Source organism: Dama dama, chromosome 13, assembly GCF_033118175.1.
Source record: "Dama dama isolate Ldn47 chromosome 13, ASM3311817v1, whole genome shotgun sequence".
In the NCBI taxonomy this organism is placed as follows: Eukaryota; Metazoa; Chordata; class Mammalia; order Artiodactyla; family Cervidae; genus Dama; species Dama dama.
The window spans coordinates 33,955,132-34,027,220 of NC_083693.1; the positions used below are offsets into that span (position 1 = coordinate 33,955,132).

General features: G+C 44.7%; 1 protein-coding gene across 1 annotated transcript; it reads left to right on the forward strand.

Annotated features, from left to right (window-relative positions):
• Positions 1 to 10,171: 10,171 nt before the first annotated feature.
• Positions 10,172 to 47,179, forward strand: MINAR1 (membrane integral NOTCH2 associated receptor 1). Its single transcript, XM_061159620.1, has 4 exons — positions 10,172 to 10,239; positions 33,353 to 35,712; positions 37,661 to 37,915; positions 42,948 to 47,179. Exons 2-4 carry the CDS (start codon positions 33,412 to 33,414, stop codon positions 43,143 to 43,145), a joined length of 2,754 nt encoding a protein of 917 aa, XP_061015603.1. The 5' UTR covers positions 10,172 to 10,239; positions 33,353 to 33,411; the 3' UTR covers positions 43,146 to 47,179.
• The last annotated feature ends 24,910 nt before the right edge of the window (positions 47,180 to 72,089 follow it).

Consider the following 72,089-nt stretch of genomic DNA (forward strand, 5'->3'; position numbering starts at 1 on the left):
AGAAGAACTAAAGAGCCTCTTAATGAAAGTGAAAGAAGAGAGTGAAAAAGTTGGCTTAAAGCTCAACATTCAGAAAACAAAGATCATGGCATCCAGTCCCATCACTTCATGGCAAATAGATGTGGAAACAACGGAAACAGTGAGAGACTTTATTTTTTGGGCTCCAAAATCACTGCAGATGGTGATTGCAGCCATGAAATTAAAAGACGTTTACTCTTTGGAAAGAAAGTTATGACCAACCTAGACAGCATATTAAAAAGTAGAGATATTACTTTGTCAACAAAGGTCTGTCTAATCAAAGCTATGGTTTTTCAGGAGTCATGTATGGATGTGAGAGTTGGACTATAAGGAAAGCTGAGCACTGAAGAATTGATGCTTTTGAACTGCTGTGTTTGAGAACACTCTTGAGAGTCCCTTGGACTTCAAGGAGACCAAACCAGTCCATCCTAAACGAGATCAGTCCTGGGTGTTCTTTGGAAGGACTGATGTTGAAGCTGAAACTCCAATACTTTGGCCACCTCATGTGAAGAGCTGACTCATTTGAAAAGACCTTGATGCTTGGAAAGATTGAGGCAGGAGGAGAAGGGGAAGACAGAGGATGAGATGGTTGGATGGCATCACTGACTCAATGGACATGAATTTGAGCAAGCTCTGGGAGTTGGTGATGGACAGGGAGGCCTGGCGTGCCGCAGTTCATGGGGTTGCAAAGAGTCAGACACGACCGAGAACTAAACTGAACTCAACTGAAATCTGCACAATGGAAATGTGCAGATTTATGCAACCATAAAATAGAATAAGATGACTATATGCAAATCAACATGTATCTCAAAATAAAAAGTTTACTTTTAAGAAAGAAGGCAGGTTTATAGATGGTGATTAGACTGATTCCCCCAAATACCTTTTTGATGATGAAAAAAATTAATGTATAAAGTAACATGTATAGAAAGAATATTCAGTTCAGTTCAGTTACTCGGTCGTGTCTGACTCTTTGCAACCCCATGGGCTGCAGCATGCCAGGCTTCCCTGTCCATCATCAACTCCTGGAGCTTGCTCAAATTCATTTCCATCGAGTTGGTGGTGCCATCTATGCCTTCATTTTTTCCCAGCATCAGGGTCTTTTCCAATGAGTCAGTTCTTTGCATCAGGTGGCCAAAGTATTGGAGTTTCAGCTTCAGCATCAGTCCTTCCAGTGAATATTCAGGACTGATTTCCTTTAGGATTGGCTGGTCCAAGGGACTCTCAAGAGTGTTCTCAAACACAGCAGTTCAAAAGCATCAATTCTTCGGTGTTCAGCTTTATTTATAGTCCAACTCTTACATCCATACATGACTATTGGAAAAACCATAGCTTTGACTAGACAGACCTTTGTTGGCAAAGTAATATCTCTACTTTTTAATATGCTGTCTAAGTTGGTCATAGTTTTTCTTCCAAGGAGCAAGCGTCTTTTAATTTCATGGCCTCAGTCACCATCTGCAGTGATTTTGGAGCCCAAGAAAATAGTCGGTCACTGTTTCCATTGTTTCCCATCTATTTGCCATGAAGTCATGGGACTAGTTGCCATAATTTTCATTTTTTGAATGTTGAGCTTTGAGCCAGCATTTTCACTCTCCTCTTTCACTTTCATCAAGAGACTCTTCAGTTCCTCTTCACTTTCTGCTATAAGGGTGGTGTCATCTGCATATCTAAGGTTATTGATTGATATTTCTCCCAGCAATCTTGATTCCAGCTTGTGCTTCATCCAGCCCGGCATTTTGTATGATGTACTCTGCATATAAGTTAAACAAGCAAGGCAACAATATACAGCCTTGACAAACTCCTTTCCCGATTTGGAACCAGTCTGTTGTTCCATGTCCAGTCCTAACTGTTGCTTCTTGACCTGCATACAGATTTCTCAGGAGGCAGGTAAGGTGGTCTGGTATTCCCATCTATTGAAGAATTTTCCAGTTTGTTGTGATCTATATAGTCAAAGGCTTTGGCATAGTCAATAAAGCAGAAGGAGATGTTTTTCTGGAACTCTCTTGCTTTTTCTATGATTCAATGGATGTTGGCAATTTGATTTCTGGTTCCTCTGCCTTTCCTAAAAGTAGCTTGAACATCTGGAAGTTCACAGTTCACGTACTGTTGAAGCCTGGCTTGGAGAATTTTGAGCACTACTTTGCTACCATGTGAGATGAGTGCAATTGTGCGGTAATTTGAACATTCTTTGGCATTGCCCTTCCTTGGGATTAAAATGAAAACTGACCTTTTCCAGTCCTGTGACCACTGCTGAGCTTTCCAAATTTGCTGGCATATTGAGTGCAGCACTTTTTTTTTTTTATTATTATTATTATTTTTTTTTCCAGTGGGTTTTGTCATACATTGATATGAATCAGCCATGGATTTACATGTATTCCCAATCCCGATCCCCCCTCCCACCTCCCTCTCCACCCAATTCCTCTGGGTCTTCCCAGTGCACCAGGCCGGAGCACTTGTCTCGTGCATCCGACCTGGGCTGGTGATCTGTTTCACCATAGATAGTATACATGCTGTTCTTTTGAAATATCCCACCCTCACATTCTCCCACAAAGTTCAAAAGTCTGTTCTGTATTTCTGTGTCTCTTTTTCTGTTCTGCATATAGGGTTATCGTTATCACCTTTCTAAATTCCATATACATGTGTCAGTATGCTGTAATGTTCTTTATCTTTCTGGCTTACTTCACTCTGTATAAGGGGCTCCAGCTTCATCCATCTCATTAGGACTGGTTCAAATGAATTCTTTTTAATGGCTGAGTAATATTCCATGGTGTATATGTACCACAGCTTCCTTATCCATTCATCTGCTGATGGGCATCTAGGTTGCTTCCATGTCCTGGCTATTATAAACAGTGCAAGTGCAGCACTTTCATAGCACCATCTTTTAGGATTTAAAATAGCTCAACTGGAATTCCATCACCATAGATACTGATATAGACTGATCCCCCAAATATCTTGTTGATGTTGAAAAGAATTAATGTATAAAGTAACATTATAGGATGTTACTATTGTGTAAAGAAACAAAAGAGGGCACTACTTGTATTTTCATAGTCTATCTTTGAAGGGACAAGTAAGAAACTAATGAGACAGCTATCTCCAGACAGAGTAACCAGTTGGTATACTGTATATTTTGAATACTGCATAATTTTTCCTTGTTGTGTGTATTACTTATTTCAAACAATAATTAAGCAATTTATTTACCAATAAACAAAGTACCACTCCCATGACTGCTTGATGGCCTTGACACCTTGGTGTTCCCATGCCATTATGCACTCACTGATCACTCTGAGCTATAAGGACTTCTTGGCATCTGCCTCTTCCAGTGGATAGTGAGACTTCTGAGGGCCAGATGTCACTTGTGTGTGTTCAGTTACTCAGTAGTGTCTGACTCTTTGTGACCATATGGACTATAGCCCTCCACGTTCCTCTTCCATGGGATTCTCCAGGCAAGAATACTGGAGTGGGTTGCCATTTCCTCCTCCAGGAGGTCTTCCTGACCCAGGGATTGAACCTCATCTCCTTCATCTCTTGCATTGGCAGGCAGATTCTTTACCTGCTGGTCCATTAGGGAAGCCCATATATTACTCATCTCAGTATAAATAATCAAAACATAGGTTCTAGAGTCAGACTGCCTGGGCTCACATTCCTGGTCCAACTCTATGACCTTAGGGAAGGAACTGAACCTCTATGTGCCTCAATTTTCCATCTTTAAAATGCAAATAATAATATTAGCCATCTTATAGGATTCTGGTAAGGATTATGTAAGGTAAGTCTCAAAACTGATCCTTGGCATGTAACAAGTTCCAACTGACTGACAGGTCTTGGTGACATCTCTGCATTCAGGTACCACTAACAGAGGGCCTGGCACATTGTAGCAATCAGCATTTTCAAGTAATAAATAGATGCATACCCACTCGCCACCCTACCATGACCCAGTGCTAACAAAGCTGTCTTTCTTTTTGCTTAGCTGGTAGATAATTCTGGATGATTCGAGTTGTCCAGCAATCTGACATCCCTGACATGATAAAGGAGATGGTTATTTCAGTAGAACTTGGATGCATGCCCATTTGTGCCAACCCTAAAAATATTTTTGTTTATCTCAGGGATCCAGATAACTCCAGGAAAATAATGGAATCTCAGAATGAGGCTTAGTTACCAGACTTTCAGTTAGAGAGGCCAGGCTTTATCTGCTCACAAAATAGCATCTGAAACGCCAGCAACCCAAGTCTAGCATAAATGGATTTTTCTTAAGTACTCTTCTCCATCGAGTTTCCCTTCATTGAACTCCTCTTTGTCAGGAAATATTATTTGGGTTCGCTGAATTGAAATCCAATTTCTTTTTGAAGTTCAGTCTAGTGGAGAAAATGTTAGATCAGCATTAGAGAATTCCTCCTCTCCAGATGACCTTGGTGAAGTCACTTCATTCATTCATAGTGCTGTGGCTTTGTTCTCCTGTCTGTTGAGTCATGATAAGACAATAAACATATAAACCAAACCCATTCTCCCTGATATCATGAGAATATTGTGAGGTTAGCGTCAAGCTCGGGCTGGGAGCTGCCTGGGTAAAACACGGTGGAAATACAGAGCTGATTCTACAAACAGGCTGAGCACCTACTGTGTGCCTGTCCTTAGGCTTGGATCTGGGGGTTTAAAAATGAAGGAGATTCATGTTAAATAAGTTTTTCAAGAACACGTAAATCATTTGACAAATATTTACTGCACCCCAAACTATGTTTCAGACTTCTCAGGGGGCTCAGTGGTAAAGAGCCTGCCTGGCAATGCAGGAGACTCAGGAGACATGGGTTTGATCCCTGGATCAGGATGATCCCCTGGAAAAGGAAATGGCAACCCATGCCAGTATTCTTGTCTTAAAAATCCCAAGGACAGAGGAGCCTGGCAGGCTACAGTCCATGGGGTCCCAAAGAGTCGGACACGACTGAGTAACTAAGCAACAATGACAACAAAACTATATTTCAGGCACTGTTTTAGTGCTTGGGATACATCACTGATCAGAATCCACAAAAATGCATGCTTCTGCTTTCCAATACACTTGGATGCTGTTGAATACTTGGGTGCTGTTGAAATAGAAAAAAGGCCTAGTTCTTTCTCTCTGGGAGGATTCATGTTTCAATTCTCATCTTCTAACTTAAGCAATAACATCTATGAATTGTCTGAACTTTATTGTGTAATTGCGATCTCAGAAAGGAGTCATGCTTTTCCTGTAACAATACATGTGGCTATTATGTATCTTGCTCCTGCAAATCAATAGGCAATTAGGAGGCCCTGTGTCCCCTAGACCACCATGCCCAAAAGTTATTGATTTTCCTACTCATCTTTGTACCAGGGTACCTTGTCTTCCCCCCTCCCATATCACAAACGAACTGGAAAAAAAAAATGGACAAAGCTCCTTTTCCCTTCCCACCACCTTCCTCCCTTGGTCCTGGAAGCCTCACTAATCAGGAGGTTGACACTAGTAGCTAGGATGGTGCTCAGGGACTCCCCTCAATGCACCCCAGCATCTTTGCAAGCATCTCATGGACCAGCTGAGGAAACCAAGACTCAGAGATTGCAAGTGCCTTTGTGTTAAAACTATACCATTGGCTCTTTTGTGTATCCAGCTTCAAGACTCATCTCATCCATCTTGGGGCTTGCACATCTATAATCACAAGAATCAACTCCTTATAATAAATCTCATTATGGTTCAGTGGTAAAGAATCCACCTGCCAATGCAGGAGACTCAGGAGATGCAGGTTCAATCCCTGCGTCAAGAAGATCCCCTGGAGAATCCCACAACAGTATTCTTGCCTGGAAAATTCCATGGATAGAGGAGCCTGGTGGGTGACAGTCCATGGGGTCACAAAGAGTCAGACACGACTGAGCACACACCATGACCAATACTATAAGTATACATCCTATTGGTCTATTTCTCTAGAGAACACTGACTAATTTCCAACCAGGCTTGGAAAATGCCCTGAGGGAAATCGGGGGTGGGGTGAAATTGGAGTCAGTCAGGGGCCCTGCTATTCCCAGTACTGGACTCAGGCCATTGCACCCTAGATGTCACAACCCCAAGGGGTGGCACAATTTAAAGACTGTCACCAGCTTCTTTTCACCATTGCTGGCTTCAGTTTCATAGCTTCGGGCTAGAGTGTTGGGCTGGTCAAGCTTTGGCCCTATCTGCAGAGGGTCCGCAAGGAGAGAGGGTATTGAAGTTTCACGAAGTATCAATTTCCTTCAAGATAGGAAGAGAATTCAGGATCTGGGCAGGCAAGAAAATAAACAAATGTCCTTTGTGCCTGGCGGGCTTCCTTGGTGGCTCAGACAGTGGGGAAGAGCCCCTCGAGGAGGAAATGGTAACCCACTCTAGTATTCTTGCCTGGCGATTCCCATGGACAGAGGAGCGTGGTAGGCTACAGTCCATGGGGTCACAAAGAGTCAGGCATTACTGAAGGAATAATACACATACTTTGTGCCTGGCAAACACCCCACTGCAACAGCTTCTGCTTGGAAAAGGCCAAGTGCAAAGCTGAAGAGTGGAACTCAAGGGTCCATATCTGATTGGGGTGTGTCCAGCCAAGGGCCCAGCCTTCAGAAGATGACCTTGGTGCTGATAGACTCACCTTAGTCTAAACAGGCCCCTGGTCTGCAGTATATTTGAGCAGCAACCCACTGTGAGGATCCGGGGAGAATTCATAAGACCTCAGTCCCTGTTTGAGATGTGTTTCTGATTCACATCTCCCTCCAGGCCTCATTTCATGACTGACAAGCTGCTGACCCCAGTCTCTACCCATGTAACTCACAGGAAAGGAATTGGGGTTGGGAGTTGCTCTGTACCCCACTCCCACCTCCAATTTGTATTATAAACCTATGAATGTATCTGAAACCCCTGCCACTGCTGGAAGTCCCCTGGGAACAGATATTGTCAGAGAAAAACAAAAAATATTAACGTATATATGTGAAATCTAGAAAAATGGCACAGATGAACCTATTTTCAGGGCAGAAATTGAGACACAGTCTATGGCCATACTTGAACACTCTAGATCTCATCTGATCTCGAATGCTAAGCAGGGTTGGGCCTAGTTAGTACTTGGATGAGAGAAAGAGAGACACAGATGCAGAGAACAAATGTATGGATACTAAGGTGAGGAAGAAGGGGAGTGGGATGTATTGGGAGATTGGGATTGATATACATATGCTGTTGATTCTGTGTATAATGATGAGAACCTGTGTATAACTAGTGAGAACCTGCTGTACGGCACAGGGAACTCTACTTAGTGCTCTGTGGTGACCTGCATGGGAAGAAAGTCCAACAAAGAGGGGATCCATGTATACATACGGCTGATTCACTTTACTGGACAGCGGAAACTAACACAACATTGTAAAGAAACTATGCAAGTGAAAGCGTTAGTTGCTCAGTCACATCTGACTCTTTGTGACCTCGTGGACTGTAGAAGGTAAGAATACCAGGTAAGAATTCTTACCAGGTAAGAATACCAGACTGGGTGGCCATTTCCTCCTCCAGGGGATCTTGCCCACCCAGGAACTGAACCTGTGTCTCCTGTATTGGCAGGCTGATTCTAAAGAATTCTAATTCTAAAGAAACAGAAGCCCACTCCAGTACTTTGCCTAGGAAATCTCATGGACAGAGAAATCCCAGCAGGCTACAGTCCATGGGGTGACAGCAGTCGGATCCAACTTAGCAACTAAATCATATATATACACAAAAACGTTGTGTTAGTTTCTGCTGTACAACGCAGTGAATCAGCCATATGTATACATAGATCCCCTCGTTTTTGGACTTTCTTCCCATTAAGGTCACCACAGAGAGTTTCCTGTGCTATACAGTAGATTCTCATTAGTTACCTATCTATATGTATATATCTTTGCTTAAGTCTCAAATAATTATCCTTTGAACTCCAGGGGCACTGAGGATTCTGGCAGGCTCAGGGTCACTTAAGCTATCACTGAACTTCTTAGTCGACACCCTTTACACTAAGGAACAAGTGGATGATAAAACTCGGGCAGGGAGGAGCTCTGAGAACACCAAGCAGTCAACAGTTACCACCCCGATCAGGCATTATTTAAAGAACCATTTATTAGCAGGTTCACTTTTAGAGCGCTGTCACCAACTGCATCCAGGCAGCGCGTGAAGGGAGGCTGAGTCGGCTCCTCGTTGCCCCCGGGGCCGGCGCTCAGACCACAGGTAGCTGACGCCTGAGGTGGTACCCTGGCTGCGCTCCGGGAAAAGCCGCCCGCCAAATGCTGCCCTAGGAGGGGGCTCTGTCCCTACCGAGGCGCGCTCCGCAGCAGTTCTGTTCCGCGACTCGGTAGGGGGCTTGGCTTTCCTTCTGCAATGGGATCCGTTGATTCTGAAACTACACTACACTCTCTCGGCGCTTTTCTGGCCGAGCGGACCGAAAGTGTGTTCGTGGGCGCTTCCCCACCGCAGGGACAGGATCTGTAGAGATGGTGGCACCAGAGCCAGCTGCAGCGTTTCAGCCCCACAGCAGCGCGCGGGGGGAACTCGCGACAGGCCTCCAGTTCTGAAGGCTGTATCCAGTTTGACTTTTGGGAACCCACCCTGGCTAGTTTTACTGGTGTGTGTGTGTGTGTGTGTGTGTGTGTGTGTGTGTGTGTGTGTGTGTGTGTGTGTGTGTGTGTGTGTGTGTGTGTGTGTGTAAGGGGTGGTCACGTGATCGCCAGTCGCGCCAATCTGGGTACCAATTAAGCCCAGACCAGCCAAGAGGGAAAAGCAATGAGCCAAGTGACCACTCTGCCCTGGTCTTGCAAAGGATTGCGGAACCGGAGGCCGGGGAAGGGCGAGCCGAGTGCACTCGGGGAAGAGGCGCGGCGAGGACGCCGTTCGCCGCCCCGGCTCGGCCGCTGGGGGCCGCAGTCACCTTCAGCGTAGAGGAGCGGGGAGACGCGAATTCCGGCGGTGGCTCCGGCCGCCGGGCTCCCTCCAGCGCGCAGCCTCCGCTCGCTCTCCCCTAGAGCTGCAGCCGCGACCCGGGACCGAGCGGACGTCGCCTTCTCCGAGCTCTCCCGGGGCCCCCATCCTGCCCTCCCGGGTCACAGCTTCCAGCCAGGCAGCCCCTCGGCGCGTCCGCCGCGCCCCTCCCGGGCCCGCCCCCTCCGTCCCCCGGGTGCGCGCAGTCGCCGCCAGTGCGCCCTGCCTGCCAGCGCGCCCCGGGCGGGCGACGATGGAGAAGCCGAGCTCTGCTCCTTGCCGCCTGGGGCTTCCCGGCCCGCGCAGCTCACCGCCCGCCAGCCTGTGACGCGGCGCCGCCGGCCGAGACACAAAGACCTCGGCTGGGGCCGCCCGGGGGCCGAGGCCGCGTCCCGGAGCCGCAGACAGCCCGAGCGCCATGAGAGCCGGTGCCTGCCGCCGGCTGCCCGGGAGGAGCCCGAGCGGCCGCCTCCCCCGCGGTGCGCCGGCTCCGGCTGCAGCCCGGTGGGCGCAGCGCAGGTGAGGGCATAGCCCGACCCGGGGCGCCGAGGCCACGGCCGCCCCAGCCCCCGGGGTGCCGCCGCGAGTGCGGACCCCGAGGTGCCCCAGAGGAGGCGGGGTCCGGCGGGGTCCGGCGGGTTCCGGAGCCTTCCCCAGGCGCGGCGATTGAGATCGGGCGGACCACGGCGGGAAAGAAGTGGGAGCCCTGCAGGGCCGCGTGGGCCCGGCGCCGGGGGAGCCTCGGAGGTAACTTCGGAGAGCCAGGGACGGGCGGGGGGCGGGAGCGCACGCGTGCTCGTGTGTGCCGGTGCGAGGTGTGTGCGCCGTGTGCTCGCGGCTCGGCGCACACGCGCGCGGGATGTGAAGTCCCGGGCCGCGGGCTCCCCTCCGCGCCTCCACTCGGCTGCCTGCGGGGTGCCGCGCTGGGGGCTGTGATGGGAAAGGTGTGTGTGTGGTGTTGGGCTTGACCAGACCTGGTGGAGAGATCAGGGATTCAGGAAGAGTCGAGGCGAGAGGACCATGCGGTTTGGGGCAAGTTTTCACGGCTGAAAATTTCCTTGTAGAATCCGGCATCTTGAGGGTTAAACAGGCCAGCACTAATATACAAAAAGCCCGACCACGCATCAGAGGCGCCAGGTACCCACCAGAGCCGGACCGACCAGTGCATCCAATTCTTAAATTGAGATTTCCAGTCACGTCGACGTGGGATGGGATCGTTGGTTTTCCCGAGGAGATAAGATTGTTCAACTTCACCTGCCAGACGACACAGAAGCCAGGTCTGGCGGGCGGGGAGCGCGCGCTCACACGCGGCCGCCGCCGTCTAACTCGTACGCCTGCAGCATTCCTTGCCTGTTGGTCCTCTGAACGCGAGCGTTCCTCCGGGCTGACACATCCAGCCAGAGTGATCGTTAGTCCACTCTCCCGAGGGTGTCGGGAGCTCCCTGTTTTTGAGCTGCTTCACTCTAACAGTGCCCACTCCAGCATCGTTGTGCTGGAAGACTGTAGCAGTCTTCGACTGTTGTGTGCACGCTGGGGAAGATGGTTGGTTTAGGCGCGCTTTTCAGGGGGAATTAAGGATCCTGTGGGGGAAGACCTGAGCTGGGGGATCAAGAGTCTCTGCGATAAACAATAAAGATTTATCTCAGAGGCTTCCAACCCATTTCTCTTGAGGAAGGGGTGGTTTCCAGAGAGAGAGAGAGCAGAGTCCATCCTTCTGCCCTCATGGCTGTGATGGGGGAGCTTTGCTGCCCGGCTGGCTGAGGTCTTATGCATGGCATCAAGAGTTGCCAGTTGTTTGAGAGCAGCTTATGGAGCCAGGTTATGCACTCCTTTCTCCACCAAACAAGCTGTCACCACCGCCTCGCCCAGATGGAGATGTTTGGTTAATGACCCTTCTTTCCCAGTCCTGTGACCACCAGCATCCCTAGCCGGGATGCTCTGCAGGTAGAAGCTGGCGGACTGCTGTGACCACAGTATGTCTGTAGGAGTGCCACCCTCACAGCAGTATTTTGAGGAGAGTTGAAATAAGAGAAGGACGTTAAAGAGAGTGGGATGCCTGATGCTCTGATGCTGTAGGGAGAGTTGGACACCCCCCTTTTAGGGGTTTCAGAGGAAGGAGGTGCAGGAGAGAGAAGGAGGGACCTTGCAGAATGAACACATTGAGAGATTTTCTTACCTGGAAGGAAAACCTTGGCTGTCTGGTAAAAAGAGTCTGATTTTTACTGTACTTGTCTGAGAGGCTTGTATAAATCTGACACTATGTGCAAAGAAATTGCCAGGCAAATAATAGATCAAACAGTTTATTTGCATTTCTGATGAGTTTGGTGAGGAAGTGTTGTATAGCACTTAATACTTGGAAGACAGACAGAGGTTTCTTTGTCAGTGATGTGTTCTTTTTGAATTTTACAAATATAATATTCTACACCACCTCCCACCCACCATGCCAGCCAATGCTAGAGGCAAAATTGACGTGGTTTTCCAGCTTCCAAAAGCCTTTGCAGCTTATTAACTCTCTGATACTCCCTCTGGAACATTCAGTCGCTCCTGGGAGGTTAAGATGTCTGTCCTGTCTCTGTCCACTGCACATAGAACTGGTCTCAGGCCAGCGGTTCTCACTCAGGAGCCCCCAAATAAGTCCTTTCTTAGATCCTGAAAAATGTGAAGCAGAAAGCAGTATTGCAGCTATGGCTTGGCGCCTGCTGAGCTGGGACTTGATGACCAGGAGAAGAAAGGGGAAGGCCCTTCTGTCTGCTTCTGCCAAGTGGTGATGTGTGTTCTCAAAGTAGCTGGGAAAGATTCCAGGTTCCCCTGTGGCTGTGCCGCTAAAGCCCACTGATTATCTTTCCCCACTGACATGTGGAACTTACCTGCAGACTTGGTATAAATTGAAAAATAAGGGTATGAGGGGTGAGTATGGAGTTTAGAAACAGGCAGAGGCAGTTGGCAGGCAGCCTCTGGCGTGCATCTAACTCATGATATGACCTCAGTAAGTTACTTAAGTTTTCTGTGTGTTTATATAAAATGAGAGCATCAGACTGGACCATTAATTTTTCTTTTGGACTGTGCTGGGTCTTCACTGCTGCGCAGGCTTTCTTTAGTTGTGGTGAGAAAGGGCTACTCTTCGGTGCAGTACACGGGCTTCTCATTGCAGTGGCTTCTCTTATTGTGGAGCAAGGGCTCTTGGGCGAGTGGGCTTCAATATTTGCTGCACATGATCTCAGTAGTTGCAGCTCCTGGGCTCTAGAGCACAGGCTCAGTAGTTGTGACGCATGGCCTTAGTTGCTTTGCAGCATATGGGATCTTCCCAGACCAGGGATCAAACTCTCTTCTCCTGCATTGGCAGGCAGATTCTTTACCACTGAGCCACCAGGGAAGCCCCAGAAGGCAGTTTCTTAACCACTAGACCACCAGTGGTTAATGGTCCCATAGACCATTAGTTTTTCCCCCCTCTTCTCTCTAAGAGTAGAACTCTTTAAGTTGAATCTTATATGAAAGTTAAGTACATGAAACAGATTAGAGATGAGGGAGTGACAAGGCAGCCTGTTCACTTCCCAAGCTAATTTCTAAAGCACTCTCTTGGAACCCCTAGCGGCTCCGAGAACACTGTTTGAGAACCCCTAGAAGGCTTCTTTCTAGAATGTGCATATCCCCTCTCTGAGTGTCGGAAATGAAATATTGTGGTTCCCTGTTGTTGTTGTTGTTCAGTCACTCAGTCATGTCCAACTCTTTGCGACCCTATGAACTGCAGCATGCCAGGTTTCCTTGTCCTTCACCATCGGAGTTTGCTCAAGATCATGTCCACTGAGTCAGTGATGCTATATGACCATCTCATCCTCTGTTGCCCCCTTCTCCTTTTGTTTTCAATCTTTGCCAGCATCAGGGTCTTTTCCAGTGAGTTGGCTCTTCACATCAGGTGACCAAATATTGGAGCTTCAGCTTTACCATCAGTCCTTTCAATGAATATTCAAGGTTGATTTCCTTTAGGATTGACTGGTTTGATTTCCTTGCTGTTCAAGGGACCCTCAAGAGTCTTATACAGCACCCCTATTTGAAAGCATCAATTCTTTGGTGCTCAGCCTTCTTTATGTCCAACTCTCACATCTGTACATGACTACTGGAAAACTGTATCTTTGACCCTACAGACCTCTGTCAGTAAAGTGATGTCTTTGCTTTTTAATGTGCTCTCTAGGTTTGTCATAGTTTTCCTTCCAAGGAGCAAGCATCTTTTAATTTCACAGCTGCAGTCACTGTCCACAGTGATTTTGGAGACCAAGAAAATAAAATCTCACTGTTTCCACTTTTTCCCCATCTATTTGCCATGTAGTGATGGGACTGGATGCCATTTTAGTTTTTTCAATATTGAATTTTAAGCTAGATTTTTCACTTTCCTCTTTTACCCTCATCTAGAGGTCCCATCACTTCATGGGAAGTAGATGGGGAGACAGTGGAAACAGTGTCAGACTTTATTTTGGGGGACTCCAAAATCACTGCAGATGGTGATTGCAGCCATGAAATTAAAAGACGCTTACTCCTTGGAAGGAAAGTTATGACCAACCTAGATAGCATATTAAAAAGCAGAGACATTACTTTACCAACAAAGGTCCGTCTAGTCAAGGTATGGTCTTTCCAGTGGTCATGTATGGATGTGAGAGTTGGACTGTGAGGAAAGCAGAGTGCCGAAAAATGGATGCTTTGGAACTGTGGTGTTGGAGAAGACTCTTGAGAGTTCCTTGGACTGCAAGGAGATCCAACCAGTCCATCCTAAAGGAGATAAGTCCTGGGTGTTCATTGGAAGAACTGATGCTGAAGCTGAAACTCCAATACTTTGGCCACCTCATGCAAAGAGTTGACTCATTGGAAAAGACCCTGATGCTGGGAGGGATTGGTGGCAGGAGGAGAAGGGGACGACAGAGGATGAGATGGCTGGATGGCATCACCAACTCAATGGACATGAGTTTGAGTAAACTCCAGGAGTTGGTGATGGACAGGGAGGCCTGGCATGCTGCAGTTCATGGGGTCGCAAAGAGTTGGACACAACTGAGCGACTGAACTGAACTGAAGAGGCTCTTTAGTTGCCCTTTGCTTTTTGCCATGAGAGTGGTATCATCTCCATAACTGAGGTTCATATTTCTCCCATCAATCTTGATTCCAGCTTGTAACTCATCCAGCCTAGTATTTCATATGAGGCAGTTGCATAGAAGTTAAGTAAGCAGGGAGATAATATACATCCTTGATGTACTCCTTTCCCAATTTGGAACCAGTCCGTTGTTCCATGACCAGTTCTACCTATTGCTTCTTGACCTGCATACAGGTTTCTCAGGAAGTAGGTAAGGTGGTATGGTGTTTCCGTCTTTTTGAGAATTTTCCATAGTTTGTTGTGATCCACACAGTCAAAGGCTTTCTTGTAGTCAATGAAGCAGAAGTAGATGTTTTTTTGGAATTCCCTTGCTTTGTCCATGATCCTGTGAATGTTGGCCATTTGATCTCTGGTTTCTCGCCTTTTCTAAGCCCAGCTTGTGGCCTCCTAATTCCATGTCATTGACACATCACCCACCTTTCCTGATCCTGGTAGCTGATCCTCCTTGATGTCTAGTTAACCCCCTACAATGTGGACTCCTGAAAGACCATGTCCTCTTCAGCCTGAAAGCTCCTGAAATCTAGAACAGTACCTGGCAGGGAATTAGGTACTCAGTAAATGCTTACTAAATGGATGAGACCACAAGGAGTAAAGTTATTTTGACTCAACAGGAACTAATGGATGGAACCACTACAGTATAAATTGTAGGACAGGGACTTTGGTTTATTTATTGTTGTTGTTTAATCACTAAATCCTGTCCAACTCTTTTGTGACTCCATGGTTTGTAGCCCACCAGACTCTCTGTCCATGGGATTTCCCAGCCAAGAGTACTAGAGTGGATTGTCATTTCCTTCTCCAGGGAAATGTTGTTGTATATTAGTGCCTAGAATTGGCCTGGCACAGGCACATTTTAAGAAAAACCTTTAAATTAGTTAAAGTTGGGGACTGATTGCTCCAAGAGGTCATCAGCACCATGTGTGTGATGGTTATTCTGCTAATAAAGATTCTCACTCTCTCTCCTTCTGGAAACATGGTGGATTGCAGTTCCCTGAAATTATTATTTATTTTACTTTTTAAATTAAATTTTTATTGGGATGTAGTTGCTTTACAATGTCATATTAGTTTCTGCTGTACAGTGAAATGAGTCAGCTATACCTACACATATATACAAGGAAGTCCCTTTTGGACTTCCTTCCCATTCAGGTTCCGTGCGTGTGTGTGCTCAGTCGTGTCTGACTCTTTGCGACCCCATGGACTGTAGCCTGCTAGACTCCTCTGTCCATGGAATTCTCCAGGCAAGAATATTGGAGTGGGTTGCCATTTTCTCCTCCCCTGTCACCTGAAATTAGATGTGGTCTTGTGCCTTGTTTGGCTGGGAGCTTTTAGAGTTTTGGCAGGTGCCTTACTTTTTGTTCTTCCTTTTCTTCTGCTCCAGTGACAAAGCTCCATGGGAGTTCCCTGGAAGTCCAGCAGTTAGGACTTGGAGTTCTCACTGCTGTGGCCCTAGATTCTACCCCTAGTGAAGGAACTAGGATCCTGCAAACATCCTGGGGCCTGCCCCTCGGCCTGCATTCTAGGCTGAAGGTGGCGAGGAGCAGAACCCCTGGCTGACTCATGTTGGTCACATCCATGGATAAGAGATAAACCATTGGGGTTTTAAGCTCTTGGAATCCAGGGACAGTCTTGCTACAGCATAACCTAGTCTGTCCTGATGGATGCAGCACGTAAAAGAGCTTAAGACAACACTGGTGTGTGATCAGAGCACATTGGGATCTAGTGTTATCCTCAAAGGCCAGAGGTTGCTGAGACAGAGCTTCATGGACATTTGAACCTTGGTGTAGTTCCCACACTGAGGTGTGTAGCTGTCATTTTTGCTAGTTGGAGTGTTCCTTTGCTGATATACCCAGGCCAGTCTTTTAGAGAAGGACCCATGGTTAACCAAGTCTCCGCAGGTGACTCAGTGGAGAAGAACCCACCTGCCAACGCAGGAGACCTGAGTTCGATCCCTGGGTCAGGAAGATCCCCTGCAGGAGGAAATGGAAACCCACTCCAGTATTCTGGCATGCTCAGTCCATGGGGTCCCAAAGAGCTGGACACAACTGAGCACACATGCAAAAGCATGATAACCGGAGGCCTAATGCATAAGACACAAACTGCTGGCTTAATCGTTTAGTGCGAATAAAGTGAATCTGATAAATGTGCTCACTGATCAGGGAGAAATGCCCATTAGAAGCCAGATAATAAGAAGCTATTTTGTGAGCTTGGAGTGAAATGTAGGGGAGTTAGTGGAATGGCTAGTGTCCTATGGCTGGGACACGCAGGGATCCTCCCAGACAAGGGATCGAAACTGTGTCTCCTGCATTGGCAGGCAGATTCTTCACCACTGAGCCACCAAGGAAGCCCTGATGTTTCCTTCTTTATCCAAGTTTGAAAACCACTTGCTGAATGCACTCCATACACAGAAACACACAGACCCCCCCACCCCCACCATTTAATACCGTCCTTAGCATGTGACTTGTCCAGGACGAATACTGTGATTTTTCTGGGGCTCTGTTGCCCATGTTCTCAGCAGTGGGAACTTTCCTGGCAGCCTTTTTGACTGGCTTGGCCTGTGAGAACAGAGCAGTACGGAAGCTCCCAGCCTGCAGCCCTCAGCCTCCCCTCTGCCATGCATGTCTTCCTTGGTGTTCCTCTGTCTGCTGTGATCTTTCTTCCTGCCTCTCCCCTCGGGTCCTGGAGAGCAGTTCTGACTCCCAGAGCCTGATGTGCTGTGATGACCACGCTGTGGCCTCTGCAATATCACTGGGATTTTGAGAAAGAAAAATTTTAAGCAGGATGCTAAACATGCCTGTTTTATGGTTACTTAAGGAGACTTCAAGTAAACAGCTGAGAAAACAAACCAAAAGTCAGTAGGGATTCATGGGAATGTGAAGGGCTTCGGACCCTCCTGGAAGCCTGGAGGGTTGACAGCAGCCGTGAGAGACCAGCTGAGACTCAGCAATGCGGCCTGTTCCTGGTGCTGCGGTTGAAGAGAATGCAGAGTCGTTTATCATTGTGGGTGCAGGATGGAGAGCAGGTATTGAGTGGGTGGGAGTGAATGGGGAGGGTAGTGAGTGGGTGGGTAGTGAGTGGGCAGGAGTGCATGGGGGTGGGTCGTGAGTGGGGATGGACAGTGAGCGCCCTGGGTGGTGGGCTTCGGGCTCTCTCCCGCTCTGTCTGACAGCCGTGGGCGCACTCCCTGCGCTGTGCTGTAACAGACCAGTGCTAGTCTGCGCTTCCCTCTGATCCCTGAGCCCAGAAGGAGCGGGACAGTATCTTGTTCCCGTCTTGGCCATGGCCGGCAAGGAGCTGGCACGGAGCTGGGCAGTGCAGTAGCGCTGTCGTGTGAAGCAGGAACTGGATGTCACTTCGGATGATTCAGAAGGCTCTCTGCGGGGCCGGGAAAGCCTGGCTCCGGAGCTGCTGCGTGATGGAAAAGTGGAATGATTCAGTGTCCCATCACCTCTGTGTGAGTCAACACTACTGTGTGGCCACCGGAAAGAGGCTCAGCTTAAGGACGGCATGGGGAAGGAAGAGGGGACTTCTGCTGTTTTCTGTACTTCAGTGTAAGGAGGCTTAGCTGGAGGAGCTCGTGAGCAGATTGAAGATTATTAAAAGTATCAGGGTCATCACTGCTAGGATACATCTAGTCCAGCATTCCCAAGCCACTGTCAGGGCCTCAAGGGTACCAGAGCCTGTTGGGTATCTTTATACAAGTAGATTTCAGGTTTTGCCCCACTCTGCCCAGTCAGAATGTCTGGGCTTGAGGCCTGGGCCCCAGTTTATTCTCCACATTTACAAGTGCTGTTTGGAGTTGCTAGAGGAAGGGGAAGATCCGAGTCAGAGACCACGTTCCCATCCACAGGAAGAATTCCAGGAGTCGCAGCCAGGTCCCGGATGGCTGAAGGACCTGAGCTGGACCAGTTGTTTGTTTCAGGTGCCCAGGCAGGCATGGGTTGGGGTTGCTGTAAGCTTGAAAAATGCGGGGGAGGGACTTGACAATGTGGCCTTCCACATATCCAGGATTTTAGGATAAATTCCAGGATTACGGTACAAGGGAGTCCTTATCAACATCACCAGTTATCTTTATCCTCAGCTGCCAGTCAACAGTGGGTTCTAGCTGATAGGCTGGGCACACCAGATCTTGTTTTATCAACTAGAGCAAAGCATTTGTCTTCTGAGAAGGACTGCAAACCTTCCAGCTGTGCCTACTCTAAATATGCAAAAGTAAAGAGGACAGACCATCCTTCTCTCTGCATGTGCACTGGGGGTCAGGGGTTCGGACCCTCTGGTAAAGAGGTTAGCCCTCACCCCAACCCCTGGATGGCCATGTCCTAATACCCAGGAACCTGTGAATATGTGACCTGTCCTTTGCAGATGTGATTAAGTTCAGATCTTGAGATGGGGAGATTATGCTGGATGATCGAGGGGTTCAGAGCAAACACAAGAGCTTACAGATGGGGAAGAGGATTCAGAAGAGTTAGTGAAGGAGGCATGGCCACTGGAGTAGAGCTCAAAATGATGTAATTGCTGGCTTTGAAGATGGACGCAGGGGCCATGAGTCAGGGACTGTGGGCAGCTTCCCGGAGCTGAAAAATGCAAGGAAATAGATTGTCCCCTAGAGGAGCCTCTGGAAGGAATTCAGCCCTTGCTAATACCTGGATTAAAAAGTCCATTTGGACTTCTGACCTCCGGAACTCTAAGACTGTAAATGTGTGGTTTTAAGCCATTATATTTATGGTATTTGTTATAGCAGCGATAAGAAGATCCCATATACGGGACTTCCCAGGTGGTGCTAGTGGTAAAGAACCTGCCTGCCATTGCAGGAGATGTAAAAGACATGGGTTTGATCCCTGGGTTGGGAGATCCACTGGAGAAGACAATGGCCCCCAATTCTGTCTTCTTCCCTGGAGAATCCCATGGGCAGAGGAACCTGCTGGGCTGGTCCGTGGGGTCTCCAAGAGTCAGACATGACTGAAGCGATTCAGCACGTAGCACAGCAGTAAGACACTCTTAGTAACACAGCACAGCCTCTGAGACGGTGAGTATTTGCCACCTGAGTGTCAAGAGGCAACAGAATTTTGCAGACCCAGAGGCATAACTTTGACTTCTTCTGGTGGCAGTGGACTTTCTGGGCAATCTGATCAGGTCTACACCTTGGTCAGTGTTTCTTGAATCCTAAAACTCTTCCCTCTCGGGACTTCCCTGGTGGTCCAGTGGCTAAGACTCTGTGCTCCCAAAGCAAGAGGCCCGGGTTCAAGCAAGAGGCCCGGGTTCAATCCCTGGTCAGGGACCTAGATCCCGTGTGTTCCGACTAAGACCTGGTACAGCCAAATAAACAAATAAATATTAAAAAAAACAAAAAACAAAAAAAACCTCTATCCTCTCTGAAACAAATCCATGAAGCCCAAAGTTTCCTCTTAGACTGCAGTTTTGGAAACACAGTGATAAAATTTCAACATTGTCCCCACAGTGCGTATAGTTCTTGAGACCACATAGCCATACCCAGTTATGAGGTGACCAATGCAGGATCTAGAATATGCATTTACATTTATCACTGAAATGAAAACAGTTAAATTAAAACAAAGCAGAAAAATGACATACCATTTCCCCCACTAAATGTCATATATAGGAAAATACATGCAAAGAGGTTTGGAGAAAGTTTCCTAAATGAGAAATGAACCAGAGAGTTGTTTGTTTGTTTGTTTTTAATTTTTGGCTATACTGGGTCTTCATTGCTGTGCTCTGGCTTTCTCTAATTGCATCAAGTAGGGGTTACTCTCTAGTTGTGGTGTTTGGGCTTCTCATTGTGGTGGCTTACGGGCTTTAGAGCATGAGGGCTTTAGTAGTTGTGCATGCCTTTAGTCACCCTGAGGCATGTGGAATCTTCCCAAACCAGGGATTGAACCCATGTCCCCTGCATTGGCAGGCAAATTCTTCACCACTGGACCACAGGGAAGCCCAAACTAGAGGGTTCTTATCCTGTTTCCTGTTAGGAAACATTTTGACTTCCCCTCAGTGGTATTTATCCGTCCCTCTCCATCCCAATAGTCATCATCTGGTCCAGGGCCTCATCTCTTCCTAGGAAGTTAAAGGTTAGGAGGGAGGCTGACACAGGGATGATTTTAGGTGGAGAGAGGAGAAGTTGAGGTAATCATTATTATTTCACTCTAAAATGGAATGTGAGAGGTGTCTGCACTATTTTGGGAGAACATTTTGATAAAGATCACAGTCACCTTAGAGATAAATATTGTATCGTTGACAGTAAAGTAGTAAATAGTGTTTATTTGCACATCATAATGTATAAAATGCCTTCCTGGCCAACCAAACACACCAGTCATGCTTCAACCTCAGGACCTTTGCACTTGCTCTTTGCTCTGCCCAGGACGCTTAACTTCCTCTTCATGAAAGGCATCTAGGCATGTGGTTGGCTCTGTTACCTATTTGGGAACTCCATTTAGGTGTAATCTTTCCCCTGAGGACTTCTCTGAACATCTTTTTAACAATTGCAGTCCCTACCCCTGGTCCCCTACTTTCTAACCCTCCTCTATTTTTCTCCATAGCATTTTCCACCATCTAATATACTATTCATTTTATTTGCCCATTTTGCTTATTATCTGTCTCCTCACTAGCATATAAGCTCATGAGGGTAGTTTTTTTTCTTTGTAATCTGCTTGAATAGCCTGCTATATTTCCAGTAGTTATAGAAAGAAAACCATGCCTGACACATGCCATTTACAAGATTTTTGAATGAAATCATGAATGTCTCCTTTGACCGTGTTAGAAATCCCAGGAAGAGGAATTGATATCTTCTTTTTCTAGGTGAGAACACCAAAGATCGGAGGTAATAATTTACTTCCCCAGGTTCCCCTTGCTGGGATTTCCTGCAAATCCTTGTTTCATTATTTTTTTATTAGAAAATCACATATTCCAAGCATTTAAGTAATACAGACCTAAAACAAAGGGAAGGAAAAAGCACCAAGGGATAATTTTTAATAACACTTTAGTACATAAGGTGTGCATATAGACAATTTTATATCATATTATGGTATGCCATTTACTGGCACACTTTTTAGCTTAAAAATATATCATTAAAAATTAAACGTATCAATACATTTATTTCTTCAGCATGGCTTATAGTGGCTGCATGATATTTCATCATGTTGAAGCACTACAGTTTTATATAACCAATCGTTAGCTACAAAGGTTATTGCTGATATTTCTCTTATTATAAGCAACATTAAAGAGAATGTATTTGTAGCACTTTCTTTTTTACATATATTTGACTGTTGCCTTGAGATAAGTACTTAGAAGTGTGGATTTGTTTTATTTAAAGGATAAGCGTGTTTCAGGTTTTATGCAGATTACTTCCTGTAATGATCACACACATTTCCTATCTCTCTTTCTCTTTCATAATGCCTAGGAGTGCTCACTTTTCCACATTCTCCCCAACAGTGGTATGAGTCTTCTTAACCCAGGCAAAACAAAACAAAACAAAACAAAAAACCCATAGTGTTTTGGTGCTTCTCCACCTTAGAAAGAAAATATCATTTTAATTTTCTTTACATGTATACATCCTAAGACAGTCAAACCGATTGTGGTTTTAGTTTGCTTTCTTTGATTATCACGAAGGTGAAAGTCTCTTGGTGTGTCCAGCTCTTTGTGACCCTGTAGACTATACAGTCCGTGGAATTCTCTAGGCCAGAATACTGGAATGGGTAGCCTTTCCCTTCTCCAGGGGATCTTCCCAACTCAGGGATCGAACCCAGGTCTCCCACATTGCAGGAGGATTCTTTATCAGCTGAGCCACAAAGAATTTGTTTATTATAATTCTTTATATATTTATATAAAATATAAATTATATTTGATTTATATTTACATAAGTTACATATAAAAATTACATAATAAATTATATAATTGTTTCTTATAATGTTGCCCATTTTTTCCTTTACCTTCCTTTCTTTGAATATTTTCTATGGGACTGATCATTCTTTCTTACTGATATTTAGAGTTTCTATGAGATGCAAAAAATTTCTGCACTCTATTTTTTTTTCAATTTCTGTGATGTTTATTGACATGGTAAGTCATTTTCATTTATCCACGTTGATCAATCTTTTTCATCATGGTTTCAACTTTTGGAATGTTGTATGGAAATATCTTTTCACAACCTCACCTGTGTCCTGACTCAGATTTTCTTCTTTTCATTTAATCTGTTATTTATTTTTGTATATGGCAAGGAATGAGTGCTAACTTAATTTTTTACAGCTGGTTAACCAATGTTTCTAATAATACTTAACTATTGACACATTTTGAGCATTCTTTGGGATTGCCTTTCTTTGGGATTGGAGTGAAAACTGACCTTTTCCAGTCCTGTGGCCACTGCTGAGTTTTCCAAATTTGCTGACATATTGAGTGCAGCACTTTCACAGCATCATCTTTCAGGATGTGAAATAGCTCAACTGGAATTCCATCACCTCCGCTAGCTTTGTTTGTAGTGATGCTTTCTAAGGCCTCCTTGACTTCACATTCCAGGATGTCTGGCTCTAGGTGAGTGATCACACCATCGTGATTATCTGGATCGTGAAGATCTTTTTTGTACAGTTCTTCTGTGTATTCTTGCCACCTCTTCTTAATATCTTCTGCTTCTGTTAGAAGATATGCTCAAAGAATGCTCAAACTACCGCACAATTGCACTCATCTCACACGCTAGTAAAGTAATGCTCAAAATTCTCCAAGCCAGGCTTCAGTGATACATGAACTGTGAACTTCCAGATGTTCAAGCTGGTTTTAGGAAAGGCAGAGGAACCAGAGATTAAATTGCCAACATCTGCTGTATCATCGAAAAAGCAACAGAGTTCCAGAAAAACATCTATTTCTGCTTTATTGACTATGCCAAAGCTTTTGACTGTGTGGATCACAATAAACTGTGGAAAATTCTGAAAGAGATGGGCATACCAGACCACCTGACCTGCCTCTCGAGAAGCCTATATGCAGGTCAGGAAGCAACAGTTAGAACTGGACATAGAACAACAGACTGGTTCCAAATAGGAAAAGGAGTACGTCAAGTCTGTATATTGTCACCTTGCTTATTTAACTTATATGCAGAGTACATCATGAGAAATGCTGCCTGGAAGAAGCACAAGCTGGAATCAAGATTGCCAGGAGAAATATCAATAACCTCAGATATGCAGATGACACCACCCTTATGGCAGGGAGTGAAGAGGAACTAAAAAGCCTCTTGATGAACGTGAAAGAGGAGAGTGAAAAAGTCAGCTTAAAGCTCAACATTCAGAAAACTAAGATCATGGCATCTGGTCCTATCACTTCATGGGAAATAGATGGGGAAACAGTGGAAATAGTGTCAGACTTTATTTTTGGGGGCTCCAAAATCACTGCAGATGGTGTTTGCAGCCGTGAAATTAAAAGACGCTTACTCCTTGGAAGGAAAGTTATGACTAACCTAGATAGCATATTAAAAAGCAGAGATGTTACTTTACCAACACAGGTCTGTCTAGTCAAGGCTATGGTTTTTCCAGAGATCATGTATGGATGTGAGAGTTGGACTGTGAAGAAAGCTGAGCACCGAAAAATTGATGCTTTTGAACTGTGGTGTTGGAGAAGACTCTTGAGAGTCCCTTGGACTGCAAGGAGATCCAACCAGTCCATCCTAAAGGAGATAAGTCCTGGGTGTTCATTGGAAGGACTGATGCTGAAGCTGAAGCTCCAGTACTTTGGCCACCCCATGGGAAGAGTTGACTCATTAGAAAAGACCCTGATGCTGGGAGGGATTGGAGGAAGGAGGAGAAGGGGACAACAGAAGATGAGATGGTTGGATGGCATCACTGACTCGATGGACATGAGTTTGAGTAAACTCCGGGAGTTGGTGATGGACAGGGAGGCCTGGCATGGTGCAGTTCATGGGGTCACAAAGAGTCGGACACGACTGAATGACTGAACTGGACTGAACTGAACTGATTGACACATTTTACTGAATAAACCATTATTTTCTCATTGACTTGAAATGCCACCTTCATCATGGAATGAATCCTTAGCTACATTTGTGTTTGCCTCTTCTCGGGAAGATCCCCTGGAGAAGGAAATAGCAACCCACTCCAGTACTCTTGCCTGTAGAATCCCATGGACCGAGGAGCCTGGTGGGCTACAGTCCATGGGGTTGCAAAGAGTCAGACATGGCTGAGTGACTTCCCTTTCTTTCTTTCTTTCTTTCTTGTCTTTTTATCTTGCTCCATTGATTTATCTGTCAAATTATGGTTATAGGAGCTTTATTAGAAACTTTAGAATTTGTCTATCCAAATAGACCCAGAATTCTTAATTAATTAAAATAAAGCAAGTAACTATTTAGTGTTCCTTCTAAGACACAGACTTCTCACTGTAAAAATGCAAAAACAGCAAAACATAGTAACAAAAACTGGTTAATTAGTGGTTACCTTTTACAGCCTTATTTATGAAATTTTCTGCTCCATTTTGACAGGAGGTCTAAGTGAGAACTTATTTTTCTAGTTTTGAAAATTGACTTTCTTATTAAATTAGTACCTGTTTTTAAAAATGCAGAAACATCGCTTCTTGGCCTTTTGGCTAAGATCAAGTGTAAAAATGCAGAAACATACAGACAATAACCCGAGACATCCACTTACCATTGAGATTAACATTTTGTCATTTTTGCTTGTGTGCTAGTTTTTTTTTTAGAGAATATGTGGTAGTTCAAGTTCTACTTGTTCATCCTTTTGTTTAATCACCAGCTAGTCACCCTACTGGAGAAGGCAGATTCCCTCCCTAGGGTTATCGATATGTTCACCTGACATCTGACTCTGGACATGGAAGATTGACAGCAGCTTATTTTTTTATTTTTTGTATTTATTTATTTTTGGCCACACTTCACAAATGTGGGATCTTAGTTCCCCTAGGAGGGATTAAATCCATGCCTTCTGCATTAGAAGCACAGAGTCTTAACCCTGTGATGATCCCATGAAAGTCCTGACAGCAGCTTAATTTTTTCTTTAAATTTGTTTATTTTTAATTGAAGGATAATTGCTTTACAATATTGTTTTGGTTTCTGCCATACAATATTGTGTTGGTTTCTGAATCAGCCATGGATATACATATGTCCCCTTCCTCTTGAACCTCCCTCCCACCTCCCACCCCTTCCCACCCCTCTGGGCTTAGTTACTCAGTTGTATCCCACTCTTTGTGACCCTGTGGACTATAGCCTACCAGGCTTCTCTGTCCATGGAATTCTCTAGGCAAGAATACTGGAGTGGGTAGCCATTCCCTTCTCCAGGGGATCTTCCTGATCCAGGTATCAAACCCAGGTCTCCTGCATTGTAGGCAGATTCTTTACCATCTGAGCCACCAGGGAAGCCCTTTACATATGGTAGTGTCTATATTTCCATGCTACTCTCTCCATTCATCCTACTCTCTCCTTCCTCACCCAATCCATGTCCATAAGTCTGTTCTCTACCAACAGCAGCTCATTAACCACATAGTTCATAGTCTAGGGGGAGGATGCAGCACATCACTCAGGGTCACACAGGGATTGACTGAGGAGCAGAGTGAACACGCATGGTCTGTTGAGGGCAGGCTTCATAGTAACAAGGGGGTGAGGGGACCCCTGGTTTCCATGGGAGGCTGTGATTGGCTTATTTGAATATCCCTGGGCTGGCAGGATACCAGCACTTGCTGCTTGGGGGAAAAGTAGAAACTGCCAGATCCCCTTGACGAGGAGAGTTGTCTTGCTCCAGGATCCTATCTGGGAGCAGAGTGGGGAGAGGAACTTGTGACTAGATCCTTAACAGGCCCTCCAGGTGTCACCAGATGTCAGGACAGCTCTTAACATTGAGATTTAATTTTAGACCTTAAACTGCATTTTTCCTTCCTCTTTTTTCTCTCCAAAGGAAACCCTCTGCTAAACATGGTATGAATCATTTCCATATACGTTTGTGTACCTTCCTTTTTATATAAAATGTTAGTTGCTCTGTCATGTCCTCCTCTTTAGGGACCCCATTGACTGTAGCCCACCAGGCTCCTCTGTCCATGAGATTCTCCAGGCAAGACTACTGGAGTGGGTTGCCATTCCCTTCTTCATGGGATCTTCCTGGACCAGGAATTGAACCCAGGTCTCCTGCATTGCAGGGAGATTCTTTACCATCTGAGCCACTAGGGAATCCCTTGTTTAACTTGAGCCTTACCACTATTGCCAGATTGCTTAATGTTCACCAGACACTAATACATATAACAAGAGGTAGATACTATTATCATTCCCATTTTACAGCTGAGGAAACTGAAACAAAGAAAATTTGTTCAAGTCACACAGCTAGTAAGTGAAAGAGCTTTAATTTGAACTTGAGCAGTTGAGCTCCAGAGTCTATGACCTTTAACTACTATGCCAATCTGCCTATAAAAGCTACCAACTATATTCTGATTTGGCTTTGACGGATATTTTCTTATCCCATTGGCATACTTGCATCCTTCCTGTGACAGCATTCAGGTATGCCTGTTATAGGTAGCATTTGACTGCAGTTTTTTTTTTTTTTTTTTTTAATTTTTAAAAATCCGCTTTGAGAGTCACAATCTTTTAACCAGTAAATTTTCATACTGCTCATACTGTTCACAGGGTTCTCAAGGCAAGAATACTGAAGTGGTTTGCTATCCCCTTATCCAGTGGACCACTTTTTGTCAGGAAAAGGACTACGTTTTGCTGGGAAAGATTGAGGGCAGGAGGAGAAAGGGACAACAGAGGATAGGATGGTTGGGTGGCACTACTGACTTAATGAAAATGAGTTTGAGCAAATTCTGGGAGATGGTGAAGGACAGGGAAAATTGGCATTTTGCAGTCTGTAGGGTCACAAAGCAACCTAGTGACTTAGCAACTGAAAAACAACAACAAAACTGGTAAATTTAGCATGTTTACATTTATTCTGTATGATGTATTTGGAAACATTTCTGTCATCTTATTTGTAATTTTTACTTGCCCTCTTTAGCAGTTTTGTGGAGGAAAACTGCCGTGAAGGGAGAAAGGGGCCTCCTTTCAGTTAGAAATTTATTGCAGGTGACACAAGGGAGGTAGAAATTCCCATCCATAAATTTTAGATTCCTAGATTAATGCCTTCTTTTAATAGTTTCATTGAATCCAGAGTTTCACTGAATCACAGTAGCATCCATCATCCTGAAGAAAAAAAAACACCAAAATCCAAAACAACAAGCCAGGCCAATACCCAGATGCTGCAAAGAAATTCTCTTTATCTTGCTTTTCATGAGTGTAAAGCGAGGACACTGTGCCCACACTGCATCTTGGCACATTATTTCAGTGTTGGAAAGATCAATATATCATTGCATCTGGGAAAACATTAATAAGAACACCTTATAACCAAGTTTCACTCATCCAGTTCAAGGTTTGTATCATTTGTCCTCATCAGATTTTTGGAGTGGTTGGCAAAAGGGAAGATTAAAGCTTTAAGGGAGTTGGTGGACGTGAAATTCAGAGAGCTTGTCTTCTATCCGAAGATTCATGAAGCAGTTCTGCAAGTTATGGTCCTAAATCATGTCCTTTTCTTCTTTTCCATTTTGATCAACATCTGATATCAACACTTTGAGCAGTTACAAATGCATAAGGTTATGAAAAGTTGGACATTCATTTGAGCCTCATAGATTGGACAGCTGCATTAGTCAAGCTGGAGCACAACATGAGGATCACACATGGCATCATGAGGGAGTGGGGAAAAGTCCAGAATCTGGTTCTGGCCCTTCCCGAAGCTGTAGACATGTGGTGGAAATAGCCATGTGTCCGGAGATGGAAAAGCCTGGAGTTCTCCTCCTGGCTGTGTGTATGCAGGAGGCGTTGCAGACAAGAGAATGTGGGCCCCAGTCTGCATCCTGTGGGTGAATGCTCATCTGAGCTGCAGGTCCGGCCCTTCTGGCACCTGCTCTGCCGCTGCTCCCAGCTTTCACTGCCCGCAGAATCGAGTCCAGACACCTAGCCCATATTGAGCACTCTGCCTTCTATGGATGTTCCCCTGCTTATCCTGACCACACAGACAGACTCTACCACGTCACCCCTTCACTCCTCTGCCCTCTGCTCCCTCTGCCTTGGAATCTTCCCTCTGTCTCCTTCCTCTGGACCATCACACACCCTCCTCCTCTTCAGTCTTCAAGGCCATTGCTGATGGTGCCTCCTTGGCAAAACTGGCCTTTCCCAGTGGCTGGGACTCATCTCACTCTCCCCAGGTCCCCAGCCTCTGGTTTCTGCTTCTTTGAAGCCTGACAGTTTCTACACAGACACTTGTAAAAATGGCAAGGTGTCAGGAGCCCTGTGAACTGGGGCTGACTCTGCCACTAGCTCTCCATGTAGTTTTGAAAAATGATGATGCTCGGCCCTGTTTTCCAGTCTGTAAGGTGGAGGGGCTTGGCCTGGGGACTCACGGTGGTCCCTTGCTCAGTGTACATAATGTTGCTCAGAGGATTTGTATGTATGAATGTGTGTGAATGTATGAGTGTGTCTGTGTGTGTGTCTCTGGGTGCGAACATGTGTGAATATGTGAGTATGTCTGTGAGTATATGTCTCTATGTGAATGTCTGTGAGTGTATGAGTGTGTCTGTGTGTCTCTGTATGAACATGTATGATTGTATAAGTCTATCTGTATGAATGTGTGTGAGTGTATGAGTGTATGAGTGTCTGAGTGTGTGTCCCCGTGTGAATGTGTGTGAGTGTATGAGTGTGTCTGTGTGTGTATGAATGTGTGTGAGTGTATGAGTGTGTCTTTGTGTCTCTGTGTGTAACTGTGTGTGTGAACATGTATGAGTATGTGTGAGTGTATGAGTGTGTCTGAGTGTGTTGCTCTGTGTGACTGTGTGTGTCTCCATGTGCACACACATGTGCACCTTCCACAGCAGATTCACTTAGCCCCCAGAGATCTCGGGCTGATATTTCCTCTTTGCTCTGTCATCACTAAGAGAAGCATCTAAGATCCAGCATTCAGCAAATTTGGCTTCAGACCTGGCATTTCCTTCTCCCTCTGGCCTCATTTCCCTCATCCTACTGCACAGGTGGCCGAGTGGTGGTGCTGTACTCTCCAGGCTGCTGAGGACGTTCTGTGTGAAGCCCCGGCACATAGTAGGTGGTCTAACTGCAGTGCCTGTCCTGTTCAGCACCTCCCGCCCGCCCCAGTTCACTTCTGTCCCTTAGCAGCAATGCTTTCCCTCCTCCTGGCACAAGACGGAGCCTACTACTCTGCCCATAGCATCCCCAGCCCGGGCTGTGGTCCATTTGGGCCCCAAGCAGCTCACATTCCCTCCCCTCTCTTCAGTTTCCTCATCTGCAAAATGGGAGCACTCTTCCCACACCGCAGAGCTGTTTTGTGACCTGAAGAGGTAGCTGCCAGGGACCGTGTGCTGCAGGCCAGATCCTATTGCACAGAGCCTAGAAATTGTTTTTCGATTGGCCTCTATTTTGCTCCTTATTCCTCTCTGGCATTCATTGGCACATTGTAGAAAATCTACATGGATTTCTCTGCGGTGATTAATCGCCTTAAGCACACAGCAGGCATGCGTCCATTGGCACAGGGGCACCTGCCTGCCCTGCCAGCCGTTCATAATCCCCTAAATTTCAGTCTTAATAGAAAACAACTCAGGTTTAGACAGATCCCACTTGTGTTGCCTTTATTCACTTCAGGAGATGCTGGGCCTTGATTTTCCAAGTTCTTATTTGACCTGGGATTAGTAGAATTTTCACCACACAAAGTAGAATAGAAAGTTGAGACAGCGTCACAGGAAAGTGGGGTCTTGGGTTTGGGGGAGGTCCATGGGGTTGGACTGCGAGTCCAGCTCTGAGGATCCTTGTTGCTCCCGCTTGCTGCTTGCAGGGCTCCGAACTTGTTTGCTGGTCTGTCAGAAACTGATAGTGAAAGAAGCCTCCTAAGATTGTTACAAGAATTCTAGAAATCTCTGAAATAATTCTAGAATTTCTGAAAATGCTTTGTGTCCCCTGTATATAAAATCTGATGTGCCTGAGTTGTAATTGCTCTTCCCTCAGTATTTACATTCATTTGTCCTCCACTCAGGTTTCTGTGCCTGTTTCCTTGAAGATTGAGCTTGGCAGGTTGTCCCCGCCTGGAGCAAACCAGAACATTCTGACATGCAGCACTCCCATCAGACGAAGTGGGCGGATGGGGCAGGGAGGGAGAGCTGTGTGGGGAGATGAGGGTTTCCCTGTGACTTGTTCTGGGCAGGAGCAGAGCCTCTCAGAGCTCAACTGCCTTTTCCATACAAGAAAATCCAGGCCACTCATCTCTGCATGTCCCTGCAGACGTTCATGGAGAGAGGGTATAGATTCTCATTGGGAGCACTGCCTTCAGGGTGGAGAGAGAACCCGTGGTCCAGAGAAGCTGAAATTTAACCCCTAAAAAAGACGCTGTTCCCCTAGAAAACAGACTGTGTGTGTGTGTGCTCACAGTTGTGTCCCACTCTTTGCGACCCTGTGGACTGTAACCCATCAGGCTCCTCTGTCCATGGGATTTTCCCAGGCAAGAATACTGGAGTGAGTTGCCATTTCCTTCTCCAGGGGATCTTCCTGACCCAGGGATTGAATCCATGTCTCTTGCGCCTCCTGCACTGGCAGGCGGGTTCTTTACCACTAGCGCCGCCACTTGGGAAGCTCCGTGGCTGTGTATGGGTCAAGTCAACTTGACAATCTATAAGTCAGTCGTCAAAATGCCTCTGCTAAGTAGTGACTGGCAAGGTTCTCATGTGTAATTTGATATTTCCTTATAAATCTCAGAAATTGGCTCCATATTTGGCTTGATGTTTTTCATTTTTCCATCCAAGTTTCATTAATGTAGATTTTTCTTTCCACTTCAAAATAAGATTAATTATTGTTTGTATGTGTGCATCCTAAATCTCTTCAGCCATGTCCGACTCTTTGTGACCCTATGGACTGTAGCCCTTCAGGCTCCTCTGTCCATGGGATTTTCCAGGCAAGATTACTGGAGTGGGTTGCCATGCCCTCCTACAGGGAATCTTCCCGACCCAGGGATTGAACCTGCATCTCTTAACGTCTCCTGTGTTGATTTGGTGATGACAAAAAACAATGTGTGGTCATGGTAGGAATTTTGGAAAAGAAGAAAAATTATGAAGAAAATATTAATGTTATCTATAAAAAATAAGAACTGCCATTGAATGGGAAGTGGTATGAGGGACTTGGGGCAATGGGAACATTCTAGATCTTATAGGGGTTTTGCTTTTAACACAGGCACACACATTTGTTACAACTTCAGCAAATACACACAAATTTTGTGCACTTCATTGTATGTAAATCTTATTAATAAAAGAGAAACTAAACAATTATTGGACTTAGGTTAATTATAGGCACAGTGAAATCTTTAGGAGGAGGTACACAGATGTTTGCAATTTGTTTTGAAGTGCATTTAAAAAAATAAGATGGCTTCATGAAGGGTAGATGGATAGATATGTGATAAAGCAAATATAGTAAAATGTTAATGGTGGAATCCAGATGGTGGCTATATGAGTGTTCACTGTAACATTCTTTCAACTTCGCTGTATGTTTGAAAATTTGCATAATAAAATATTGAGAAACAAAGATGACTAATTCAGAATGAAAATCTATATTTGCAATCCAAAGGTAACAGCCATTAACATTTTAGTGTATATTATTTTCCTTCAGTTTCATTTCCAAGAAGATATAATTTTATATAATTAAGATCTTACTACAGATACAGATTCATTTTTACATTTTTCACTCAGAATGTCATTCCTCAGTTTTCTTTTGTCATCAAAAGTCTCCAATGTGTAATTTTATAATCAAGATATAATTTACATAAGTAAAATTCACACGTTTTAGCACACAGTTCTGTGAGTTTTGACAAATGCAGAGAGACATGTAACCACCACTCCAGTCAAGATGTGAAAGAGCTCCATCATCCAGAATGGAGTTTTGTCTACACCTTGCCATTTTGCCTACACCTTGCTTCACATCCAGTGTCTGGCAGCCCCAGATCTGTTTTTCAGAATATAATAAAAATGGAACCGTATAATAAGAGGGGCTTCCCTGGTGGCTCAATCTGCCTATAGTGAAGGAGATTCAGGTTTGATAACTGAATCAGGAAGATCCCCTGGAAAAGGAAATGGCAACCCACTCCAGTATCCTTGCCTAGGAAATTTCATGGACAGAGGAGCCTGGCAGGCTACAGTCCATGGAGTCACAAGAGTCGGACATGACTTAGCGACAAAATCACCATATGATAGGTAGCCTTTTGAGTCTGGCTTCTTTCATTCAAGCACCATACATTTCAGATTCATTCATGTCATTTACTACATGTACTGGTAATTTGTACCTTTTTATTGATGAGTAGTATTCCATTGTAAGGATATACATTAATGTAATTTATTTATTTTGTGGCTGCCCTGGGTCATTGTTGCTGTGCACAGGCTTTCTCTAGTTGCAGTGAGCAGAGTCTATTCTGCATTGTGGTGCACCGCCTTCTCATTGCAGTAACTTCTCTTGTTGCAGAGCACTGTCTCTAGGGCACGAGGGCTCACTAGTTGTGATGTGCAGGCTTAGTTGCTCCACAGCATGTGGAATCTTCTCGGACCAGGGATCTAACCCATATCCCCTGCATTGACAGGAGGATTCCTATCCACTATACCACCAGGGAAGCCCTACATTAATGTAATTTTAATGTTTGTGAGAAATCACTGTATATCACAGCCTGCTTTATTTATGCATTACCCTAATATTCAGATATTTAAGATGTTTTAGTTTTCACTATTATAATGAGCATCTTTTTGATGATTGTAACTATTTAAAATAATATTTTATTAGAGCATAGTTGATTTGCAGTATTGTGTTTCAGGTGTACGGCAAAGTGAATCAGTTGCACATATACACAATGAACATTTTTATGCAAAATCAAAGTCATTCATAATTTCTTTAGGTAGATTCCTTTAGTCACTCATAATTTATTTAGGTAGTTTCCCAGAAAGTTTAAAGCCTTTGCCCAGCATCTAAGTGCTAATCAATAGGTTAAGACAAAAATCTAGATTTCCCACTTTCCAGGTCCAATGTTCCTTGGAAGGGAATTATGACGTGGTATTTTATAAATATTTTTAAAGCATTTACAACATTTCTAAGCATTAAAAAGTCTTTCCTTGCATTTCTTTATGTGGTTCAGGACCAGCTTGACTTAAAACTCCACTGATGTTTCTAATCTTCTTTTCCCTTCCCTACCATTTCTCCATATCATCAGTCCCGCAGAACTGACTCGAAGTTTCCAGTGTCACCAGCTAGCCTGTGAAATTCTAAGCCATGGAGACCAACCAGGAAACGTCCCTCTTCTTGGTGAAGATCTTGGAGGAATTAGACAGCAAGCAAAATACTGTCTCCTACCAGGACCTCTGCAAATCCTTGTGTGCCCGCTTTGATCTGTCCCAGCTTGCCAAACTGAGAAGTGTGCTCTTCTATACAGCCTGTCTTGACCCCAACTTCCCAGCCACGTTATTCAAAGACAAGATGAAATGCGCTGTAAACAACCAGCAGTCCAAGAAAATCATGGTGGCTGCGGACATCGTGACCATATTCAACCTGATCCAGATGAATGGGGGCGCCGCCAAGGAGAAGCTGCCTGGAGGCCAGCAGAAGATGCGCAAGAAAGATGCCTCTTTTGACTCATGCCGCTCAGACACAGAGATCTGCAGCGTGGCCGAGTGCGAGCCCCTCAACTGTGAGCTGAGTGACAGGCCTTTCAGCCGGGGCTACCCCAGCCGCCAGTCATCCAAGTGCAGAAAGGTGGACTGCAAGGACTGTCCACAGTTCATTCCTGCCTCTGAACCTGACTTCCTGCTGGGGGTCAGCAAAGATGTGAAAAACCGGGCAGCTTCCCTGGACAGGCTGCAGGCTCTGGCCCCATACTCGGTGGCCAGCCCTCAGCCCTGCGAGATGCAGAGAACCTACTTCCCCATGAACCTCGAGAGCGAGTCCATGTCTGATCAGGACTCCCTGCCTCTCCCCCAGGGCATCAAGCAGAACTTCATCTCGAACGACGAGCCCTTCGTGGTCCAGTCCTGTGTCCAGAAAAGGAACATCTTCAAAGAGGACTTTCACAACCTGATGGCTGTGTCCCCTGGGTTGGCCAGCCCGGCCAACAAGGCCGAGGGCGAGCGCAGGAAGTCCCAGGCCCGCAAGGAGTCCCACAAGACGCCCTTCCCCCACCACAGCTTTGAGATGCCCTATAGCAGCCAGTACCTGAACCCCGAGTACTCCCCAGTTCCTGACAAGAGGCGGGCAAAGCACGAGAGCTTAGATGACCTTCAAGCCTCCACATATTTTGGACCCACTCCAGTGATGGGGACCCAGGAGGCCCGGCGCTGTCCTGGCAAATCAGGCAAGCAGACCCCCTGGCCGGCCAAAAGCTGGAGCCTCAACACCGAAGAAGTTCCTGACTTTGAGCGGTCCTTTTTCAACAGAAACCCCTCCGAGGAGAAGCTCCGTTATCCAAATTCCAACAGTCAGACACCCAACTTCCCAACCCCGGACAGATGCCCCGCTTACCTGACACCACAGGATCAGCAGCCCATCCTCCCAGTCGGCTACTCAGCAAAGCCCAATGGGCTCAAATCTAAAGAGATCCCACCCCCTGTGGACCTGGAGAAGCACGAACCAGTCAAAAAGTTTAAAGACAAGAGCATCAGCTGTGCCAGCGGGCAGCTGAGCTCAGACACCAGCAGCGTGGGCACCCAGACTGACCTGCACGTGCTGGAGCCCAAAACAGGCAAGGACCTGTGCACTCCTGGGCAGGGCAAGTACAGCGACCGGCATGCCGTGAAGCATTCTGATGATGACTCGGAAGTGGTCAGTGATGACATCAGCGACATCTTCCGGTTTCTTGACGACATGAGCATCAGTGGCTCGACGGGGGTCATGCAGTCATCCTGTTACAACAGCACGGGGTCCCTATCTCAGCTTCATAAGTCAGACTGTGACAGTTCGCCAGAGCACCACCTCACCAGAATCACCAATGGGCTCCCCGGCGGCCAAGGGGAGAAGGGCAGCCGGCCAGAAAACAGCCACCACTCAGAAGAGGAGCTGAAGACCAGCGTGTGCAAGCTGGTGCTCAGGATCGGGGAGATTGAACGGAAGCTCGAGTCACTGTCGGGTGTACGTGAGGAGATCTCCCAGGTCCTGGGCAAGCTCAATAAACTAGACCAGAAGATGCAGCAGCCCGAGAAGGTGAGCGTGCAGATCGACCTCAATTCTCTGACCAGTGAGGCTCCATCTGACGAGAGTGCCTCTCCCCGGATGTTCCGTGCCCACAAGGGTGCCCATGGGCCCAAGCTAGAGAACACAGCTGACTGGTGCTGCTCAGATGCCAGTGGGAGCAACAGCGAAAGCCTTCGTGTCCAGGCCTTAAAAAAAAGCCTCTTCACCAGGCCGTCTTCCAGGTCCCTGACGGAGGAGAACAGCGCCACAGAATCCAAGATTGCCAGCATCTCCAACTCACCCAGGGACTGGCGCACCATCACTTACTCCAACCGCATGGGCATCAGCGAGGAGGAGATCAAAGAGCGAGGTCCTGGAGACAGTAAAGACTGGCATCGGAAGTCTAAAGAGGTAATGCCCACTTAAGGTCACATAACTGGGTGCCAGCTTTGTTGTTTTTGTGATTGTTCAGTTGCTCAGTCGTGTCTGATTATAGTTGGCTCCATGGACTGTAGCCTGTCAGGCTCTTCTGTCCATAGGATTCTCCAGACAAGAATACTGGAGTGGGTTGCCATTTCTTTCTCCAGGGAATCTTCCCGGCCCAGGGATTGAACCTGGGTCTCTGGCATTGCAGGTAGATTCTTTACCTCTGTCCCACCAGGGAAGCCCCGACACTGGAAAAGATTGAAGGCAAAAAGAGAACGGGATGGCAGAGGATGAGATGGTTGGATAGCCCCTAGAATCAAGGCCTCTTAATTCAAAAGCCTCTGAAAGCTTCCTAGGGGCTTCTTGCTGGTCTCTGATTTCCCTCTTTGAGTCATCTGTGTGCAGAGTAGATACCAGCTTTTATTTTTAAACTGTCTTAGGTGTACATAGGAACTGCTGTATTAGAGCACAAGCAGCTCCTTGGTAGGAGCAGTGGGGGCAAGTGTGGGCAGTGGGTAACTTTCCAGGTCAGAAAAGCTGGCTTGCAATATGTGCTCAGTTGTGTCCAACTCTTTGCAGCCTTCTGGACTGTAGCCCACCAGGCTCCTCTGTCATGGGATTCTCCAGGCAAGAATGCTGGAGTGAGTTTCTGTGCCCTCCTCCAGGGGATCTTCCCAACCCAGGGATCGAACCCATGTCTCTTACATCTCCTGCATTGGCAGGCAGCTTCTTTGCCACTGGCACCACCTGGGAAACCCCATAGTGTTTGCATCCATCCCTTTTATAAAGCTTGGAGCACCTTCTCCTTAGTGCTGTGACTTTGCCAAATGTGGCATTGAAAAGTGATCAGGATAGGCCTCTGCCCTTGAGGAACTCACAGTCCAGTGGAGGAGACAGACAGACAGATGGACAGGCCATTATAGTTCAGTGGGACAGTGCTGGCTATGAGCTCCATACACAGTCTGAAGGGGTCTCATAGGTGGGCACTGACCTGGTCTTGGTGGGTCAGGGAGTGCTTCCTGGAGGAAGTGACATGTGTGCGGAGATCTGAGGGCCTGAAGTTAGAAAGTATCAGAAGACCTGGGTTATAACAGGATTCATGGAGAGCAGAGCCCCAGGTTCAGAACTAGGGACTGAGAGCCTCAGTGATGCTAGTGGTGTCAGGCACCTTCCTGCCTCCACACTGTGGTCCAGACTGTTCCCTGTCTTGAAGGCTGAGCAGATGTTCCTGAAAACCAGCGGAGGCTTTCACCATATACTTTCTGACTTGGCTTCTTCCATCCAGAGAAGCAGGGTGTCATCCGTAGTTTTGGCCAGCTCCTTGGGGAGAATACCTATACCTTTTACTCCTCAGGACCAGGTAGAAATTGGTAATAGAAAGAGGGGGCTGGGACTTCCCTGGTGGTCCACTGGTTAAGACTGTGCTTCCAATGCAAGTGGCATGGGTTCGATCCCTGGCTGGGGAGCTAAGATCTTGCCATACCACATAGTGTGGCAGAAAAAAGAAAGAAGGAAGGAAAGAAAGAGGGGGCGGCACTATGCAGTGGTTAAACAAGGCTTTTCTGAAGCTAGAGGCTAAATTTAAATTCCAGCTCCCTGCCATTAGCAGCTGTGCTCCCTGGGGTAAATTACTGAGTCTTTCTGGTCTTCTTTTCCTTACCAGAATAATGTGTGTTAATAGTAGTAGTCATGGCATGAAGATTAGATAAAATCATCTCTTTCTGGCACAGAAATGTTGGGTTGTATGAGTAGTATTAATGTTGTAAGCTTTTCCTAGTAAATGTCCCCCAGTACAGGCAATCCTTCTATTTGCTCATGAATGACTGCATGTTGCTACCTGGGCAGCACCTAGTGATGAAAAGCTGGGGTCTGCCCAGTGTGACATCTGACCACATCTGTGTGGCCTCCTGGACTTCTCTGTGACCCTCTGCAGGCAGACAGGCAGTACGACATCCCCCCGCAGCACCGCCTGCCCAAGCAGCCCAAGGACGGCTTCCTGGTGGAGCAGGTGTTCAGCCCTCACCCCTACCCCGCCTCTCTCAAGGCCCACATGAAGAGCAACCCTCTGTACACAGACATGCGGCTCACAGAGCTGGCAGAGGTGAAGCGGGGCCAGCCTTCCTGGACCATCGAGGAGTATGCACGCAATTCGGGTGACAAGGGCAAGCTGACAGCCCTGGACCTGCAGGTGAGCCTCTTTGCCCAGGGTAGGGTGAGGTGGGGGAAACCTGGCCACACCCTGGTGGATGCAGAAATGGATGAAGAATGCCCTAGCCACCCACTCCCTCCCCTTCAGCTCCCTTGGTCCCCACCATGGAATACTGGACCTGAATACATCATAAGGCAGAGATGTGTAACCAGGGGATTGCTATGTTGCTTTTTGGCTTGTAAACATTTAGCAACAGGAATGCTTCATTGATGGATTGACCTTGGCCATCAATTTGCTAACGTTGCGTTTAAGACTCTGTACCAAGTGCAGATTCTCATGCTTGCTCCTAAGACCTGAGCCCAACTGGTTAATGGAACACAAGCCTGATTTCTCCTTCCACATGTAGCCCGTGGGATAAGCATGTTTGTGGGAGCCAAGCTATGGATTATGTTTCCGTACGGAACAGCCCCAGGTAAGTGCCACCCCTGGAAACTCTGTGAATGCAGTTGTGGCTAGAGGGTGTGTTTGCTGTTCAACCACAGGCAGGGCTGGGTTTCGGCCACACTTGCATCTTGGTGATTCCATCCATGCTGCGTCTATCTGTGTGTCTGCATCATCTTGGGAGCAGGGAAGCACCTTGCCTTCACCTGCCGGTTAGATCTGTGGGCAGCAAGGTCATTGTCTCAATGCTGCCAGTCGCGTCCAGGTCCCTGAATGTCCCCACCACTTAAAGGGCAGCTGGGGAGATGCTGGTGGAGGCTGGTATGGCAAGGTGTTCCCTGACATTGCCTCGCTCTGAAGCCAAGAGTCTGCAGGAGGGGCAGTATGGTGGTGAGAAAAGGAATGTGTTTTCCCACAGTGCAGATTCTCATCCAGGGTTCTTTTGCTGTGCAGCCTGGAACATTCACCTGTTTGAGCTGTGGTCCCCTCACCTGTTAAATGTCCATGATAATCTCTAACTTGTGGTGTTGTTGTGAGACATGAGAAGAATGTATTTAAAGTACCTGGCATTAATCAGGGACTGAAAAGGTATTTAGGCTGACAAAAGGATGCTGAAATCAATCAACTCTGTATAGTGGTTTTTTTTTTTAAATTATTCATTTATTTTTGGCTGTGCTGGGTCTTTGTTGCTGAGCAAGCTTTTCTTCAGTTGTGGCGAGCAGTAGCTACTCTCTAGTGGTGGTGTGTAGGCTTCTCACTGTGGTGGCTTTTCTTGTTGTGGAGCCTGAAGTCTAGGGTATGCGGACTTCAGTAGTTGAGATGCATGGGTTCTAGAGCACAGGCTCAATAATGGCACATGGGCTCAGTTGCCCTGCACATATAGGATCTTCCTGAACCAGGGATTGAACCCACGTCTCCTGCATTGGCAGGTGGATTCTTTGCCACTGAGACACCAGGGAAGCCCCTGTGTGGTGCTTTTTTACCACAGTCTCTCATGCAAGGTGCAGTGGCCTGCAGGCAGGAGTGATGACGTTTATCTCAAGCAGGTAAATGAGGAAATTGAGGCCCGAGAAACTCAAGAACTTGCTGAGGTCCGACAAGTCTGAATTCCTGTCGGACTCTCCAGCAATAAGACTTCTGTTCTTTCATCTTATGTTGCCTCACCACCATTTCATTTTTCTGATGAGAGTATAGTGGGGCTTCATGTTACTAAAGTGACCACAAGTACATTGGTTTATGTTGGTCCCTAACTGACAGCAGTTATGGGGAGAAGCATCTCTGGCCAAATCCTGAGAGTCAGGTGGGTGATGCTATCAGGATGACCCTGGAGATATCATGGCCCCTGTCCCCTCCTGCACCTTATGTCCACATGCCTGCTGCTTATCACTTGACCCTTCAGGCCATGTCCTCTCCTGTCACCATCCTGCTGGCAAGCAGGCTGTATAGGATTCTTTTCTCCTGGAGGTGGTCCTAACACTTTGCTGTGGGTACCACACTGTGTTCTGTGAGTATTAGGATGCCACGAATCAGGAAGACCTGGAGGTATGAATGGCTCACCTGGAAGAATAATCAGTGTCTCACCAGTATCATGGGATAACCTTGACATGGTCAGATTAACTGAATGAATCATAGATTGAAAAACATCTTTTTAATATCCAGAAGGCTGAGTCTGAGAGAATTGCTCCTACGGATATATGTGAGTTTAAAATGCCAATGTTTATAAGCACTAAAGGTGAAATTATAAAAACTTAAAGATCTTTAGAGAGCTTCAGGTGACAGCACTTTAAAAAGCAGAGGATAATATATCTAGTCTCACAAAATGTAAGACAGCAAGGAGCTTCATAGCCTTTAGAGGGTGTTTGCAGCAAAAGAGTCGGACATGACTGATGCGACCTAGCAGCAGCAGCAGAACAGGTATCGGGAACTTGGTAAAGGCAGAAAAGCACCACCCTCCTTGTTTCCATCACTTTGCAGAGACCCAGGTACTGTCTTATGGCAGCCTCAGCATCTGGACCATCTTCTTGCTGTCTCTTGGCTTTGAGATATAAATTTACCAGCAATGGCACCTTGAGGATACATCAAAGATACCGTTTCCATTTCCAGTGTTCAGCAGGTGTAATTGTCAATCAAAGATGCTCCCTGGGTCCTGTGAAAGCTTGGCATCACCTCTCTGCTACTGGGTGTCATGACTGCTTGCAGTTATTGAAAAAGCTAATTACAAATAGTTTATTTCACTGACTGAATCGCAGTGCATAAAGCATATCTACCCAGGAGAGGGCTTCCCTGTTGGCTCAATGATAAAGAATCTGCCTGCCAATGCAGGAGACATGGGTTCAATCCCTGGGTTGGGAAGATCCTATGAAAGAGGAAATGGCAACCTACTCCAGTATTCTTGCCTGGGAAATCCCATGGATAGAGGAGCCTTGTGGGCTACAGTCCATGGGGTCACAAAAGAATGGGACATGACTTAGTGACTGAACAACAACTGAATAGATTAGAACAAAGGTTGGCAAACTCTCCTCTAAAGGGCCAGAGAGTAACTACCTTAAGACCCAGCAGTCCTTACAATCTCCGTCATCACAACTGCTCAGTTCAGTTCAGTCTCTCAGTCATGTCCAACTCTTTGCGACCCCATGGACTGCAGCACCCTAGGCTTCAACTGCTCAGCTCTGCCCATAATAGTCTCATGCAACCATGGACAATTTGTGTTAAATAAATGACTGGACATGCTTGTGTTTTGATAAAACATTCTCTTTTGACACTAAGATTTGAATTTCCTATGATTTTCACATATCCCAGACTGTTGTTTTTCTTTTCTTTTTTTTTTCCCAGTGATTAAAAAATGTGAGGACCATTCTTGTAGGCTGTACAGAGGCAGGTGTTGGGCTGAATTTAGCTCCTGGGTTGGCGTCTGCTGGCCCCAGCACTAGAAGGCCATTAGCAGCAGGAGAGCAGTAGAGATGCCAGAGGGGTCCACGGTGTATGGACTGTCAGCATCCCATCAGGAAGCAGCTGGCGAGCTCATGGAAGGACAGGAATGGGAGGAGGGGACTGTTAGCATCAGTGTGGGAGGGGTTTAAAGCCCAGCAAGCACCCAGGGACCAGCATGAGTGAGAGACTGATGCTGCCTTTGGATCTGAAGGCCCAAAGATGGGAGCTATTTCTGAAACCCACCAGGACTCACAGCTGTGAAAGCAGGTGTCAGATAGAAATGTAGTCCATCAGAGAGGGAGCCTGAGGACTGGTGCTCCATCAACAGAACCCACCAGTGTGTGTGTTAGTCACTCAGTTGTGTCCAACTCTTTGTGGCCCCGTTGACTGTAGCTCGCCAGGCTCCTCTGTCCATGGGATTCTCCAGGCAAGAATACTGGAGTGGATAGCCATTCCCTTTTCTGGGGATCTTCCCGGCCTAGGGATCGAACCCACGTCTCCCACGTTGCAAGCAGATTCTTTACCATCTGAGCCACCAGGGAACCCACCAGGGATGCGTCCATGTGGACCAAGATCTGGGGGGACCAGAGCAAGATGGAGAAGAGCAGAGAACTGCTCTGGAAGGACAGGTGAAGAATGACTAACGTGGGTGACAAAATCATCAATATTCCAATAACCTGGTACCACTGAGGTTTTTTTTTTTTTAAGTTTTGGAAGTGTTTGTTTTGTAATTCTGTGTGTGTGTGTGTGTGTGTGTGTGTGTACATAATTTGTAACATGCCCATCTTTATCAGCATTGACCAATCTGAGAACATCTTCAAAATGGATATTTTGCTTGTATTTCAGAGATTTAGGAGACCTCAACTTGGAATCGCAATGTGTTGCCGCTTTTGTGTGCCACTCACATTATTAAATGCTTGCTGTAAAATGAGAACACTGCTTTTCTTTATGGAAATAGATTATAGCCATCCACGGGGAACGGGATTCATGGGCAACACAGGTTAAATACGATATTTCTCTCGTAGACAATCGTTAATCTCAGGAAGACCAGGAGACAAAATGTCAGGGAGGGGCCTCCCACTGGGGATGCCGCACCTGGCCTGGGGGTGGTCTGCCGCCAGTCTGTAGACCTGGCCTTTGAGCAGTGGCCTGACCTGCTCAGACGCATGTTTGAGATGGAAATATTTTAAGTTTGGTTTGAGCTGCTTCTGTGGGAGGTGCCTTTGATTTTTCAGTAGAGGCTTTTTCTGAAGAACTGGGAAGTGAATCAGAGTAATAGAACAGCCTTGCTTCAAACATCTCTGTTCTTAGGGACTGTAAGTGGGGAATATCTGTCAGTGACCCTCCCTGCTTCCCCGACAGTGAGGCCAGCCTGTTCTTGGCTGTGCGCCCTTGAAGTGTTGACTCTCGCTTGTCTCGGCCCTGTTTTGCTTGTCCCCAGAAAACCTCTGGGTTTTCCTGTGTCGAGACCATCATGACCTTTGTAGTAAGAGGGGGCAGATGCAATCTGGGGTGTGCAGGACCCCGAGTCCTTGGTGGTCCATCTCAGGAGGGGCTGGTGGGCAGCTTGGACACTGCTGCCAGCTGCAGACAGCTTCAGGGTGCTTCAAGCACCAGCTGAGATGCTTCAAATATTTTACAAATATTTACCTGTTTACAAATATTCACCATCTTTCTAACATCTTCTCTTCACTTTTAGACTCAAGAATCTTTAAATCCAAACAACTTAGAGTATTGGATGGAAGACATTTATACTCCGGGCTACGACTCATTGCTAAAACGGAAAGAAGCTGAATTCAGACGAGCCAAGGTCTGCAAGATAGCGGCTCTGATTGCTGCGGCTGCGTGCACGGTCATTCTGGTGATCGTTGTGCCCATCTGCACGATGAAATCATGAGCTGCTGGAGGCAATGTTGCCGATGGCTCGTGACCTCTGACATCTCTCTCTGTAGTCTAAAATCACGTGGCAGGTCAGGCACCACTTGTTGAAACAGAAACCATGGAGGCTTTTCTGCAAATGCTGATGATGGGCTTCAGAAAATATTCATTCTAGAAAGATGTCTATCTACCTTTTAGCTTTGACTTAATGACACGGATGAATTTTAAGAAGTGCAATATCTTTTCCTACCGAAAGAATGTAATGGACAACCAGTAGATACAAACTGAATTCTGGGCCAAAAAAAAAAAAAAAACAAAAAAAGAAGAGGAAGGTTAATTGGTTGGATTCTTTCCATTTCATGGTGGATAATATGCTATAGAGGAGATGGTTAATACATACTTCTTTAATGGAAACTAAGAGAGAGCAAGATGAGAAAGAAAAGCCTGGGTTCTCTCTTCTTTAATGTTCCTAGACCATTGCAGGTGAAGTAACAGGATATGTTTCCATAGGGGGTTACTGTTTACTTCTCTGCTGACTGTCATCAAGGGCTACTGACTTTTCATACTTGCCCTTCTGTCATCATGATGCTATTTGTTGCAGATCTTCATGGAAACATTCCGGACCTTCTTCCTGGTGCCCAGGGTAGAAAGGTACTGGACCGCCAAGTCAGGCATGGCATGAAGTGACCTCTCTGCTTAATAGGCCAAGGTCTTCAGGCTAGGAGACCTTCCAGTGGCCACCCCAAGCCATGGGAGGGCTTCTTGCTAATGATATATGCTCAACATTTGAAAGTCAAGGTATCCCAAAGGACCTCCCATCCTTGCCTTGGTGTGTGGGTCATCTCCTCCATCTTCTATCTCCTGGTAGTACGGATCCTCCACCTTTTACCATGAGTTGATTTTGGAACTTGTCCTTGTGCCTTGAAAAGTAGAGACAATGGCAGAACTTTGACCTTCTAACTATAAACCGTGGTTGCTGTGCACCAATAATACCAGCCATTTCCAATGGCTTTAAAAAGATTTTGAAAGCTTGTCGATAATATGATAAAGGCTCTGAGGTGTTCTCAACTACTCCAGCACCTACTCCAGAGTTTCAAATATTTGTCAGCAGTGCAAAAAAAAAAAAAAATGATCTATTTAACCATTTATCTATCTATCTATCTATATGTCTATCTAAATACCTGATTTTGGTTTATTGTCTTCTCTGTTAATTAACTTGAGAGCAAGATTTCTCCCGTGTAAGGAAGCCGTTGTCATTCATGAGAATTTGATATCAGTTTCCACCTGTTGAATGGTGCTTTGACATAAGTGAACAGAAAGAATCCTTTTCAGCGTCAGATCCTAATGTCTTATTATAGGTTAAAGAAAAACAATGGACAAAAACTAGCTACCTTAATTCTTCTGAGAACAAAGTGGAATATAAATAAATGTTGGTAGTAAGAATCATGTCACTCCAGCGAAAGAAAAGTGAAATTGTTAGTCACTCAGCTACGTCCAACTCTTTGGGATCCCATGGACTCTAGCCCGCCAGGCTCCTCTGTCCATGGGATTCTCTAGGCAAGAATACTGGAGTGGGTAGCCATTCCTTCTCCAGGGGATCTTCCTGACCCAGGGATTGAACACGGGTCTCCTGCATTGCAGGCAGATTCTTTACTGTCTGAGCCTCCAGGGAAGCCCGATGATAGAATAAATTCCTAAAAGGGAGTTTTGGGAAGCATCTCAGATTTTAAAGCAATAGGAATTCAGCATCCATCCTAAAATCTTCCAAATATTGCTTAGCTTGCTGTGTCTAATTCTCTTGTTCCCCCAAAGGGGAGTCAGAACATTTTGTGTTGTTAATAAATATAGGATGGATGCTCTCATCTGTAGTAAACCTTCGTTTTTAGAGGTCTTCATGTTCTCTATTTATAGTCTCATGTTTATGTATAGATTTTCAGCTAGGTGACTGAAATTTAAGCCTTAGTATGGAAACCTGAGGATTTATAATTGAAAATGAAAAATATATTAATATATATTACTGTCTATCATCAGAATTTAGTCTTTTGGTGCTCTGTTTTGGCTTGGGCACATTAAATAAGGTTGTTTCTTTCAGCCCAAAGGGGATTCTAGGTTAATACCCTCGGGAGTTGTGGATTCCCAAGTCTCCTCCCAATCTATACCACTCTAGAAAACACCCTAGCCCTGACGCTCTCCCCTTTATCACAGGTTAAGCCACGAGAGCAGCAGAGGTAGGTAGGTTGCCAACCTCTTGCCCTGTGATTTGCAGAGAAGTGGAGATGCAGTCACCCAGGATAAGAAAAATTTGTCAAATCCCATTCGGACTCCTTCATTTGCCAGGTAGGATCACGCCGGATCGACCAAACCACTATGGCCACTGCCCTTGGGTGAGTTTCTTCTTAAAGGGCCCTCTTTGGGCCACGTGCCTAGCTCCCTGGGGAGGGGGCAAGTATACGCCCCCTCCCAACTCATAGAAGTGAAGAATTTTCTCCTACACTTTTCATATCTGGGGAGGTAGTCAAAGATATTTAGTCTTGCTCTAAGTCCAGCGTAGCTTTAAAATTCAGCTCCACTCATTGCTGCATCATGGAAACATCCAGACCTGGTCACTCCCATGGGAGACCACAGAGAGATGACCCCCAGGCAAGGGTGTTTCCTCTGGAAAGCAATTGTCCTTAGCTTGGTAGCTCTGAGTCTGGTGTCAAGTTATGCACCTTTGCCATGGCGTGAAGCCTGATGGATGCTTGGAGTCTTGGGGTCTAGAAAATGTGAAGTTCATAGTTGGCTTCTTTCTCTCCATTGATCCCAAGCTTGTTACACTTTCTTTCCCTGGACCTCTAGACTCACTCCAGCTCCTCCATCCCTCTGTTTGCAGAAAGGGTCAAGACCAGAGTCTGGATGGTAATTGAAGCATCTACCCATTCCTCTAAAATTTGCCTCTCATCTCCTGCTGCTATGAGCTCCCTGTGGGCGACCTAAGGTCAGGCCTGACTTCTGTAGTAGGCAACAGCCTCTACCACCGTATCTGGCATATTCTGATGAAGTACCATTTCTTGTGCCTAAACTGAAAATCATTATATTATCAAAATTCACTTCGGTTCTCTTGCATTTAAAAAACATGAACCATTGGACGTTATCAAGGGATTATTTTAAAATTAGATCTCTTTATCCAAATAAAGTTGTAATCATCACATCCTCTTTTTCAGTCTGAATTTGCTCTAAACACAGCCTTGCAGAGAAGCAAAGAATATTTCCCAGCTCACAGTTTTCAGATATTTTACGCCAGTACCTTCTTTAAATGGAAAATACAGTAAAGCAAATCATACTTGTATCACCCATTACTAGCTGATAAATTGTTAGTATTTTAGGGCATGCAGCTATGTGGTTTGTATCTGCAAGGCTGGCTTAATAGATGTGCTGAAAGTCACTGTTTGGAACCTGCATAAGCTCTGATACCCTTATTGGAATCAAGGCAGTGCTGTCTTTGTTTATAGTTTATCAGTTTAAGAGCACGGCACCTCCTTTTTCTTAAAAAAAAAAAAAGCTCTGCCGAGAATACACGATTCTGTTCAGTGGTATAAAAATGTGTGAATGTTGAAATTCAACCTATTTCATATTATAACCAGCCTGCAAGAAGATTGTGCTCAATTGTGTGAATACCAAATCAGAGTATACTGTATATTGTACCTTGGAAATTTGTATTTAAAGGCAACAATGTTAATAATAGTTGGTATAACAGGGGAAAAGGTTTCGATATTTATTAACAAGGAGAAATGCAACAAACTTACTTATTTATGCCTTATGAATAAAGGGGTGTGAAATATTAGGTGAAGTTTTATGTGCACGACTCTGAACTTTAGAGTCTAAAGGAGTGGGGATCCTCGAAGGCAGGGACTGTCTTTTCTATGTTTGTTCTGTAAAGCTCTCCGCGCACTCTTGGTGCTTGATCAATGTTATATAATACTAATAACTAAGCACATTTTTAGATCTTTTTTCAAATGGCTTGTGTAAAATTTGGTTAACGTATAATGGTTGGTTTGAAGCTATCATGTAAAATCTGCCCCTCCAAATATAATCGAGAATAAACTGGAAATGATGAAGTAGCATGCTGTGAGGTTTTGTTCTATGCATGAATTATATGCAGTTAGTTTCATGCACAAATCATACGTGGCTGGCTGGATGCTTTTTCACAAATGGAACACATTCATGTAATTAGCATCCTGATGAAAAAAAACAAAACAGGACATACAAGCACCCCCAGAAACCTCCCTCAAGTCCCCTTCCAGTGAAAATCTCACAAAGAAGAATGACTATCCTGACTTTTTAAAATTAGTTTTTGTTGGCAATATAGTTGCTTTACAATGTTGTGTTCGTTTCTGCTGTACAGCCAAGTGACTCAGCTATCCATATGTGTGCATCCATGCTAAGTCGATTCAGTCGTGTCAGAGTCCTTGTGACACAAAGAATACTGGAGTGGGTTGCATGCCCTCCTCCCAGGGCATCTTCCCAACCCAGGGATTGAACCCGCGTCTCATATATCCTGCATTGGCAGGCGGTTCTTTACCACTAGTGCCACCTGGGAAGCCCATATGTATGCATGTATCCCCTCTTGTCTGCATTTCCTTCCCATCTAGGTCAGCACAGGGCGTTGAGTAGAGTTCCCTGTGCTGTGCAGTGCGTTCTCATTGGTTGTCTGTTGTATACTTATCAGGTAGCTCAGTGGTAAAGAGTATGCCTGCCAATGCAGGAGATATGGGTTCAACCCCTTAGTGGGGAGATCCCCGGAGGTGGAAATGGCCATCCACTCCAGTATTCTTGCCTGGGAAATCCAATGGACAGAGAAGCCAGGTAGGCTACAGTCCATGGGGTCTCAAAGAGTTGGATATGACTGAGCACTCATGTGCGCATGCACACACACACACATACCCTTTTTCTAGGGCATATATTAGTTTGTCCTGTTTTCAAGCTTTGTGTGAATGCATTCATGCAGTATGTACTCTTGTGTCACTCAACATAATATTGTAAAAAAAAATCCACGCTGTGGTGTGTGTTTGTAGTTTTCTCCTTCTCATTGCACTAACTGATTGCAAACATAGCACAACTTATTTATTTATTCTGGACTTCCCAGGTGGCGCTAGTAATCAAGAACACACCTGTCAATGCAGGACATGTAAGAGATGCAGTTTCTGTCCCTGGGGTTGAGAAGATCTGCTAGAGGTGGGCATGGCAACCCACTGCAGTATTCTTGACTGGAGAATCCCATAGACGGAGAAGCTTTGCAGGCTATAGTCCGTTGAGTCACAAAGAGTTGGACACAACTGAAGCGACTTAGTTCTCATTATGTTCATTTGTTCATTCTGCTGTTGATGGACATTTGGGTAGCTTCCAGTTTGGGGCTATGAATGTGTGTGTATGTGTCTTTTGGTGAGTGCTCTTGTTCAGTCGCCAAGTCATGTCCAACTCTTCAAGATCCCATGGACTGCAGCGCGCCAGGCTTCCCTGTCCATCACCATCTCCCGGAGTTCACTCAAACTCATGTCCATTGAGTCAGTGATGCCATCCAACCATCTCATCCTCTGTTACCCCCTTCTCCTCCTGCCTTCAATCTTTTCCAGCATCAGCATCTTTTCAAATGACTCAGTTCTTCGCATCAGGTGGCCAAAGTATTAGAGTTTCAGCTTCAGCATCAGTCCTTCCAATGAACATTCAGGACTGATTTCCTTTAGGATGGACTGGTTGGATCTCCTTGCAGTCCAAAGGACTCTCAAGAATCTTCTCCAACACCACAGTTCAAAAGCATCAATTCTTCATCACTCAGTTTTCTTTGTAGTCCAACTCTCACATCCATACATGACTACTGGAGAAACCATAGCTTTGACTAGATGGACCTCGGCAAAGTAATGTTTCTGCTTTTTAACATGCTATCTAGGTTGGTCAATATGCTGTCTAGGTTGGTCATAACTTTCCTTCCAAGGAGTAAGTGTCTTTTAATTTCATGGCTGGAGTCACCAACTGCAGTGATTTTGGAGCCCCAAAAAATAAAGTCTCGCTGTTTCCACTGTTTCCCCATCTATTTGCCATGAAGTCATGGGACCAGATGCCATGATCTTAGTTTTCTGAATGTTGAGCTTTAAGCTGACTTTTTCACTCTCCTCTTTCACTTTCATCAAGAGGCTCTTTAGTTCTTCTTCACTTTCTGCCATAAGGGTGGTGTCATCTGCTTATATGAAGTTATTGATATTTCTCCTGGCAATCTTGATTCCAGCTTGTGCTTCATTCAGCCCAGCGTTTCTCGTGATGTACTCTGCATATAAGTTAAATAATCAGGGTGACAATATACAGCCTTGACATACTGCTTTGCTGATTTGGGACCAGTCTGTTGTTCCATGTCCAGTTCTAACTGTTGCTTCCTTATCTGCATACAGATTTCTCAAGAGGCAGGTCAGGTGGTCTGGTATACCAAGGAGTAAAATTGCTGAATCATGAGATGTCATGCTCTGCCAAACACTGACAGACACTGCCAAAAAGTTTTCCAACATGGTTCTTCCAACCTATAGCCCCATCAGCAGTATATATATGGGAGTTCCAGTTGCTCTACATCCTACTAAAAATGGATATTTTCCTTCTCTCATTTGAGCCATTCTGTTCGGTGTGTAGTGGTAGTACATTTTGTATTTAGTTTATGTTTTTATGGTCACTACTAAGACTTGCTATCTTTTTGTGTGTTTATTGACCATTTGGATCTCATATTTTGGAGTGCCTGTCCATATTTTTGCCAGTTTTTGCTCTACTTTTGTCTTTTTTCTTACCAATTTGTAGACATTCTCTGCAAATTCTGGAAATGAGTCATTTGTCATATATACATCACAAATATGATTTTCCATTCTATGAGCTGCATTTTTTACTCTCTTAATGGTGTCTTTTTGATCAATAGAAGTTCTTTATTTTAATATAGAAATGTATCATTTTCTTCTGTTATGATTGACAATTTGAGTCCTGTTTGAGAAATCCAATGTCATGAATGTATGCTTTCTTTAAGAAACTTTATTGTTTTATATTTCATGGTCATATCTGTACTCCTTTTTAAAAAATTTTATTTTATATTGGAGTATAGTTGTTTAACAATAATTTGATAGTTTCAGGTGTAGAGCAAAGTGGTTCAGTTATACATATACATGTATCTATTGTTTTTCAAATTCTTTTCCCATTTAGGTTGTTACAGAATATTGAGCAGAGTTCCCTGTGCTATGCAATAGGTCTTTGTTGGTTATTTATTTTAAATATAGTAGTGTGTACATGTTCATCCCAAACTCCCTAACTATCCCTTCCCTGTGATAACCATGGGTTTATTCTCTAAGTCTGTGAGCCTGTTTCTGTTTTGTAAAATAAGTTCTTTGCAATATCATACAATATTTCTCTTTCTCTGTCTCACTTAATTCACTCAGTATGACAATCTCTGGGTCCATCCATGGTGCTGCAAGTGGTATTTTTAATAATGTATTCCCTTTGGAATTGATATTCATACCTGATATGAGGTCGAGAGTTAAGTTTTTTCCTCCCCATTTGTATATCCATTGATTGATGCCACTTATTAGAAAGATCGTCTTTCCCCTTTGACATTAGTCCATTGAAAGCATATATGGTTTTCTGGACCTTCTATTCTGTTCCATTCATCTAGTCATCTGTTCTTGTGTAACAACATCAACATCATTTTTTTCATCCTGGAGACATTAGGCATTCCTGGCCTTGAAATAAATGAATAATAGCTTACTTGGGCAGAAGTCTGAGCTTGCGAAATCATATAATATCATTGAGAATGGTGAAGAGATAATTCACCTAGCTTCTTTCATCTCCTTCTGCCGCTCACAGATGTCACTGAGTTCCCTGCTTGAGTCATTAAAGAAAACTGATTAAACATGGGTCACAGCACATTGGAAAAAGCAATTAATATCTTGACACCTAAACACCAAAAGAAGTCTCTGATGAAATCTTGGAGAATATTAGAGTAATTATACCATGCTGGGTATAAGAATGCTTTTTTAATTTTACAATAAAATATGAATTCAGATCCACAAATCCCAAGTTTGCATATAGACAGACTGGACCTGGATTGAATTTTGCTAAGTGTTCTAAAAAAGTGAATTAAGAAAATAATAGAAGTAATCTTGTAGGGGAAAATGTTTACCCTCCCTAAGAGGACAAATCAATTGTAACATGATGTCGTAAGTCTTTTTAATCTGACATTCATTTAGAGTCCTCCCTGGCAAGTACTAGCAAAAGTCAATACTTAGTTAACTTACTTTACACTATCAAATGTATCTTTTTAAAAAGCAGACACTGCTCTTTTTTTGTCTTTTTAAAAAAGTTTTAAATTAATTAATTTATTTTAATTGGAGGCTAATTAAAATATTGTGGTGGCTTTTGCCATACATCAACACGAATCAGCCACGGGTGCACATATGTGCCCCCATCCTGAACCCACCTCGTACCTCCCTCTCTACTACATCCCTTTGGGTTGCCCCAGAGCACCAGCTTTGAGTGCCCTGTAAAAAGCAGACACTACTTTTGGTGACTGCTGTTATTGTTCAGTCGCCAAGTCACCAGTATCTGAAAGTCTTAGAATTCAGGTTTTGCAACAGGGTCCCACAGGCTTTCTCCATCATGAGCCTGAATTACTGATATCTTGCTCTACCTGGAATTAGTTTTCTGTCTTCACTGGTTTTTGTAATGAAAAGAAGGGAGAGAAGGTACATATGACTTCACATAGAAGTGATAATAAAGGGAGACTTCCCTTGTGGTCCAGTGGTTAAGGATCTACATTCCAGTGCAAGGGACATGGGTTCAATCCCTGGTCTGGGAACAAAGATACTACATGCCACAGGGCAACTAATCCTGCCTGCCTCAACTACTGAGCCTGCACACCCCCATGAAGATGCAGTGCAGCCAAAATAAAATAAAGAAGTGATAGTATGTTATGTGAAAAATTACCAGTATCTGAAAGCAGAAAAGCATTGGAGTTTCTGGCTGGAACCAGCCACTGTTGTTTCACCCCCATGCAAACACGGTTGCTTTGCTGTCTCAAAACTGACTTCAGCTTGTCGCAGTCTTTGAAATTCCTGAAAGATTCATTAAATCCTGGACACAAAATTATTGTTAGAAATCAGCAGTGCAAGTGTGGTTAATTACAATACAGTTTCCTTTCATTTGTCAAGGAAAGCACTTAATAAATTATTCCTAATAAGTTACTGAGTGGTTATCCTGCTAATAGAAGAACTGTGGATGGTATTTTCATGCTGGTCACTCACAGTCGTGTTCTACATTTTAATGATTTTTGTATAATTTCAGAAGTCCCAATGAGGGAACCTTTCCCAGTTCACTTTCTCTGGGACCAGTGCTGTTTGATCTGGGATGTCTCAGCCAGTCTAAATTAGCATTTTGTTGCTTTATTATTAAAGTTCAGTTTTCTCATTAGCAATGTATATGTGACCTATATACCTCTTTCTTATTCAATCTTTTTTCTACCCTTCAGTTTATTCAGTTATTTCTTTAGTCAACTGATATCTATTAAGAAAACTTGCACATGCAAGGTAGTGGCTTATGGCTGAAACATGGGCTTTCCTGGTGGCTCAGCAGTAGAGAATCTGCCTGCAATTCAGGAGATGTAGGAGACACAGCTTTGATCCTTGGGTTGGGAAGATCCCCTGGAGGAGGGCATGGCAACCCACTCTAGTATTCTTGCCTGGGAAATCCCATGGACAGAGAAACCTGGCAGGCTACCGTCTGTGGGGTCAAAAAGAGCTGGACAGAACTGAAGCAGCTTAGCACACATAGCACAGCACATGGTTCCAAGAAGCAACAGTATTTTGTACGTATTTTTTTCATGCTTAATAAGTTATTGTTGAGTCAATGAGTGGACACATGAGTGCATGAAAGTTTTAGATCTGATGTCATGGAACTTCCATTCTAATGAATGTGTAGATAGCAATCAAATGAGCAAATAAAATAATTTCCAACAGCTATAGGCATAATGAAGAAAGATTTTCAACTCAGAGAGGAACAGAGGTGCTGCTTGAGTTAGAGTAGCCAGGGAAGGTTCCTGAGGATGTGGTGAGTGGAGAACTGAGGATGAACATTTCTGATAGAGGGAACATGCAGTGCAGAGGAAAGCCAGGGTGGCTTGAACTTGGTGAAATAGACTAGGGAATTCTGTCTGAGTAGAGATCAGTGAAATAGGCAGAGGCTAGATTGTGGAGGGATTATTGGCCACAGTAAGGACTTTTGGTTTTATAATGGGGAGCGTGGAAAGGTTGCAAGCAGAGAGATGACCTAATCCATAATCTGACTGATATACTTTTATTTTTTTAATTAGAGGATAATTAATTTACAATATTGTGATGGTTTCTGCCATATATCAGCCTGAATCAGCCATTGGTATACATAGGTCCCCTCCTTCTTGAACCTACCTCCCACCTCCCACCCTATCCCACCCCCTATAGGTTGTCACAGAGCACTGGCTTCGGGTTCCCTGCATCACACAGCAAATTCCCATTTGGCTATCTATTTCACAAATAGCAATGTATATTCTAAAGGAAATCAACCCCAAATATTCACTGGAAGGACTGATGCTGAAGCTGAAGCTCCAATAATTTGGCCACCTGATGCAAACAGCTGACACATTGGAAAAGACCCTGAAGACGGGAAAGGTTGAAGGCAGAAAGAGAAGAAGGCAATAGAAGGAGAGACCATTGGATGGCATCAGTGGCTCAATGGACATGAGTTTGAACAAACTCCAGGAGATAGTGAAGGACAGGGAGGCCTGGTGTGCTGCAGTTCATGGGGTCTCAAAGAGTCAGACATGGTTTAGGGACTGAACAATAGCAATGTATATTCTGATTGATATTTTTTAAGAGCTCACTCTGGCTGCAAGGTGAAGACTGGACCACAGAGAAGCAAGGCTGGAAACAAGGAGATTGGTCAGGAGATGCTGTTGCTCTAGGGTGAGGAAGTGGAGGTGGAAAGGACTGAGCTTGTGTCTATAGATGCAGCTGACCAGACTTGCTGATAAGGGGCTGAGAGAATGACACAAGTGGATCCGGGACTACTGCTGAATTTTCGGCTCCTGGAGCAGGGTAAGGGATAGTGCTGTTGAATCGATTGGAGAAGACTTTAGGAAGAACAGTTTTGGGGTAGGGGATGGTACCTAAGGCTCTGTGTGGGGCATATTCCATTTGACATTTTCTCCATCTGGTCCCTACAGGGTGAAATTTGACACTTGAGATTCAATGGCTTTGTACCTGCTTACCTCTTCCTCCATTTTCTTTCTTTTTTTGAATATTTTTTGATATGGACCATTGTTAAAGTCTTTACTGAATTTGTTACAATAGTGCTTCTGTTTTTTCCCTTCTTCATGTTTTGGTTTTTGTGCCACGAGTTATGTGGGATCTTAGCTCCTCAACCAGGGATCAAGCTGACAGTCCCTGCATTGGGTGGCAGTCTTAACCACTGGTCCACTAGGGAATTCCCTTGAGAACTGTGTTTTATATAAGATCAAGGGCTTCAAGATTTAAACTCTTGGAAGTCACTGTCTACACCCATCATTTATCTCAGTCCATTAGTAGAACTTGTCATTGTTGTTTTTGTTTAGTCACTAAGTCATGTCTGACTCCGTGTGACCCCATGGACTGTAGCCCACCAGGCTGCTCTATTCCATGGGATTTCCCAGGCAAGAATACTGGAGTGGGTTGCCATTTCCTCCTCCAGGGATCTTTCGGACCCAGGGATCAAGCGTCTCTCGTGTCTCTGCATTAATCGGTAGGTGGATTCTTTACCACTAAGTGACCTGGAAAGCTAAAGCTTGCCATTATGCAGACATAATTATTTAATACTAGAATGAAATCTCCAAAACACTGTAGTTTCAGCACCCAGAACAGTCAGTGCTAAGCCCAGAGGACTTCAGTGAATATTTCTAGAAAGAATGAATGGATGATTTCTTCACATTTGCATTAAGAATGAAAAATCATACAAATTGCCATTTTTAAAAGAAAGGAACCTACTACGAAAAGGATGTTATTAATGTGGGGTTGGAATGCTCAGTGAACTTACAAAATCCTGAGGCTAGACTTCTGTAAATTAGCTGGAACATCCTCTATTTGTAATAGAAATGAGCATAAGATAAGATTTTTAAAAATGATACATGTAGTAATTATAATGGTCCTTTCCATAAACAGCATGACAAAATCTACAATTTCATTCTGTTGTTAACATAGTTTTCTCTGTATTTCAAGACACAGATTTTAGTTTCAAGAAAGTGTCTTTTGTTAGGCTCTCAGGAAACAGACAAGGGGACAGAGATTTGTTTGCAGGGTTGACTGGGGAGTGCCTGTAGGGTCAGCAGCCTGGAGGAAGGAGGACTGATCAGGAGGAGGATGTGGACCGTGGGTCAGCTACAGCAGAGGCCAGTCAAGGGGGACTCTGAAGGTGTCCTACCTTGAAGCAAGGGGCTGGTCTCTGCCTCTGCTGGAATGGAGTTCAGAGACATTGCCTTTGGGGAGGCTTCCCAGGTGACTCAGTGGTAAAGAATACTCCTGCCAATGCAGGAGACTCAGGAGACATGGGTTTGATCCTGACCCAGGATGCCCTGGAAGAGGGTGTGGCTACCCACTGCAGTGTTCTTGCCTGGAGAATCCCATGGAGAGAGGAGCCTGGTGGGCTGCAGTCCACGGGGTCTCACTGAGCACGCACACATGCCTCTGGGGAAATAGTTTGTCTTTGGAAGAGAAACCTTTCATCACTTGAAAGTGACTCCCATAGAGCAGCTCACGTGGGAGCCTCCATCACCAATGCTCCAGCACCCAGAGGAGGGGCTGCGGTTTCCCTGCTGGAGCCAGGATCGAGGGCAGCACAGCCCAGCACCAGCCGCTGACTGTGTCAGCCTCACCTACGCATCTGTGAGATACACACAACCTGAGATGCCACCTCAGGCCGACTCTGGATTATAACAAGCCCGCTCAAACGATGCCAATGCACGTGTCATCTGGAAAACCACTCGGCTGGAGAGGCAGCCAAAGGCTTTGATCCCTTTAGAGGACACGAAGTTCCACTCACTTCTCATTCTGTATGATGCCACTTGAAAGCTGATGACTTCCCTTTCAGGGGACCTGAATGTGACACTAGCTTGGCTCTCAAGGGCCTAAACCACACTTGGAGTCAGTTTGTACCAGAAATTAAAACAGAAAAAAAAGAATTGATTTTCCTGGTGTTGCACAGTTTTCAAAGACAGAAAGAAAGCAAGAAAATCAAAGAAAGAGATATGAATGTGTATATGAATAGGAAATAGATTTCCTGAGGTGTAGATGAGCAAAGAATAAATCATTGGGGAAGAAATAAGAAGCAGACATCACTTTGCTGACAAAGGTCTGTATAGTCAAAGCTATGGTTTTTCCAGTAGTCATGTTCGGATGTGAGAGTTGGACCATAAAGAAGGCTGAGCCGCAAAGAATTGATGCTTTTGAACTGTGGTGCTGGAGAAGACTCATGAGAGTCCCTTTGACAGCAAGGAGATTGAACCAGTCAACCCTAAAGGAAATCAAGCCTGAATATTCACTGGAAGTACTGATGCTGAAGCGGAAGCTCCAATACTTTGGACACGTGATGACGAAGAACCAAGTCATTGGAAAAGACCCTGATGCTGGGAAATATTGAAGGCAGGAGGAGAAGGGGACGACAGAGGATGAGATGGTTGGATGGCATCACCAACTTGATGGACATGAGTTTGAGCAAACTCTGGGAGTTGGTGATAGACAGGGAAGCCTGGCATGCTGCAGTCCATAGGGTTGCAAAGAGTCGGACATGACTGAGCAACTGAACAAATAATAGATACAATGACTGTCTTGATTTGTGGTGCAATGCACCTTCTCTTTCAGTTCAGTTCAGTTGCTCAGTCATGTCTGACTCTTTGCGACCCCATGGACTGCAGCACGCCATGCCTCCCTGTCTATCACCAACTACCAGAGCTTACTCAAACTCCTGTCCCTCAATTTGGTGATGCCAATCTTATCGTAACTCCTTGCCTTCATGTACCACTTGCAAGTTTTAACACTCATATTAAGTGAAGAAAGCTGAGTGCAAAAATGGTGTCTAGCATGCTACTATTTGTATAAAAACAAAGGTGCAAAAATGAATATGTCAGTGTATTGTTATATGTATACATAAGACATCTTTAGGAGGGTAACTAATCACAGTGATTACCCTTTGCAGATGGGATTTGGAGATGGGAAATAGAGTGGAAGGAAGAGTTTTCATTACATATCCTTTGTACTTTTTGAAGTTCTAACCATGTGAATATGTTGTTCTTGTTCAGTCAATAAGTCATGTCTGAGTCTTTGCAACCCCATGGACTGCAGCACGCCAGGCTCCCCTGTCCTTCACCATCCCCGGAGTTTGTTCAGATTTGTGTCCATTGAGTCAGTGATGCTATCTAACCATCTCATTCTTTATCATCCCCTTCTTTTGCCTTCATTCAAAAAAAATTTTTTTTTTTAATTTTGAGTGTTTTCCTGTAGCCTCAGGAACCACGAGAAATAGATACTGCAGTTTCTCATTTTACAAAGAGTCGCATACCTAGGAGAGATGGAACTTTAACTGTGGTCTTCTTATTTCTGTAATGGTGTTCTTTCTACAAACTATTTTGTCCCCAATTTCACCTAAATCTGAAATAGCTGGGTGCACTGTCATATCTTGGCAGCCACTTGTGCTGGGTTTCCTCAGATGTAAACCCAGGCTCACTGAATCAGCAGTTGCATTTTGACACTATATTTATGGAACTGGAAGTCTGTTTTTTCAAAGAAAGTCCAAGCAAATATCTGTTTCATGAACAGAGGAGAATTTCCTTGAAATGATCTCGTACTATCTGTGGAAGATTGCAGTAAAGCATGGAATTCACTAGGTTGTGAAATACAAGCCTGCTTTCTTGGTTTGAAGCATTCTTGTAATTGGCCTAAAAGAAATACAGTCTGGAAGTCTAGGTTTCTCCTTAAGGATGGGTTTATTCCCAAATAAGGAATACTGGAGGAGGGAATAGCAATGCACTCCAGTGTTCTTGCCTGGAGAATCCCATGGACAGAGGAGTCTGGTGGGCTATAGTCCATGGGGTTGCAAAGAGTCAGACATGACTGAAACGACATAGTACTAGCACATTCCCAAGTTAAAGGTTGAAAGGATTAAAAAAAAAAAAAAAAAGACATGAGGGGATGGACTCGGGGAGGCTGGAGATTCAAGGTTCTGGAGTGAAGATTTGAAGGGTCAGAATAAGAAGAATGACTGAGAGAAGGGAGGCTCAAGAGGAAGGGGAGATAAATATATATATATATATTGCTCAGCCGTTAAGCCATGTATGACTCTTTGTGACACCATGAACTGTAGCCCACCAGGTTCCTCTGTCCATGGGATTTCCCAGGCAAGAATACTGGAGTGGGTTGCCATTTCCTTCTCCAGGGGATCTTCCCAACCTAGGGATCAAACTGCACAAATAAATAAAAAGAGATAATGATGACTGAGAACTTGTTACCTGGGAAACACCTAGCACACATCACCTTGTATAGCTCTCACAGCCACTGCCCAGTACAGCAGGTGTTCCTTGAGGCCCTGTTTTACAGATAGTGAAACTGAGGCTTGGAGAGTAAGTGTGCATGACCCAAGGCAGAATGGCTGGTGAGGGGCTGAGCCGGGCTTGGAAGTCAGGCCTCTGCTCTGGCCACCCCCCACTCCACCCCACCCTCAACTGAAGGGAGCACGCTGGAACCGGAACCAGGAGGCTGGAAGGGGGGTGCAACTGACTTGGGTATGAAAGACCCCACAGGAGCCATGAGCAAGTGTCATTTAAAGAAGCTGGAGCAGAAAGATAAACACCAATACAGTATACTAACGCATATATGTGGAATTTAGAAAGATGGTAATGATAACCCTATATGCAAGACAGAAGAAGAGACACAGATGTATAAAACAGACTTTTGGACTCTATGGGAGAAGGCAAGGGTGGGATGATCTGAAAGAACAGCATCGAAATATGTATATCATCAAGTGTGAAACAGATCGCCAGTCCAGGTTGGATGCATGAGACAAGTGCTCGGGGCTGGTGCACTGGGATGACCCAGAGGGATGGGATGGGGAGGGAGGTGGGAGGGGGGTTCAGGATGGGGAACACATGTAAATCCATGGCTGATTCATGTCAATGTATGGCAAAAACCACTACAATATTGTAAAGTAATTAGCCTCCAACTAATAAAAATAAATGAAAAAAAAAAAAAAGAGGCTGGAGGATTTGCCTGGTGGTCCATTGGCTAAGACTGTGTTGCCAGTGCAGGGGGCCCAGGTTCCATCCCTGGTGGAGGGGGGGACTAAATCCCACCTGCCTTAACTAAGACTGGTGTGACTAAATAAATATTAAAAAACATAAAGAGACTGGAGGTGGAATAGGTGCAAGTTCACTGTGATGTATGGGAGAGGAGGAAGCAGATGAAGGGCAGTATTGTAAGTATCATATTAATAACATAAATGAAGAGAAGGGCTGGCAATGGAAGGGTGTTGTCAAGAGGGATTTCTTTAGAAAACAGGAGACTCTTGCATGGCTACAGATCCAGGGGGCAGAATCCCAAGGAGAGAGAAGGGTTCATGGTTTTTTCCTTTCCTGCTTTTTTCATCTCAGAAGTTTATTTTTTCCAAATTTTAAAATTCCTGCCCATATCCACATATACTTTATATAATATAGTCTTAGCCAGAGTTCATAAAATTTCAATTTTTCAAAGTTATTTACTGATAGTATTCCAACATCTTTTAAATTACCATAGTTATTGGTGGCACGTGTGTGTGTACTCCTTTGCTCAGTCATGTCCGACTCTTTTTGACCCCATGGACTGTAGCCCACCAGGCTACTCTGTCCATGGAATTCTCCAGGCAAGAATACTGAAGTGGGTTGCCATGCCCTTCTCCAGGGGCTCTTCCCAACCCAAGTATCGAACCGGGTCTCCTGCATTGCAGGCGGATTTTTTACTGCTGAGCCACTGGGGAAGCCCATTAGTGGCATGACATATCTTCAAATTTGTATACATGGTGTACCTTGCAGGAGAGAAACCCAGGCCAGGTGGAGACTCACCTGGGGAAGAGAGCAGAGTGAAGCAGAGGATAGGTCTGGAGTACCTCTCCCTGCCCTCCGGCTCTCCTGCTCCTGAACTCAATCACTTACTGATTCCAGATCCCAGGGATCTTGTGCTGCAGATGAGTGCATTCAGCATCAGGACAGGCTGAGGGACCCGCCCCAATCTGTACAGACAGGAAGTGAGCAGGCGGGAGCCAGACTTGTGGCTGTGGATGACTCTGAAGCCTGTGTGTGCGCCTCCTTCCTGCGGGTACTGCTCTGCTTATCCATATTCTGCTGAGGCCAGGGAGGTGGAAGAGCTGGGGTCAGGTGGTACTGGGGATCTCTCATCTGCTGGGAAAGAAGGAAGGGGTAAGGAGGAAGGTCAGAAGGGGCTGCCCATAGGGACTTATGCTGGCAGGGACTGGGGAGGCCTGGCTATGATGCTCAAGGCCAGACTGACCTAGTCAACACTAGAGACTGCCTAATCGGAAAGGCCCAGAGCCCAGGGAGGACCTGGGGGCCACAAGCGCAAGGGTGGGGTGAAAATCAGGACACCACTGTGTGTTTTCTTCTCTTCGGTCAGGACAGTCACATGCGACTGTGAGTGTATGTGTGGTTGTGTAAAGTGGACACAAGGTGTGGGTGGGTTTCCGTGTGTGGGTATATGTGTGTGTGGGTGAGTGTGTGAGCGTATGTACGTGGAGGTGTGCATGCATGTGCTTGGTCAGTGGAGAGGAGCCAACTTACTGGCTGTGCGGCTGGAATGCAAACACAGCCTCTGAAATTAATCACTGTAGCCCTGGCTGTGCGACTCGGACTGGCTGCGTGCTACGTGCCGGGCTTCCCGAGCTTGGGCTCCGGCTGCTCACAGCTGACTCTCCATCTCCCCCCAGGGTGGCCCTTGACCTCTGGGCACCAGGACATTCTGTGCAGGTCTGGGGGGCACCTTCAGATGGGCCCCAACTGCGGCTAGGGTCTCTAGATGCCTCTGTTCCCAGCTGGGTTCTTCAGCGGGCATCCTGGCCTAAGTGCAGCTGCCTCCTGCGGACCTGGGTCTACATGGGAAACCCCAGGGGCATGGGTTACACCTTCAGCTTTTATTGCTGAGATGCAAGTGGCAAGGATTGAATTAGAGACTGAGGCTGAGAAAGACAAAGAAGCACATTTGTGGCACAGCCATATTGTGTGTTCAACCAAACATATTGCGTGTTCATAGATTTTTCCTTGTTTGCCTATGAAACTGATGCACTTCATTCCTTCTTTCTTTCCTCCCTCTCCTTCTTCCTTTCTCTCTTCCCTCCTCCCTCCCTTCCTTCTACAGATTGTTTCTTGAAGCTATTTGATGTACCTAGGATGATGCCAATAGCTGGACCTAGAGCAGGGCAGAGTCAGACCTCAGCCTGAGCCTCTTGGCCTGTCAGGAGACACACATGGAGCAAGTCACCACCCCCATGGCATGAGCATATGGGAGAGCACAGGTGTCCTAGAATCTGGTAATAAAAGGCTCTGACTTAGCCCTGAGGATGGGGTGGTGATCTAGGTGACAAAGGCTTTTAAAGAAGCACTCAATGTATGACAAAACCCACTGGGAAAAAAAAATAATAATAATAAAAATTAAAAAAGAAAAAAAAATAAAGAAGCACTCCCTGGGAGCAAGAGTCCCTTTTGTGCCCACTGTGGTGCTCACCTTGGCCTGACACCTTGTGCCTTCAAGGAGGCCTTGTCCACAGGGAAGGTTCCTCCCCCAGACCCACCACAGCAGTGGACCTGCCGTGGGCCTCCGTCTTAGGGTGTGACATGCAGGCCTGACACCCCCAGGTCAGTTCTCAGATCTCGTCACTCTGGTTGGCAGTGACCTTTAGACCTTTAGTGCTGGCAAGACCCCTGGGACTTGATGATTCCAGTTGTGTATTAGCCCTTCCTTGGGTCAGCTGACTCCATCTCTAGGCAGCTAAGAATAGTGGACTCCTACACTGAGCCAAGCATCACATCCAGGTTCACCACCACTCTTTGAAGTGGGTATTATTGTTAATTGCCAACCCAATTTTCACTTGAGACAGAGGCACAGAGCAGTCAAGTAACTTGCCCAAGGTTAGATGATGGGGGACCCGGAATTTCAACTTAGGTGTTCTGGAATCAGGCTTCACTTTCTTATTGACTCTGCTATGCTGCCTTTCAAAGTAAAATCTAAATTGGCCTCTCAGATCTCAAGACAAAGATTCCTTCACCCATTCACCGAATTTTTGAAAGCCACTGTACCTTGAGATCTCACTATATAATGACACTGTGCTAAGCCCTTTGTTCATCCAATCAATTTTTAAAAAGTGTGACCTCTGTGCTGGACAAAGTCCTAGGTACTGAGAATACAGGGGTGAACAAAACATACCATATCCTTACGCTAATTATAATCGAGTGGGGATACACAAAAGAGGCCAACGAGTATATAATATTGGATGGCAATTAATGACATTTGCCTCACTTAATATTTACCTCATCTTTAGAAGCAGGTATTGGGACTTCCCTGGTGATCCAGTGGCTAAGACTCCATGCTCCCAATGCAGGGGGCCTGGGGTTCCATCCCTGGTTGGGGAACTATATCCCACATGCTACAACTAATATCCAGCACAGCCAAATAGATAAATACATATATTTTTCTAAAAGAAGCAGATACTGTTGTGCCCATTTTATTGATGTAGAAATAAATCTAAGGCTCAGAGCTATTCATCAGTAGATCTAAAGTCACACAGTTATCAATTTTGAACTTGAACTTGATTTTGGATTCAAATCCAAATTTCTCCACCTTTGAAGCTAAAGTTCTCAGCCATCACACACTCAAAGCATTGTCAAAGGATAAAACATAATACTACTTTTGCTTATCTTTGCCTCTCTCTTTCCATCATCTCTGCTAAAAAAAGGGGGGAGGGTACAGAATCTGAGGACTGGAGGGACAAACTCAGGAGTCACCTCCAGAGGTCACTTGGCTATTCTGTCCTAGGGAAGGGGTCTCCTGAGAGTCTATCTTGTCTCGTTCTGAACGAGAAAGTCACGCAGAACCGAATCCATAAGAGATCTCTTTGACATTAGAACTTCTTTTGTTTATTTTTCTCTCCTCCTCTTGTGCTGACAGATGTGTTCATGTAAAGACAGGGAAAAAAAGCCAAGCCATTTGTCACAGTGATATCTTGCCTCCTGGCCTTCATAATGAATTGTAGTGGTTCTAGTTAATCAGTCATTCCCATAACTGCGCCTATGGATGCTTCTCTTTTAAAGGGCCCCCAGACTGCATGCTTGAATGGACTGTTCCCAAAGACTTTGCATGCACATGTGTAAACCCAAGTGTTCCTTGAGGGAACTAAGCATTCATGTCAGGCACCAAGCTGACTGCTGTGGACACATTGCCCTATCTTCTCCCAGCAAAACTCCCACATCCTGGGAGGCTGGAGTTTCCTCCCTTTTACAGGTGGTCTTATAGGGAAGCAATCAGGTGTGTTCTGTAGGTTCAGGGTCACAGACTGTGGGAAGCAGAGCTGCAGTATGAACCTGTTTATGTCTGATTAACAGGTTAACCTTGCCTCCTAAAGATGAATTCCATGTCCTTACCAGAGGTTCACAAGTTCATTCTCAAAGGTATAAACATGTTTTGCTTTTCTCTGAATCCCCCAAATCCTAATTTCTCATCTGACTTTGCCCGTATGCATGGGAATCCAACAACTCATCTTATCATGCAAGGCATTAGAATCATAGGTTCCATAGGCTCAGAGCCTGCCCCAAGCTCCCCTGAGTCCTCATACTGCAAAGCTTCACGTGTTCCCCCAAGTAGGAGATAGTGAGAAAATGGTAAAGACTTGAAAAAATTCTACCGTGTGACATACATTCATTGATTGCGATGCTGCTGCTGTGGGGAAGATATTGAGTAACTGCACTATGAAACCAGCCAGGGTTTGAAAGAATTGATGGAAGTATTTGTGTTAAGCATGTTCATTACTTGTTCTCAATCACACAGTTGCCAAAGTGGTTTGAAGAGGACTTGGCCGTTGTTCTCACGTATTTATTCATGTTCAACAAGGTTAAATATTGCCCTCGTGTCCACTCCTGATTTGCACAGGAAGCCAGAACAAAGGAACCCAAATGAATTGTCACACCCCACTTAATGTGGTTTTAATTCCGAGACAAATAGGATCACAGTGAACTTCAATGAACTGTCCAAATTCTTTTATGTGAGTTTACGCTGATGATGGGTGTGTGGAATTAGAGGGCTGTGGGCCGACGTTCAGCAATTGTTTCATTAGGCGAAAGTTCTGGTTGTCATAGTGCTTATAGCAGAGTCTGACTTGCATGTCACATTGTCTACACTAATGAAGAACAGAGCAGCATTCATCGATGCCAGCTAGAGATGGGTTGCAGGTTTCCTTGGAGCCTGTGGTTTTTAAATCTCCATCTCTATACCACATCTAACGTTTAGCAGAAGTAACATCATCTTATTTTCTCATGATACCCCCATGCCTAGGAACTCTTTCTTGGCTTCATGAAATCAATTGTAGGAATATTGTAGATTATAGCTAAGGGACTGGACTCCTTAATCTTTGAGGTTCTTTTAGGTTCCAAAAAATCTGGGTTCATTTAAGATCTCAATGGTTCAGTTAGACAGGAAGACATGGCCCAATTATCGGCATAAGTCCAGAACTACCTAAATTTAGCTATTCAACCATTAGAGACTCTTTTCTCACTTTGGGCTAGAGACTGAAGATATGGAGAAGAAACTTAGCTGGTCCCTGCCCTCCATCCCACTGTCTAGTGAAAGAGATTATCATGGTGACTCCAGTAGGCTGTCTTATCATCACCTTGACTTTTCTGTATTGTCTGCTAGAATACAAACCTCCTTAAAGGCAAGATTACCTCCTATTAACAGATCTGTCCTCCAAACCCAGAATAGGGCTCACCACTTAGAAGACATTCAAACAAAATCAATCAGATAAATAAATGAATGACTAGCATTAAGGAAATATGATTAAAGTACATTAGAGAGAGTAGATTTTCTTTTTTTATTGGAACATAGTTGCTCTACAATGTTGTGTTGGTTTATGTTGTACAGTAAAGTGAATCAGCTGTATGTATACATATATCCCCTCCCTCTTGAGCCTTGTCCCCACCCCTCCATCCCACCCCTCTGGGTCATCACAGAGCACCAAGCTGAGTTCCCTGTGCAATGCAGCCGCTTCCCAATAGCTATCTGTTTTACACATGGCAGTATATGGTAGTGTATACAGTCCACACGATAGTGTATATGCGATCCCAATCTCCCAATTCTTCCCAACTTCCCTTTCCCCTGCTGTGTTCACACGCCCATTCTCTAAGTCTGCATTTCTATTCCCACCCTGCAAACAGGTTCATCTCTACCGTTTTTCTAAATTCTACATATATGCATTAATACATGATGTTTGTTTTTCTGACTTCACTTAGTATGATACTCTCTAGGTTCATCCATGTCACTACAAATGACCCAATTTCATTCCCTTTTCATAGCTGAGTAATATTTCATTATAGATACTTCTTTGGTTAGGACTTGGGTGGGAGATGACTTCCTTTCTTCTTTTGAACTGTGTCTCTTTTAAACACAGCTGCAATGGGACCTCACACAGTCCTGTAAAATTGCTCTTTAATCCTCATTTTCCCATGAGGAAACTCGTAAAGGGGCAGGAGTTTGCTGAAGGTCACACAGCTAAGTAAATGACCCAGATGAAAAGCTAAATATCTAATAAATGGAACTTGATTTCAGGCTTATTTGCTTCTACAGGACCCTTCACCATAACTTGCTTTAACCACTTAATGAAAATCTTAAATACTAGGTCCTTTAAATAAGTCACCATACTTGATTCCTAAAGGAACTTGCATGGTGGCTTTTGATCTTCTTCCTGTCCTCATCACTTTTCTTCAATTTACCAAGGATTGACAGTGACCTTGTGATTACTGACATTCTATAGATGAGAAAACCAAAGGTGATCAGTGAGTAAATGTCAGATTATGTCAGTAAATGTCAGAACATTGGTCTTTCTGTTTTCACACACACTCCACTGCACTTCCACACCGTGAGGGTGCCTTCAGAATCCAATCACTTGTTTACCTGTTAAATGTCCCAATAGTGCCTACCTCTCAGTTGTGTTGCTCCACACCTGTACCTGAACAGCTCCTCTTTTGTTTTTTGTTTTTTTAATCTTAACTTCTGACAAACTATTTTATTTATTTTTTAACTTTTTATTTTATATTGGAATATAGTTATTTAACAATGTTGTGTTATTTTCAAGTGTACAAAAAGTGATTGAGTTATATATACATATGTATATATATATATATGTGTGTGTGTGTGTATGTATGTGTGTGTGTGTATATATACATGTATCTATTCTTTTTCAAATTGTTTTCCCAGTTAGGTTGTTATAGAATATTGAGCAGAGCTCCCTGTTGTACACAATAGGATCTTGTATGTTATCCATTTTAAATACAGTAGTGTGTACATGTAAAGCCCAAACTCCCTAATTATCCTTTCCCCTGGATCACCATAAGTTCTTTCTCTAAATCTTTGAGTCTGTTTCTGTTTTGTAAATAAGTTCATTTGTATTTTTTTTCAGATTCCACATATAAGCCATATCATAAGGTATTTTTTCCTCTATCTAACTTACTTCACTCATTAGGACATTCTAGGTCCATCCATGGTGCTACAAATGGCATTATTTCATTCTTTTCAATGGCTGAGTAATATTCCATTGTCAATATGTATCACATCTTCTTTATTCATTCTTCTGTCAATGGACACTTAGGTTGCTTCCATATCTTGGCTGTTGTGAACAGTGCTGCAAAGAACACTGGAGTGCATATATCTTTTCAGATCGTTTTTCTCCTATGAGGAGTTGGATTGTGGGATCATATGAGAGTGTATGGGCTTTCCTGGTGGCTCATATGGTAAAGAATCTGCCAGCAATGTGGGAGACCTGAGTTCGATCCCTGGGTTGAGAAGATCCCCTGGAGGAGGGCATGGCATGGCATGGCAACCCACTCCAGTATTCTTGCCTGGAGGATCCCAGGGACAGAGGAGCCTAGTGGGCTGCTGTCTATGGGGTTGCACAGAGTCGGACACGACTGAAGCGACTTAGCAGCAGCAGCAGCAGCAGCATAGGGCTTCACTGTTTTTTATGGTGAGGTGGAACATATCGGACTCGAACCAGCTCCTACAGTTTGGTCATCAGCATACTTTGTCCTGCAGAAAGAGGAGTACAGCAGCCAAGCTCAAGCACGTGAGAACTGAAGAGCATCAGTTCCTCACTCTGAGTCTCCCCGGCTCCTTGGTGAGGTGGAGGAGCAAGTTTCTGAGTGACTGGGGAAAATCGTAGGAATGATTGATGACCAGAAAAACACAACTTGTATTTTTATCATTGACAATGAAGATAATGCCTTATCTTGGCAGTTTTCCTTGGGTTCTCTTGTCTTCAGCCCTTCCTGGTGCAGGTCACCAATATTGGCAATCTAGACCCTCCCCCAGCCCCCATTCGCCTAAGCAGGCAATGTCCATGGGGGACATGCCTACTGTAACTGGACTATGTCACAGCGTATGGCCCATGAGGCAGATAACAGCAAAGAAAACAGGAAGCTTCCTCTCCTCCATCACTCACTCATCTAATTTACAAAATGGAGCATGTACATAACGCCACACACTTGCCATGGTCATGCTATAAGAGATGATCAGGGATAGGACCTGCCCTCAACTGTGCCCAGATGTTCTGGGACCTTGAGATGTCACCTCCTTCCTCTGGACCTCAGCTTCTCCGTTTAAAAACAAACAAACAAACGTACAAAGAAGCACCAACAAGATCCTCAAGAGGACTTAACTTGATCTCCCACTTTGTCCCCCACTCCCCTTCCCTCTCTGTGTCCATGTGTCTGTATATTTTCTATGTCTGGGAATGTGTTACATAGCACAGGAAGCTCAGCGGTGCTATGTGATGACCTAGAGGGATGGGATGGGAGGGGAAGAAGGAGGGAGGTACAAGAGTGAAGGGGTGTATGTACACATATGGCTGATTCACTTGGTTGTAAGCAGAAAGGAACACCACATTGTTAAGCACTTACGCTACACTTAAAAAAAAAAGATGATTTGACTTGAGAATCATCAAATTCTTTCTAAATTTTTATATTCCATGAGAATATGGAATATGTCTATGTTAGAATTTTCTGGGATTATTGAAGTCCATCAAGCATTATACAGGGCATCACATCCATTCTTGGGGAGATGGTGGCTCCATGGGAGACTCACACTTCCTAGTCAACAGACTTGGGAAGAGAAATATCATTATTGCACAGTGTCCCCAAAGAACAGAGCTGCTGAAATGTGCAACTGTGCAGACTGCCCCCAGTGACACCTTCATGCAGTTTCTCACCCATTTCCTCACAGGGTTAAGACAAGAGGTTCCTGTGCACACATTTGAATAAGGAAAAGGCAAACACCCGAACTGCTTAAATTCAGAAGCACTTTTCTTTTGTCCTCACTTGAATTTAATTTCCAAATCACAATATTACAGATTGAAAGAGAAGGTCCAGAGGTGCCAGGGCAGAGTAAAAATAGAAGCCAGAATGACAGAGGGGACAGTCCTCCAGGAAGTGGTAGCTGATTTATTAACAGAAAAGAAAATTGATGTATAAATGATCTTGGCAAGGTAGACTGTTGCCTACATTTTAAAATTAATGTGTGATTATATATGAAATTCTTAATTACATTTGTAATCCTTAATTACACAAGCAGTATAGGAATACATTTTTCTTTGCAAAAATTAAAACACTCCAGATAAAACTGACGTCCCCTCTGAGCAAACCTCATTCTCTCTCCATCCTGAGTTTCTGTTTGATGCAGATCCTTTCAGCTCGTTTTCCTTGATTTTACATAATTTTGATATATATTGATAGATCCATAAAATCATATTATATCATTTAGTAGTACAATCATTGGGCTTCCCCAGTGGCTCAGTGGTAAAGAATCTGTCTGCCAATGCAGGAGACTCGAGTTTGATCCCTGGTCCAGGAAGATCCCCTGGAGAAGGAGATGGAAACTCACTCCAGTATTTTTGCCTGGAGAATTCTATGGACAGAGAAGCCTGGTGGGCTACAGTCTGTAGGGCTTGAAAGAGTCAGGTTTGACTGAGCTCAAACACACATGCATGCACACACACACATTCAGCTGTTTCTTGTGGTCAAAAATTTGACGCTAAAATCATAACAGACTTGTCTAGTTGAATCCCCTTCAAGCTTCTTCCTTTGTCCTTTTGACATACCCCCATCATTAAATTAATTTATTTTTTGAGCATTTCATGACATTCTGGCACAAGATATTTCAGGCTCATATTGGACCTTCTCTTCCCCAGCTCAGAAGCAGTCATTTCTCCAAGAAACCTAGCTCCTTTAAGTGAAGAATAATATTGAGGGAAGTGAGTGGGAAATTCAAGAGGGAGGGGATGTATGTATACATATAGCTCATTCACTTTGCTGTCCAGCAGAAACTAAGGCAACACTGTAAAGCAACTACACTTCAATTTTAAAATAAAAATAAACATAAAATGAAGGCTAATAGTTTCACTAATATGTGTCTTCAAGTTGATCATTCCAGGTGTATTTTCCAAAGTATACAGTCGTCCTTCTCAATATGTAGATTTGAGTTCTCTCTCAGATCCACAAAGTTTTCTTAGATTATAGTTTTGAATTTTAATTCTGTTTCATTGTTTTGCTTTGTTTCTCCCAGGACAGAAATCATAGGTATATTGTATTAACTTCCATTTTAATCACTTTCTCTTTGACCCTTTTGTATGTATTTCTATAACTCAATTTTATTCTCTTGGCTATTTTTCTGCCTGTCTTCAATGTCCCCTATTAAAATTTCATTGGACTTTATTACTTTTTGACTTTGTTCTCCCCTAGGCATTTTATGATTTATTTTTTATTTTTGAGATGATCTTGTCTTTTTACTCTATTTTCCCCCGAGTTCTCACTGCCTATCTTTCTCTCGCTCTTACATTTCTGCTGTTAGTCTTTGAGTTTCTATTTCTTTGTGTTTTTCATTACCTCCGAATGCTAGTTTGAGGATATTTGATTTAGTCTAAAGTGAACTCTGTTGCATTGCCGTTTTACTTGGCTTCATGGTTTTTTTGAGGAGAATGATCATCGGCTAAATTGTTACGACTTATTTTTTTGTCTTCTTGTTGTAGCTTTGTATAGGGTTGGTTTGATTTTTGAGAAAATAACTAGATATTTCAAGGAGAAGTGTCATAGTTCAAGAGAGCTTTCTTCTGTTGATAGGGGAAAATGTGACTTTAACCAGCTATATTAATGTGGGGAGAGGGATAGATGGGGCTGATTGGAATTATTCCTTCTTCATTCCTTTAGAATCTTTTATGTGGACCATTTTTAAAGTCTTTATTGAATTTGTTGCAATATTGCTTCCATCTTATGTTTTGGTTTTGGGGGCTGCAAGGCATGTGCGATCTTAGTTCCTGGACCAGGGATCAAACCTACACCTTCTGCATCAGAAGGTGCAGTCTTAACCACTGGACCACCAGGGAAGTTCCTCCTTTTCATTAGTTCCTTCTTCCCTTGTCCTGCCACATCTCCTCCCTGGGGAATCATCCCTTCCCTGTGTAGTTTATACACATCCGGAATCAATGTTTCTGAAAATCTGCCCCTTATGGTCCTGCTCACTTTAAGCTCTGTCCCTGCAGCTGGTGTATAAGCCAGTAAGTCCCATTACTGTGTTCACTGCTTCAGCATTTAGGGCTGGGCTTTCTCTTTCTTAAGTGGATGATCTTTATACTTTATCTCTATCCTTCATTCACTTCTCCTTCTTTCACAGTCTCTTAACTCTCCCCAGACCTGCTGGCCACATTCTCAGCTTTTCAGGGGTAATGGAGGGCTCCATTGGAATGGTTCAGACGGTAAAGAATCTGACCGCAGTGCAGGAGACCTGGGCTCAATCCCTGGATTGGGATGATTCCCCTGGAGAAAGAAATGGCAATAAACTCCAGTTTTCTTGCCTTGGAAATCCCATGGACAGAGAAACCTGGCAAGCTACAGTCATGGGGTCACAAGAGTTGGACACGACTTAACCCTTAAACCTATCGACCTAATTCATTATTAGCTATTTTCAATAGTGTTTTATGTTAATCTAATGTACCATTACTTTCATAAGGAAACTGGAACATTAAAGGAAAAGTGACACTTGAGAGATGAGGTGGTAAAGGTTTTGGATGCCAAGCCCTGCTTCACACCCTAATTCCTTCTTCCAGGCCCTGCTAGATTCTGCTGTGTCCAGGCCTCATGATCAGGGGAGGAAATTGAGTAGCAGCCTTGACAAGAAACAATGCTGTGATTGATTAGCAATGTCTGGTTTGGCTGCAAGATGGTGTGAGAGGGGGTATATAGAACACAGATTCTACTTAACTCTGTACTACTTACTCTGTACTACTTACTCTACTTACTTGTATTTCCACTCTGTCCTTACACCTAATTTCCTTTTTTTTAAAAAAAATTTTCATTGGAGTATAGCTACTTTACAATGTTGTGTTAGTTTCTGTTGTACAGCAAAGTAAATCACTTATATGTATACATATATCCCCTCTTTTTTTTGAGATTTCCTCCCCATTTAGGTCACCACACAGCACTGAGTAGAGCTCCCTGTGCTATACTCATTCGGTATATGAGTCAGTGACTCAGTCGATTCTCATTAGTTATCTATTTACACCTAATTTCTTATCAGAATTCATACCAATATTAAACTGGAGCTCCCAACGCCTCTCCCTC

Excerpts from the sequence above, each read along its gene's own strand:
- MINAR1 (XM_061159620.1), top strand. The coding sequence starts at position 33,412 with ATGGAGACCAACCAGGAAACGTCCCTCTTCTTGGTGAAGATCTTGGAG. Across the intron at positions 35,713-37,660 it reads GGCATCGGAAGTCTAAAGAG|GCAGACAGGCAGTACGACAT; the intron begins GTAATGCCCACT and ends GACCCTCTGCAG. Across the intron at positions 37,916-42,947 it reads TGACAGCCCTGGACCTGCAG|ACTCAAGAATCTTTAAATCC; the intron begins GTGAGCCTCTTT and ends CTTCACTTTTAG.